General features: G+C 43.4%; 1 protein-coding gene across 1 annotated transcript; it reads right to left on the bottom strand.

The window, feature by feature from the left end:
• Positions 1 to 14,273: 14,273 nt before the first annotated feature.
• Positions 14,274 to 40,339, bottom strand: sh3tc2 (SH3 domain and tetratricopeptide repeats 2). Its single transcript, XM_080745574.1, has 22 exons — positions 40,089 to 40,339; positions 33,378 to 33,476; positions 32,275 to 32,412; positions 31,677 to 31,804; positions 31,299 to 31,404; positions 30,943 to 31,086; positions 29,888 to 30,089; positions 28,481 to 28,554; positions 27,882 to 28,077; positions 26,403 to 26,539; positions 25,802 to 25,852; positions 25,063 to 25,370; positions 24,134 to 24,328; positions 22,693 to 23,553; positions 20,957 to 21,177; positions 20,072 to 20,238; positions 19,158 to 19,335; positions 18,818 to 18,968; positions 18,307 to 18,429; positions 17,818 to 17,968; positions 16,659 to 16,855; positions 14,274 to 15,352 (listed from the first exon to the last, which is right to left on the bottom strand). The coding sequence occupies exons 1-22, from the start codon at positions 40,129 to 40,131 to the stop codon at positions 14,405 to 14,407; spliced, it is 4,818 nt and encodes a 1,605-aa protein (XP_080601700.1). The 5' UTR covers positions 40,132 to 40,339; the 3' UTR covers positions 14,274 to 14,404.
• Positions 40,340 to 72,089: the final 31,750 nt, after the last annotated feature.

Here is a 72,089-nt window from a genome sequence, read left to right as displayed (position 1 = left end):
AAGGTTGTAGCCAGAATAATTCAATCTTCAGAAGTCATGTATGTCCCCATGATGCACATTGACACTGGGTCCCCAAAACCCATGTTTTTAAAATGTGTGTGTGTGTGTGTATTTAAGCAAGTATGTTCCAGGAGAACTGAAATTTCAGAAGACGTGTCCCCATGATGCACATTACCACAGGGTCCCCAAAACTGATGTGTGTGTGTGTGTGTATGTGTGTGTAAGTTTACGGAATGCATCAATTATCTGATCCATTTTAAGGCTATTCATTTTAGAGAAGCGTTGTCCACACTGATCACATCCCTAGACTTTCTCTCCAGTGTTGTCTTATGGCTATGTAGGTATTGTAAAGTGCATTTTGGTTGTTGATTATAATCTACTGTACCAGTGAGAACATTATCTGATCTCACATCTGATTGTTTATCTTCTATTTGCTTAAATGGGGATTTCATAATAAGGTGTACATTTAAAAAGTACTCATAGACCACATACTCATAGACCGCACACCAAATGTGTTTGAAATACCTACTGTCCAACTAGCCTGGGCAGCATTCCGTTTCAGGTTTGTTATCAGTTCAGAAGCGGATGATATCGCTACATCATGTTGTAGTGTCGTTTTGTAGTCAGACAGACAGGAACATTCCTTCCATACTTACTTCCTTCCTCCTTTCCCCCATTGTATCGATTGAATGTTCCGGTCTGTCTGACTACAAAACAATACTACAACATGACGTAGCAATATCTTCCACTCCAGACCGGGTCACACAGTGATTTTGAAACAGAGACCAGGCTTTCCTCCGAGGTGGGTGGGAAGCCTGGTGACGCGAGGTTACTGTCCAACAGAATGGTGTATTGGGCTACATAAGGATGTTGACATACTAGTGATATTAAACTTACCATGTGAACTTAACATCTGTCAAGTGTACAACTTTGACATGCCTACCTTTTGACTTTTAAATATTTAATGAATCTTATTCTTCACAGATGTTCAATGACATGTGTGTAGCAGATGATGGCGACTGCCCCACAGACACAGACACGCATGGCTCCATCACAGCACCACGGCAAGATCCAGTCACTGCCAAGACGTCCACTTCCGTTGAAAAGGTAAATGTGGAGAGCACACCTTAAAATTATTTTTAGTGTATCATTTCCTAATGTCTAGTATATCACTGTAAAAGGTAGGCCTCACGGGGTCCCCAAGACACATGTTTTTAGGTGTGTGTGTGTGTGTTATGCAAGGTTGTAGCCAGAATAATTCAATCTTCAGAAGTCCCGTATGTCCCCATGATGCACATTGACACTGGGTCCCCAAAACCCATGTTTTTAAAATGTGTGTGTGTGTGTATTTAAGCAAGTATGTTCCAGGAGAACTGAAATTTCAGAAGACGTGTCCCCATGATGCACATTACCACAGGGTCCCCAAAACTGATGTGTGTGTGTGTGTGTGTGTGTATGTGTGTGTAAGTTTACGGAATGCATCAATTATCTGATCCATTTTAAGGCTATTCATTTTAGAGAAGCGTTGTCCACACTGATCACATCCCTAGACTTTCTCTCCAGTGTTGTCTTATGGCTATGTAGGTATTGTAAAGTGCATTTTGGTTGTTGATTATAATCTACTGTACCAGTGAGAACATTATCTGATCTCACATCTGATTGTTTATCTTCTATTTGCTTAAATGGGGATTTCATAATAAGGTGTACTTTTAAAAAGTACTCATAGACCACATACTCATAGACCGCACACCAAATGTGTTTGAAATACCTACTGTCCAACTAGCCTGGGCAGCATTCAGTTTCAGGTTTGTTATCAGGTCGGAAGCGGATGATATCGCTACATCATGTTGTAGTGTCGTTGTGTAGTCAGACAGACAGGAACATTCCTTCCATACTTACTTCCTTCCTCCTTTCCCCCATTGTATCGATTGAATGTCCCGGTCTGTCTGACTACAAAACAATACTACAACATGACGTAGCAATATCATCCACTCCAGACCGGGTCACACAGCGATTTTGACATGCCTACCTTTTGACTTTTAAATATTTAATGAATCTTATTCTTCACAGACGTTGAATGACGTGTGTGCAGCAGGTGATGGCGACTGCCCCACAGACACAGACACGCATGGCTCCATCACAGCACCACGGCAAGATCCAGTCACTGCCAAGACGATCACTTCCGTTGAAAAGGTAAATGTGGAGAGCACACCTTACAATGATTTTTAGTTTAGTTTCATTTCGATTGAATGTTCCGGTCTGTCTGACTACAAAACAATACTACAACATGACGTAGCAATATCATCCACTCCAGACTGGGTCACACGGTGATTTTGACATGCCTACCTTTTGACTTTTAAATATTTAATGAATCTTATTCTTCACAGACGTTGAATGACGTGTGTGCAGCAGGTGATGGCGACTGCCCCACAGACACAGACACGCATGGCTCCATCACAGCACCACGGCAAGATCCAGTCACTGCCAAGACGATCACTTCCGTTGAAAAGGTAAATGTGGAGAGCACACCTTACAATGATTTTTAGTTTATTTCATTTCCTAATGTCTAGTGTATCACTTTAAAGGGTAGGCCTCAAGGGGTCCCCAAGACACATGTTTTTAGGTGTGTGTGTTATGCAAGGTTGTAGCCAGAATAATTCAATCTTCAGAAGTCATGTATGTCCCCATGATGCACATTGACACTGGGTCCCCAAAACCCATGTTTTTAAAATGTGTGTGTGTGTGTATTTAAGCAAGTATGTTCCAGGAGAACTGAAATTTCAGAAGACGTGTCCCCATGATGCACATTACCACAGGGTCCCCAAAACTGATGTGTGTGTGTGTGTGTATGTGTGTGTAAGTTTACGGAATGCATCAATTATCTGATCCATTTTAAGGCTATTCATTTTAGAGAAGCGTTGTCCACACTGATCACATCCCTAGACTTTCTCTCCAGTGTTGTCTTATGGCTATGTAGGTATTGTAAAGTGCATTTTGGTTGTTGATTATAATCTACTGTACCTACCAGTGAGAACATTATCTGATCTCACATCTGATTGTTTATCTTCTATTTGCTTAAATGGGGATTTCATAATAAGGTGTACTTTTAAAAAGTACTCATAGACCACATACTCATAGACCGCACACCAAATGTGTTTGAAATACCTACTGTCCAACTAGCCTGGGCAGCATTCAGTTTCAGGTTTGTTATCAGGTCGGAAGCGGATGATATCGCTACATCATGTTGTAGTGTCGTTGTGTAGTCAGACAGACAGGAACATTCCTTCCATACTTACTTCCTTCCTCCTTTCCCCCATTGTATCGATTGAATGTTCCGGTCTGTCTGACTACAAAACAATACTACAACATGACGTAGCAATATCATCCACTCCAGACCGGGTCACACAGCGATTTTGACATGCCTACCTTTTGACTTTTAAATATTTAATGAATCTTATTCTTCACAGACGTTGAATGACGTGTGTGCAGCAGGTGATGGCGACTGCCCCACAGACACAGACACGCATGGCTCCATCACAGCACCACGGCAAGATCCAGTCACTGCCAAGACGATCACTTCCGTTGAAAAGGTAAATGTGGAGAGCACACCTTACAATGATTTTTAGTTTAGTTTCATTTCGATTGAATGTTCCGGTCTGTCTGACTACAAAACAATACTACAACATGACGTAGCAATATCATCCACTCCAGACTGGGTCACACGGTGATTTTGACATGCCTACCTTTTGACTTTTAAATATTTAATGAATCTTATTCTTCACAGACGTTGAATGACGTGTGTGCAGCAGGTGATGGCGACTGCCCCACAGACACAGACACGCATGGCTCAATCACAGCACCACGGCAAGATCCAGTCACTGCCAAGACGATCACTTCCGTTGAAAAGGTAAATGTGGAGAGCACACCTTACAATGATTTTTAGTTTATTTCATTTCCTAATGTCTAGTGTATCACTTTAAAGGGTAGGCCTCAAGGGGTCCCCAAGACACATGTTTTTAGGTGTGTGTGTTATGCAAGGTTGTAGCCAGAATAATTCAATCTTCAGAAGTCATGTATGTCCCCATGATGCACATTGACACTGGGTCCCCAAAACCCATGTTTTTAAAATGTGTGTGTGTGTGTGTGTGTGTGTGTGTGTGTGTGTGTGTGTGTGTGTATTTAAGCAAGTATGTTCCAGAAGAACTGAAATTTCAGAAGACGTGTCCCCATGATACACATTACCACAGGGTCCCCAAAACTGATGTGTGTGTGTGTGTGTGTGTGTGTGTGTATGTCTGTGTAAGTTTACGGAATGCATCAATTATCTGATCCATTTCAAGGCTATTCATTTTAGAGAAGCGTTGTCCACACTGATCACATCCCTAGACTTTCTCTCCAGTGTTGTCTTATGGCTATGTAGGTATTGTAAAGTGCATTTTGGTTGTTGATTATAATCTACTGTACCAGTGAGAACATTATCTGATCTCACATCTGATTGTTTATCTTATATTTGCTTAAATGGGGATTTCATAATAAGGTTTACATTTAAAAAGTACTCATAGACCACATACTCATAGACCGCACACCAAATGTGTTTGAAATACCTACTGTCCAACTAGCCTGGGCAGCATTCAGTTTCAGGTTTGTTATCAGGTCGGAAGCGGATGATATCGCTACATCATGTTGTAGTGTCGTTGTGTAGTCAGACAGACAGGAACATTCCTTCCATACTTACTTCCTTCCTCCTTTCCCCCATTGTATCGATTGAATGTTCCGGTCTGTCTGACTACAAAACAATACTACAACATGACGTAGCAATATCATCCACTCCAGACCGGGTCACACAGCGATTTTGACATGCCTACCTTTTGACTTTTAAATATTTAATGAATCTTATTCTTCACAGACGTTGAATGACGTGTGTGCAGCAGGTGATGGCGACTGCCCCACAGACACAGACACGCATGGCTCCATCACAGCACCACGGCAAGATCCAGTCACTGCCAAGACGATCACTTCCGTTGAAAAGGTAAATGTGGAGAGCACACCTTACAATGATTTTTAGTTTATTTTAATTTCCTAATGTCTAGTATATCACTTTAAAGGGTAGGCCTCACAGGGTCCCCAAGACACATGTTTTTAGGTGTGTGTGTGTTATGCAAGGTTGTAGCTGGATTAATTCAATCTTCAGAAGTCATGTATGTCCCCATGATGCACATTGACACTGGGTCCCCAAAACCCATGTTTTTAAGATGTTTGTGTGTGTGTGTGTGTGTGTGTGTGTGTGTGTGTGTGTATTTAAGCAAGTATGTTCCAGAAGAACTGAAATTTCATAAGACGTGTCCCCATGATGCACATTACCACAGGGTCCCCAAAACTGATGTGTGTGTGTGTGTGTGTTTACCTAATGCATCAATTATCTGATCCATTTTAAGGTTATTCATTCTAGAGAAGCGTTGTCCACACTTATCACATCCCTAGACTTTCTCTCCAGTGTTGTCTTATGGCTATGTAGGTATTGTAAAGTGCATTTTGGTTGTTAAGTATAATCTACTGTACCAGTGAGAACATTATCTGATCTCACATCTGATTGTTTATCTTCTATTTGCTTAAATGGGGATTTCATAATAAGGTGTACATTTAAAAAGTACTCATAGACCACATACTCATAGACCGCACACCAAATGTGTTTGAAATACCTACTGTCCAACTAGCCTGGGCAGCATTCCGTTTCAGGTTTGTTATCAGTTCAGAAGCGGATGATATCGCTACATCATGTTGTAGTGTCGTTTTGTAGTCAGACAGACAGGAACATTCCTTCCATACTTACTTCCTTCCTCCTTTCCCCCATTGTATCGATTGAATGTTCCGGTCTGTCTGACTACAAAACAATACTACAACATGACGTAGCAATATCTTCCACTCCAGACCGGGTCACACAGTGATTTTGAAACAGAGACCAGGCTTTCCTCCGAGGTGGGTGGGAAGCCTGGTGACGCGAGGTTACTGTCCAACAGAATGGTGTATTGGGCTACATAAGGATGTTGACATACTAGTGATATTAAACTTACCATGTGAACTTAACATCTGTCAAGTGTACAACTTTGACATGCCTACCTTTTGACTTTTAAATATTTAATGAATCTTATTCTTCACAGATGTTCAATGACATGTGTGTAGCAGATGATGGCGACTGCCCCACAGACACAGACACGCATGGCTCCATCACAGCACCACGGCAAGATCCAGTCACTGCCAAGACGTCCACTTCCGTTGAAAAGGTAAATGTGGAGAGCACACCTTAAAATTATTTTTAGTGTATCATTTCCTAATGTCTAGTATATCACTTTAAAAGGTAGGCCTCACGGGGTCCCCAAGACACATGTTTTTAGGTGTGTGTGTGTGTGTTATGCAAGGTTGTAGCCAGAATAATTCAATCTTCAGAAGTCCTGTATGTCCCCATGATGCACATTGACACTGGGTCCCCAAAACCCATGTTTTTAAAATGTGTGTGTGTGTGTATTTAAGCAAGTATGTTCCAGAAGAACTGAAATTTCAGAAGACGTGTCCCCATGATGCACATTACCACAGGGTCCCCAAAACTGATGTGTGTGTGTGTGTGTGTGTGTGTGTGTGTGTGTATGTGTGTGTAAGTTTACGGAATGCATCAATTATCTGATCCATTTTAAGGCTATTCATTTTAGAGAAGCGTTGTCCACACTGATCACATCCCTAGACTTTCTCTCCAGTGTTGTCTTATGGCTATGTAGGTATTGTAAAGTGCATTTTGGTTGTTGATTATAATCTACTGTACCAGTGAGAACATTATCTGATCTCACATCTGATTGTTTATCTTATATTTGCTTAAATGGGGATTTCATAATAAGGTGTACATTTAAAAAGTACTCATAGACCACATACTCATAGACCGCACACCAAATGTGTTTGAAATACCTACTGTCCAACTAGCCTGGGCAGCATTCAGTTTCAGGTTTGTTATCAGGTCGGAAGCGGATGATATCGCTACATCATGTTGTAGTGTCGTTGTGTAGTCAGACAGACAGGAACATTCCTTCCATACTTACTTCCTTCCTCCTTTCCCCCATTGTATCGATTGAATGTTCCGGTCTGTCTGACTACAAAACAATACTACAACATGACGTAGCAATATCATCCACTCCAGACCGGGTCACACGGTGATTTTGACATGCCTACCTTTTGACTTTTAAATATTTAATGAATCTTATTCTTCACAGACATTGAATGACGTGTGTGCAGCAGGTGATGGCAACTGCCCCACAGACACAGACACGCATGGCTCCATCACAGCACCACGGCAAGATCCAGTCACTGCCAAGACGATCACTTCTTGTATTTCTTTACATTTTGTAAAGAAATACATATGTAGGCCCCTGTTTGAATGCCCCCGCCCTCTGTCAAAAGCAGCTAAAATCCCTAAAACGAAAGAAAGCAGCAAATGGGAAAAAAACAAAAACAAAAAAAAACTCGCCTTTAACTTTCTCTTATAACCTAAAAAATGTTAAAAAAATAAAAATAAAAAATAAAGTTGTCCTTTAAGTAAAACTATAAATTCTCAACACTTAGTGCAACTTGTGGAACATTTTAGTGCAACTAGTTCAACTTTGCAAACTAGATATTTTTGTGGAACATTTTAGTGCAACTAGTTCAACTTTGCAAACTAGATATTTTTGTGCAAATCTAGATATTTTTCTTTATCTTTAGAATGCGGTTGTAGACAAAGAATTTCACAGACTGCCAATCTCTGTTTTTAAGAGCCAATGGCTCAGCTTTTAAGCATTGGACACACTCCATCTTTCCTGGGACACGTAAGGAGTTGATGAATCTAATCAAGTGCCTCTCCACTGCTTCGATTTCTTTGGTCTCCCACGGCCTCTTCTGTTTGGCAGCTCTGTGGCCTGTATATGAAATGGATTACGAATCATTCACAGAATTATGCTTTTCTGTTACTTGTTTTTAATTTGTTAGTTGTGTTGTTTAACTTGTTTTATAACTTATATTCCTTCTTCCCCCCATTATGTTGTTACCATAGCCATAAGAAAACACCTGAGCATACTGTACCTGCCAGTCCTGATGAGGACACAGTAGGTGTGTGTGTGTGGCTAAAATCCCTAAAACAAAAGAAGGCACCAAATGCAAAATAATGAACACTCACCTTTTACTTTCTCTAATAACCTAAAACATGAACCTTGGTTCATGTGTTCATGTTTTCAGGTTTCAGGAGTTCCAGGGGGTACCTAGCTAAATAATGCCCTCATGGGTCGGTATAGAGAGTGTACAAATAGTACCAAATGGACCCTGGCAGGTTAAATGGGAGGTCCGCAGCCTAAATGCATGTAAAACTGCGGCTCCTTGAAATGATTCGCTGTAATGTTTACAGTTCCTGAATGTTTACAGTTCCTGAAAACAGTTTTGTTTGATATTGCCTAATAAATATTGCTATTTTGAACTGAGAATCATTCTTGAATCAAGCTTTTTTTTTTTTTTTTCATGGAAAAATGATCTACATTTGATCTGTATTTGGTATGCAACTAAATTATTAAAATATTGTAAAGAGAATGTAAAGTATCAAACTCAAGTAAAATGTAGTGAACATACAGTATGTAAGGGATAATATCTCCGGTCATTGTCGGCAGATAATTCACCGACAGGGAGTTCAACCACCGAGGCGGTTAAACCTTCCTGAAGCCAGATATTATCCCGCTTATTACATGGCTACCTAACATAAATTAATAAATTGACCCAAAACACATAAAAAAAAAGTATTCCTTAAGTTTCACGCTGGCCGCGTCAGCCCAGCTGCATGCAGCCCATCTGCACTGTTGGAAAACAAGGAAGTGAGTTGATCAAATAGAATCCATTTTCGGGCACTGCTTCGTCTATTTCTTGCTCAAATGTTTTCAAAAACATTTTTGAGACAATGTTTAGCTGTAAATGACAATGTGTGTCACAGTGTGTGTGTGTGTGTGTGTGTGTGTGTTTACATGGCTGTCATGTTGGAAACAGCAGTAAATCAGCAGGGCGCAGCCGCAGTGCTGAGAGGGTTTGATTAGGCAGAGGTCTGATATAGAGTCATTATCCAGAAATAACTGACCGATTAATTCAGCGACTGACCAATCAGAATCAAGCATTCAACCAAGCCATGTAATAAGCATTTATATTGTATGCCCTTTCCTTAAAGCATCCAGTGTCCTTGTGTGTTCCCCGCTGTCCTCTCTAGTCTCCTGTGAGACAGCCTCAGACAAGTTCAGGGTTAGGTTACAGGGCCCACTCTGAATTCTGACTTGCTTTCTGGAAGTCTGTATCTGTACACAAAGCTTCCTGCATACAATTCATCAATATTAAATGTACCCAGGACATTGAGTCCCCATTTTGGTGTAAAAAAACAGGTGTGTGTGTTATTTAAATGATATGTTAATGAGGTACCCATGAACCATGACTTCATGCACAGATCTGTGTGTATGCAAATTAAGTCCCCATGAACCATGGATTCATATAAGTCCCCAAGATGCACGTTCAGGACAAGTCTGTGATAATACTTCATCCAATCTAGAATCTGAGGTGATAGTCTTGTTAAGGATTTTTTTCTGAACTTGCCTGATTTTTTCCAGGCCTGTGGGACCACAGGAAAGTGGTGTCCCCATACATGATGACCCTGCAGTTGGTCCCCGTAATGGATGCATACAAACGTGTGTGTGTGTGTGTGTGTGTGTGTGTGTGTGTGTGTGTGTGTGTGTGTGTGTGTGTGTGTGTGTGTGTGTGTGCCTGCGTGCATGCGTGCATGCGTGCGTGTGATGAGATTTGCTCGTTCATCTGTTTGGACAGTGAAGGATAATGTAGCCAGGGAATAGATGGATTTTACCCAGGGGAAGAACAGATAGAGAGGTGAAAGAGAGAAGGACAAAAGAGAGAGAGGGAGAGGTGGCTGTGCACATTTGTATGAGTTATAGGGTAGGGTTTATACTTTAAAGTATAAAATACTGTGCACAGCTCAATGTCATTGCCTTTCCTAACCCTTCTTAACTGAACCTGACTATAAAAAGGTAATTTCAGTCTCTCAGTGATTAAGCTACAATCAATACAATTGGGTCAGTATGCCAACAATACACATATATCTAGCACATCTATAGTGGTTGGTCTCCCTACTTTTATATTGAGAAATATGGACCATGGTGTAGGTCCTACACCACGGTAGGATACGTGATGGCTGACAATGTCATTAAAGTTTAGTAATCAAAACTTCATCCCAAATGTGCACAAGCACATTCCCAGCCTCACATTTCTTTGCAAAACACTACACACTGTTGTGCAAAATACCAAGCACGTTTCAAAAATCGAACATGATGTCAGTCACTTCTTTGCCATTTCAAAGCACTGTCTTTCAAAATACCTTATATGAACCAATCAAACAGGGCTGTGAACACGTAGAGACATGTTGGTGCTTAAATGTAAACTCAGTAAAAGCAGTATAAAAAGGAAACAGGCTAGTGTGCCTGAGGCAGAAGATGGTTGGGGAGAGGAGGAGACAGCAAGGATTCTCCATTCAAGAAGATTCTTCCCTTGCGGTCTTGTTAGAGAGAACATAGCTTATGTGATCTGAACATTGTACTATGGTCAGATCCAGCTTAGTTGAAAAGATGATTCTGATTTCTTTATCTTTTTACATAATTCGTGCTTTATTTTCCTGTCTCCACAAATGTTTTTCCCGTGTTATATTTCTATTAAGAATATGTTGTGATTCATGGTGAAAATGCATCCTTGGAAATGACTGCATGCATGAATAATTGCCTGCATTAAATTAATATTTACTGTACAGTACTGGTCTTGTGTATTGCGTTTGGTCAATATATAAATCCACTAATGATATCTCTCTAATAAAAAAAAAGTTACAAGTGTGCCATACGTATACTTGTTTTAAACATATTTTCTAAATAAAGTATTTTATTAAGTTTTGAATCAAGTGTTTCTTTTTGCTAAAGATCTGAGGAGTAGCGGTGATGTGTGTCAACTACTCTTGTTGACACACTGTTTATCTTCCAATGAGACCACAGTCACCACACAGAGCTCATTATCGTAACATCTCCCCGGCTCAGTTCGAGCTAGAGACATAATCAGCCTCATCTCTGCTCAGTTTTCCTGTCTCTTTGCCAAGACAAGATTTCTTAGAAATATAAGCTTTCTATCTGGAGTTCCTATTTTGACAAGTAATTTCAAATATTTTCTAAGACTGAAAAATAGACAATCTACAAGGTCAACTAAGTACATAAGGTTTAAGTCAGTGGTTCTCAAAGTGGGGTCTGGGGACCCAAAGCGGTCCTTGAGGGAGTTCCAGGGGGTCCCCAGCTAAATGATAGTTAAGAACCAAATGGACCCTTATGAGTCTGTAACTCCAAGAGCATACAAATGAAACCAAATGTACCCCGTTAGGGTCCATTTAGTTCCCTTTGTACACTCTCAGATTAAATTAACATTGATTTTACAATAGGCTATAAATTGGGGTCCCATGTCATTAAATGGGGGCCTGTAGCCTAATGAATGTCAAACTGAGTGTTCCTTGAAATTAAAATGGTTGAGAATCACTGCTAGAGCCGTAAAATTCTTCTCTTACGGGGGTCCCTGGCATATCTTAGGATACACTCTCAGAGTTAAATTAACATTGATTTTGACATTTGATTACATAGGCTATAAATTTGCTTTTTTAAGTATGGCTGTTACACGTATGAACATTGTTTTTGACACTTAATGTGATTATTCTTTGTTCCCTTTCTTTGGTGTACCTTGTTAATTTTTTTCTTTTCATACTTCTCTGTAGCTTTGTAAATATCTATCTAAATTGGAGTCCCAGAGATAGAAATGCCATTAAATGTGCATGGTCCGCGGGCTAATAAGTGTCAATTTAGGGTTCCTTGACATGAAAATGTTTGAGCACCACTGGTCTAAGTGGTTAATAATCTTAGGTCAAAGAGCATTTAAATTGAAAAAAAAACATGAGATTTGAGAAAGGATCAGGGTATCTATGGATAATTCCTTTTCAAATTTGTTTTAGAAAAGGAATTATCGATAGATACCTTGACCAGAAAGCCTGACAAGGTATATACAGTATCTGGGATATGAAGGAGCGTCCTTCAGTTCAAATGACTGCTCCTCTAGCTGTCTCATCCTGAACACATCTCCAAGCTGTCACACCGTTAAGGCCCTTGCAGATAGAAAGCATCACTGACGCTTGGATTCTGTCATCTGTCTGGGCCTTTAGAGTCAGTCAATTTATTTTCCTTAGAAAAAAGGTTTCAATAAAGCATACTTTCAGACCTTTACAGACCATTCAAAAAGTTTGGATTGAAAATATATGAAAGGCATTGAAAGTTTCTTACAGAATACGAATAGACAGTACCCATGCTTTGACCTACAACCCTTTCTGTTGGCAGAAGAATGAAAAAAGAAATGTGTTCACTGAATCCATTCTCCTACTTTGAGCTCACGTATTCACCATGATGTTTTGGAGCTGCTGTTGAGGAAATGGTCTCTCTCACAAGTCTTTTGAGGAGAGCAGGAATTGAACTCGTTGAGCCAATGCGCCTGAGGTTCATCTGAGACTAATGTGAATGACAACAATTCTAGACTTGTTTTGGAGTGGAGCCATACTCTTCCGTCTGCTGCAGTGGGAATTCAAGTTCAAGTAGAAGGCCTGCAATGCTGTTATGCATGCAAATCATGTACACAAACATTCCCTCTTTTGGTTGCTTTGCAAGAAGCCAGTCCTCAGCCATTGCTTCCTGAATGGCCTTGCATGCTCTCATCAGGCAGTCTGAAGTTTACTGTGCCAGCACAATGAAAAGTAGGCTAAAGCGTACAAGACCAGTGTTTGTGTTTCTCTCCAGAAAGGCTGTAATCATTTTATATTGCTGTAATAGACCCATTACAATCAACATTGTTGTTACTTGCTTGTACTTGGTACATTTTCCCTTAAAAAATAAGTAGAAATAAATTCACCTGGAGTTTGATTTGTAAAAACAACAGGGCGAAATAGGAAGTGTGTGTGTGTGTGTGTGTGGGGGGGGGGGGGGGGGGGGGGGTTTCTTAATCACTTAAGCCCTGTCAACTTACTTTGTACTGTATGACCAATAGCTCACAATGTGTCACAATGCTTTGTGAGTTGGTAGATCTTTTTTTATATAGAAATCCAAAAAGTATTACCAGGGTTAATCTGATTTACATACAGTGCGTCTTTAAAAAAACATTTAAATTGTTATCAAACATAAAACATATTAGTCTACATTTCCCAGAAGGAAATGTGTGCTTTTAATAAATGGAGATATCAAAAGCAGAGGCATGGATCCATCCCCCTCCAGCAAACATAACCATGTGCCTTATTAATAAGCTGTAGACTGTTAGTGACCGTTAGAAGATGGACGGTTAGTAAAATGGAATTGGTTGCACAGATGGGCATCATTACTAACTGTACTGGAGGTGGCCAACAAGAGGACCCTATAGTGAGTAACCACATACTTTCCATTAGGCTGCAGCTGGGGTTCTGCCATTAGCAGCCAGGTGGCCTTGAACTCTCTCTCTCTCTCTCTGTGTGTGTCTCTAACTGAGTATCTCTCTCCTCTCTTTGCTCTTCACCTGTTGCCAGTTGGCAGCTGATGTTAAGCCAATGCCAGGAGCTGCTCTACACTGCCCCCTTTTGACAAAACTGAAATAATGCAATATGCTGGCCATTATAACACAACTGCCTTATAGTGCCCTCATGTGGTCTACTTCAGAAATGCCTTTGTTTTTCAAAACATAATAGTACTAGTCTATACCCAGGGAGGGATGTGTGCCCTCAAAGTATTTGCAGACTTTGGGTTATTATATGCGCTGTGTACACAGTATAATAATACGGTATGCTTAGTTAAACTTTTGGAGAGGAGGCTGCTCATTTGATCATGGCTGTGTGTTACAACCTGGTCATTTACCTGATATTGAGTCGTAACAACCATTATAGTTAGGTAGATTAGATAGTGAGATTGCTCACAGAGAAAACAGCAAGAAACTATTTGAAGTTAGATCAATAATATAAAATAGAAGAAAAAGTCCACAACCATACTTACAGTTTAGGTCATATCTTTCATTGAGATACAAAAGAAACATCTATTTACAAAACATATATTATAAGTTGACATACTCTGTAATGTACAGAAAATGTAAACTATACAAAAGGTACACACTTCAGTGTTACTTAATCTGTGAAAAGTATCTACATTAGCGACATTATTAACACTGTATATTTCCAACAATACGTGCATGATGGAACGTTGCAAACAGTTTCCTGGTCAAGGGGTGCATTACAAGTGAACAGGGACGATAGCTTGCCCCCAGAAGGCTATATGTAGAAGTCATCTAAGTCTATGTGGCTACTAGCCATGTGGCTACTGTCCGTATCGCCGCTCTCAGTCTTCACACTGTAATAGCAAGTGCTGCTTGATACACTTTCGGTTCTGTCAGCGTCTGTTTTGGCGGTCTCTTTTTTATCACATGGATTGTCCTCATCTTTTTGGATTGCATCTGCTTCACAAATATCTCTACTTGTCTCTTCAGTTGTGATATTTCCATCTTGCTCAGTATCAATGAGCGTGAGGTGGGTGTCAGTGAGAGTGGGATCCACAGCGGTGGAGGGAGTGCCTCCACCCTGGCCTGAGTCCACGTCTGAACAGCCTTTGAGTCTTTCTGATAGATCCGTGTGGGTTTGGAAGTAGTCGTTGGAGCCACTGGAATCTGTGATGTGCTCTTTTGCTGTATCAAAAGACTCCGTGAGAATGCTGTCCGTGAGTGAACGGCCGCTGGCGACCTCCGCACGACAGCCGTCTGCGTTTTTACTGCAAACATCGTTGCCATCTTTGTTATCATTGTTATTGTCATCTTCTGCGTTAGCGTCATCTTCTACGTTAGCGTCACCAACGGTAGGGTCTATATGTCCAGCCTCCGTGTCCGCAGGGACCCCCCATGTGTCTGTGCTTGAGTAGTGTTCACCGTTGTCGTCCTGGTCGTCACAGACGCACCCACAACCAATCAGCGTGGCTTCCGTCTGAGACTCGGAGACCCTCTGCTGTTCTTCCTCTTCTCCCACCTTGAGGACTTCCTCTCCCGACAGAGCCCTCCTCAGCTTGTGAGCTTGGTCCCTGTACTCCTGGCACATCTGGGCATCGGGCATGTGGTTGGCATAGATCTCTGCCAGCTTCATGTACACCACATAAAGAGCCCTGGGATTGGCGTGGTCCTCCAGGGAGGCCGCCAGAGCCAGCTGGAAGTATCCCACCGCATCAAAGGCATCCTGGGGAGAAGAGAAGACGGAGTGTTAATTAGAGCCTGAATAGAATCCAACATATGCAGGATAGTTGGTAAGAGGTGAGTCTTTGCCAGTATGTTAAATACAAACACAAAATCAAGTATGAATGCCAACGGTTTATCCCAGTGTTTCTCAACCTGTGGTGAGTGAGGCCCCCTCTCAAGCAGAGGAATCTCCCCAAAAAAGAGAAAGGAGGAAGAGACTACACACAGTGGTATGTGGTGTTCTTAGTAATGAATGCATAAAACCATAGCATCTCAAACAGACTGGCATCTTACAACCAAGCACAAACTGAATAAAGTCTGATTAAAAACACTGTGGCCAATTAAATCACAAAACGTGCGAGCAGCATGCTTCAGCCTCTGCATTGAAAAAGCCGTTAGCCCTGTCATTAGGTGTGTGTGTGTGTGTGTGTGTGTGTGTGTGTGTGTGTGTGTGTGTGTGTGTGTGTGTGTGTGTGTGTGTGTGTGTGTGTGTGTGTGTTTGTTTGTTTGAAGTAGGCTTGAACAGTACTGTACTGTGTTTGAATGAAGTACAGTTGTTAATGTTATCTCTGTCTGTCTGTGTCTATCTGTGTGTGTGAGAATTGCAAGAGAAAGTGACAGTTTTAAAGTAAGGAATTTGTCTCCTGTGTAAACTGTGTGTGCATATACACTACGCAGGGGTCTTCAACGTTTTCAGGCCGGGGACCCCCAAACTGATGGGGAGATGGAGCAGGGACCCCCTACCACCTCGTAGGGTACGGGGGTCGGGGCTACGACATATTTTTTATTTTAAACATGTACAAGTTACAGCGAGCATAGGGTGGGCCGTACCACCACCTTATTAACTGAGAACTGTCAATAATATCAACAATCTGTCAATTGCATATAAATGGCTAGAATCATGATTTATTTTTTAACAAATGTAAAAAAAAACAAAAAAAAAACATTTTTTGAAATCTTTTTTTTTTTTTTTTTTTTAAGCAATAATTTCGCGGACCCCCTGCAGTACCTCCGCGGACCCCCTAGGGGTCGCGGACCCCCTGTTGAAGACCCCTGCACTACAGTATAGCTGAATAGGATGGGGAAGGATTATGCTACCATATTTAAACATCTAAACGTCTTAATGGTGGTACTTGGAGAAGCAAATTATGTTATGAGGTGGTACTCAAGTCTATAAAGGTTGAGAACCATTGCTGGTTTTTCCTATATTAAAATTGCCTTGTGGGTAGAAATAAATTTGTAATTTATTTCCATCTGCACCTTAAAAGGCATTTTGATGTGACATTGTTGCTGGGTGTCTCTTGTACCTTGAGTTGGTGGAGCGTGATGTTACCCAGCCTGGTGTAGACCATGGAGTAGTAGCGAGCCTCCTTCGGGTGCTGCAGGACCACGGGGCACAGAGACAGTGATTTGAGGTAGTAGTTCTCTGCCATCTCATGCTGCTGCAGTCGGTGGTAAACAGTTGCCATGCGGTGGTAGGCTGTCCTCTCATTCAGACGCACACCTGAGGGATGCAATAACGGTCACTGTAGACCAGTGGTTCTCTCTGGACCCCCAGTTTGGAATGCATTAAATCACGGACCAAATGGAACCAATTACAGTCATACACTCAGACCCGTAATGGTCCATTTGGTTACTTCTAGGCTTTCACATTTATTTCACGATGCAGCAGCAGCAGCAATGCAGACGTTTCGGTGTGATAATCATGGAATTACCACGATGAGCAAGGCTCCAGGCTCCTGCTGGCTGGCTGGGTCATGACATAGATAAGAAAGCCTAAAAGGACTTTAAGCGAGTGCTGGTGATTTTTGTTTACTGGATTATTTTCAGAGCCATGCCTGGTTTAGTGGTTTACCAGGGAACCTGTGGGGGCACAGGTTGGATTTGGAATAGAATGGCACAGATGTATCGTATGGAAGTGAAAGAAATTTGTCCCACATTTGGGAATGTGATAGAACTCAACCATGACTAGATCTTACTAAAGCCCATTTGATTTGAATTCACAAGGTCTATTCAATGTATCCAGGTCAGTAGGGCTGTCACGATTATGACATTTTACATGACGATTAATTTTCTCTCAAATAATTGCGATTAACGATTTAATTGTGTTTTTGTCATTGACAATTACATTTCTGTTTAGCTTGTAGGCTTTGAAGTTGCACATTGCAGATGTGACGCATAGCCTAAATATACAAAGAAATTACTGACATATTTGACAACTTTATACTTAAAAAATAACATTTATAGTGGAAATAGCCGATCTACAAGCTCACAACGCGTCGCATCGCAACACGTTGTGAGCTTGTACATCTGCTATTTACACTACTTTTTGAATGTGTATGAAACTATAGGAACATTTCTCAACATGGAAACTATTATGACGATTATGCAAAATAATTGCGATTACCTCAAAAAATTGCGATTAGACGATTATGTAATAATTGTGACAGCCCTACAGGTCAGTACCTGTTTTGCTGCCAATCTGAACAGCCAGTATGGCGTACTGAAGAGCTTCCTCCTGTTCTCCCTGGGTCATCAGCAGTTCTGTCAGTTTACTCAGCAGGCGGAACTCTGAGTGGATATCTTTGATGCTCCGCGCGAACGGCAGACTGCCGTCCTACAAAATAAAACAAAGCATAAAAAATAAGCATAAAACATAATGGTGCCATCTGTCTATTTCTACCAATTATCTGGGATGAGTGAGGCCCATTTTATAAACCCATTGATATGAATGCTTCTACCCATAATTTTGTTATGCTAACATCAAAACTGTTTAGATATAGACATACCGTATGTTCATCTTAAATAAGATATGACTTCAAGATATGACTTCACATCCTTGAAATAAATGATACTTGAGATGACTTCAAACCTACATCACTGCACTGATGTGATAACTACGATCATTGCTTTGAGATGACAAATGAGACATCCCTTCCTACTGTGTGATCTTACCCTGTAGAATGGCAGCGAGGCCATTCTGTTCCTGTGGCCTTTGAAGAAGACATCACCTGCTTCCTCATAGATGCTCATGGCAAAGTGAGGGTCATTCATCCGCAAAGCTGTCTTCACTGCTGCCTGTCAATCAAAAGCAAGTTGTGAAACAAATGTATGAGAAATCAACACAGAAAAAATGCATTGTGTCGCCCAAAGTTTTACTTGAGGTGTTTGTAATGTTCAAGGCAAGTGGTAAATTCATTTTATTTATTGTGAAATAGGCCATGGGAAATGCCACTGGAACACTGACAGAAAATTGAGCAGGATATTTGATAGGACCACTGTCTCTGTTGGCCATCAATAATGAATGCACACTCAAAACGATCAATGCTGTTGACTTCTGAGAGCAGATCACATACAAAAGACAAAACCAGTGAGTTGAAAAGTCCCCTCTCCATCATGTAACGTTATTTTATTCACCCCAGTATCGCTCCCCATGCCTCCCTCCCTCCATCCTCCTCCCTCTCACCTGTAAGTACATGTCAGCCAGTTCGTCCTCGTGGATGAGGTAATAGATGCGTCCCACCTGCAGCCACGTCTCTGATTCCTCTTCTCTCTTGCCCAGGTCGATGGAGATCCTTAGACTTTGCTTGGTGTAGTCCAGAGACTTACGAGACGATCTGTAGGGTTGGGTACGGAAATATTATAACTTCAACAATATATCTCTAACGTTGAATCAGAGAGTTTGTTCATTTCTTTACATGAAGAGGGTGATGGTAAAACAATAGAAAGAGGAGGGTACAGACAGAGAAAGATAAAAGACAGAAGCAAAGAGGAAAGGCATGCATGAGAACTTTCTTGAGACTCACTTCTCAGTGTTCAGAGACAGATACAGGCTGCTGAGGATCTCCAGGTACTCTCCTTCCAGGCGCTTGTCCTTCATTTCTCTGGACACGGTGACACAGTGCTCATAGTAGAGGATGCTCTGGCCGTACAGCAGCATGTCTGCATACAGCCGACTCAGCACCTTGGCAACCACCATCTGGCCTGGGAGACCACATAGGTCAAATGTCAGTTAACTATGGCAATTACACTATATGATTTTTGCTATAAAAATATAAAAAATCTAAATAAAATAATGTAAAACATTTGAAAACATTTGCCAGGATTAATGCACCTCGGTGTACGTCTACCATTGGTGGAAAAAGTACTCAAATGTAGATCAAAATGGACTTGAGTAAAAGTACAAAAGTATAGGCATCAAAATGTACTTAAAGAACCAAAAGTAAAAGTACTATTAATGGTATTATGCAGAGTAAAACTAGAAGTAAAAGTATTTGAAATTGGAAATACTCAAGTAAAGTACAGATACCTCATAACTGTACTTAAGTACAGTACTTAAAGGGGAAGACCACCCATTTTCAATATTGAACTATGTCATTAATATACCTTAGAGGAGTTGTGTGGAAACAAAAAAAGAGTCCCCCCCCCCTTCTGTGTTGCCTAGAACTGGAGGATTGATTTTGGGGTTTGTATTGTAAAGTACAATGTGTGATGTCATCAAGTTGTAATTTGCAATACAAACCCCAAAATCAATCCTCCAGTTCTAGGCAACACAGAAGAGGGGGAACCTTTTTTTTATTTCCACACAACTCCTCTAAGGTATATTAATGGCATAGTTCAATATTGAAAATGGGTGGTCTTCCCCTTTAAGTAAGTCTACTTACTTACTTTACACCACTGAAATGACATCTACATGCATGCTGGACTGAACTATACTCACTGTGCAAGTTCCTTGCTTGTAATGCAATCAGAAGCCCCATTTCATAGCACACCCTGACCTCCTGGCCCCTCCCCCTGTCCTTGTAGCACCGCCCCAGCCACAGGTAGGTCTGAACGTGCTCCTCATCTATAGGGCTCTCCCCTAGCTCCAAGAACAGCTTCAGGGACCTGTTACAAACAAACAACGTAGGCATATTACTGTAAATAAGTAACGTAACATAACATTTGTAACGTAACAAACTTTGTTTCAGTATTACCTTTAGAGGAGCAAAATTATAATCTATATATATTTAATGGACATTTGGTCTCTTAATCTTAATGTTTTCTTTGTTTTTTGTTCTAAAAACATTTTTTTTTCCTATATTTTTTCGATATGTCAATCAATTATGTATAACAGTACGAGTTAGTTAATCTTAATCTAACATTAAAATGAACAAATGCAAATCAAACCACATACACTGGAACAGAAGCATTATTTAGAATATTGTTTATGCTGGGAGAGATTATGTTATTTAAGCCCTAAAAGCCTGGGTTTCCGAGGCTATTTAAGCCCTGATATTTGTTAAGGTGGCAGAATGGCTTCTTCTCTTTAGTGGTTTAGACAGAGCTCTGGTCCCTAGAGTTCTTTGAGATAAGTATCCACAGTTATGTTATCTGGTTACATTTTAAAACGCCAGCCAGAGTCCTTGAACAACACGACACTGAACCACTACTGTACTTGTGCCAACAGGGTGTCCTGCTGTAACTGGATGCTCACAAGTCGCCACATTATTCACTATAGCCTATTGCTCGTTGTAAGCCACTCTACATTGAGAGCCACAGAACAATGATAATAATATTGAAGTAAAACCTATTTCTCAGTGTCTCAGAGTGAGTGATGTCTGACCTGACGAGGAAACGTTCTGCCACCCCAGACGCTCCCACGTCCAGCGTCAGGCAGCCCAGGTTGGCCAGACTGAGGGCCTGGTTCCTCTGGTTGCCACTCTCTCTGGAGATCCTCAAAGCGTTGTTTAGGTGCCAGCCGGCCTCTGGGATGCGACCCTGCCGCCTCAGAGACAGAGCCAGCAGGTTGTGGATCACCCCCCGCTGCGTGGGGCTGTCTGTGCCCTGGAGACAAGAAGACAAACGTACACACAGTACATGTACATTATAGTGGGTAGAGAGGCAGTCTGGTAATCGGGAGGTCACTGGTTCGCCTTCAGGACCACCCATGTCTACGTGTCGAAGTGTCCTTGAGCAGGATGCTTAAACCCTAACAGCTCCCCCTGTGTGCTCTTCATGAGCTTCTGAGCAACCATCAGCTGTGTGAAGCTGAAACTGAATTTCCCATGCAAGTTTAACAACCCCTACATACATAGTAGTTATTGTACATTTACCTAATTATTATCATTATTCATATTTGATCCTTTATTTAGACCGGTAGTCTAATTGAGATCAAGATATTGTTCCAAGAGACCTGGAACTGTAAAATATATATATATATATATATATCATGAATTGAAATCTAGGTTCATTTATGGTCAACATTATATAAGTATATGGAGCAGCTGCTGTCGACAATGCTGACTCTGCCTTTGCCCCAGTACATCACGACTTCCTCGACTGTTGCCAGGTTTGTTGGCAGAAAACAATTGAACTCCCCTCTAGTCTAATCACTAGAGGGCAGTTCAGAGTCTAGTGTATTACTTTCATGACAATGTAAATGACGCATGGAAGTATGTGAGCAGTTCACGGTTACATTGTTTGAAGGGGACGTATTTATTTCCGTATGTAGAGAGAGTTTAACCACTTAGTTGACTGGAGTCCCCCAGGGGCCAATACTAGACCCCCTCATTTTTTCCTCTACACTAAACATCTTTACAGAGAATAACTGATGTAAACGCACGTTGCAAGCTTGGTCGATCTGCTGTGTTTGCCATGTTATCCCCTAATAGGGACACTAGTGTGCAAGTGATTAAATGAGCTTTAAGATACTCAAAGTGGAACAGCATGTTCAGGGTGTTACTGTATGTGATGGGTATACCCAGTGGTGTAAGGTAACTAAGTACACTAAGTACAAGTACTGTATTTCAATGTATTTGTACTTTACTTGAGTATTTCCAATTTCCATTTTTTTTTACTTCTACTCCACATCTCAGATCCAAATATTGTACTTTTACTCCACTACATTTATTTGAAAACTTTAGTTACTAGTTAGCCTACTTTGTAGATTTTGATTATTATTCCAAAACATACATTAACCACTTCAGCCCTATATACATTTTGGCCATTTGAAACGCATTGTGAACTTGTAGATCTGTTATTTTAAATGTATTTTTATACATTTGAAAGCATTCTGCATACTGAGTACGTTTGGTACTTTGAGTACATTTTGATACCAATACCTTTGTACTTTTACTCATTTATTCTAAATTCCAGACTTTTACTTGTAAGGCTGCAGCCAGCGGATAAACCCTTTTTGTGCGCGACTTACTAAAAACGCGGAGAGCGCATTCTGTACCAAAGCCACTCTCATAGGTACTTTGGTGTGGCTACAGCCTAACAGAGTATTTCTACATTGCGGTATTGATACTTTCACTTAAGTAAAGAATGTGAGTACTTTCCCCACCACTGGGTTCGTACCTGCAGTGACGTGAGGAGAGGCAGCAGTGTGGCCTCTGCCTTGACGGCCTGCCCGGTCAACACCAGCAGCCACCCCAGCAGAACAGACGCCTCGAAGGCCTCCTCCTCGTTGATGTGGCCCCCCGTCTCCACGGCCTGCCGGGCACAGGGAACCGCCTTCCCCAGAGCCCCGTACTGCTGGTAGACGGAGGCCAGGCCCAGACACAGGTCCCTCTGAGTCTTCAGGTCCTCCCCCTTCTCCGCGATGGCCAAAGCCTGCTGGAGGTAAACCACGATCTGAGCGGGGAGCAGGGATATCCCGTCCTTCCACCGGGGGTTCAGGCGCACTGAGTTCCTGACGAACAGCTCCACCCGCTGGAAGGCATCGTGGAGGCAGTGGTCCTGAGTGGTGTCCAGGCTCAGAGAGGCCAGCGCCAGGTAAGGCATGTACTTCCGGTGATAGAGGCGGCTCAGGAGCCAGTTGAGGTCGAGCGGAGCGATGGGCTTCCCGTCCTCGGCCGCGAGTGCGGCCGAGAGGAACTGGAGCCTCTCGACGAAGGGCAGGGCGTCGTCCGTCTTCCGGAGGAGCAGGAAGAGGCTGGAGGCGAGGTAGCAGACGCGCGCCTCCAGAAGCCTGTCCCCCTGAACCAGCGACCTCCTCAGGAGCAGCGTGAGGAGCTCAAACTCCTCCGGGGAGGTGAAGCTGTGACTGGGGAGACAGAGGAGCAGGGCACTGGCCTTCTCCAGGGTCTGGGTCAGCTTGTCGTTCATGTGCTGCTTCAGGTACACCGACGTGAGGTTGGTGTAGAGGGCGATGAGGAGGGGCAGGTCAGAGAAACCGTCCACACAAACACTCACGGCCTCCTCATAATAAACACGGGCCTGAAAAGAGAGCGCAACAAAATCACAAGTCATACAAAATGTATTGGGTATAGCTGATACTTCAGAAGATATAATATTAGATGTACAGGAAGATACATTGGACAGTATTTTTCATACAAAAGCTTTTTCACAATCATTTGAAAACTATAATCCATAGGTTTTATGCCCGTTCTCTCCCAAAGGAGAGAGGTAATTGCTGTGATGTCTGAACTATAATAAATATGGCAGCACATCAGTGTCCAATGATCTGTTTAACATAACTTTATTGACATTGTCAACCAGTAGGTGTCCTACCTGACACTATGGTCCAAACCTTTCAATAAAAGAGTAGTGAGACCACCACTTACCACAGCAGATGTATAGTTATATTGTATTAACATACTCTTATCATACAGATGATTTAAATAACGGTCCCGCATTGCGCATTGTAGCTTTAATGTGTGTCTGCTTCATTTAAATATGTTAGGTTAAGTGACTATAAGAGAGGGTAGAGAGGAGGGATGACGTGTGTTAAACTTGGTTGGGGTTATCTGATGTTAACCCCAAAATGTATTCAGTTAATGTCAGTTAAGACACAAACCTGGGAGTATTTCAGCTTCCTGCCACAGAGTCTTCCTAGGAGGAAGCATGCCCGTCGATGTGCCCAGTGCATGCCCGTCCTCTTGGCTGTCTCCCTCACGTTCTCCAGATGTCCCAGCAGCTCCTCCTCAGTCTTACCACTGAACGTCACCCACAGGAAGGAATGTTGAAGGTCATACAGAGGCAGAAAGTCCTCCTGGAACATGAACCAATGAAAGAACAAATTAATACATGGACGATTAAATTATACATTGGTATAAACAACCATCCATGTGTTAACTAACCACTTAAGCCATATACGGTATACTTCATTTTACGATAAATAGCGAAAATAGCTTATCTACATTTACAAGCTCACAATGTGTCATGGCGCATTGTCAGCTTGTTGATTTACTATTTTTGAAAATAAGAATTTGATTATTTTTTAACCTTCGCTTATAATAAAAATCAAACCCAGTTTGAAGTGAGCGGCATGGGGTGGACTGGGCCTCTGGCATACCAGGCATATGCCTGATGGGCCGACTGTAAAGTGGGCCTGTATGTGGCAAAATCTTTTTGCCACCACTTTAGGATAGTTACAGTAATCTTTGGGCTGAGCGGCCACTAAGTGGAGAGGGCAATTCCTTGAGTAGCACCGGCCCGCAGAGCAGAGAGACATCACATGATTGGCCCACTGGCTTGTCTATGATCTGAATACTGGCCTAGTAGCCCAATCACAGGCTACTGTGGCCCAGGAGTCCCATCCAAAGATTTAATAGCATACAAGCCCACAACACCCCATAGTTACATACCATAGCTACACAATCAGTCAAGTATTGGGAGCGTTTGCACCGCTCCAAAAATAGGGACACCAGTGTTAATGTGGTTAATTATAAAGACTATTACTATATGTTGTTCTACTGCTGGACTCTAGGGGTCTCTGCTGCTCACCTGGAAGTGATTGTGGTTGAGCAGGGTCAAGGTGGGGTCATTGAGTTCGTTCTCGTTGCCCTCCCAGCTGCTCTCCTCCAGAAACAGAGCGGGGTCTTCCTGGAACTCGTCCAGCTCTCGGAAGGTGTCGTCCAGGTGGAAGGACAGGGCCTCTCCCTCACGCCACAATGTGTTGTGGGATTGGTAGAGAGACAGGCGGGGGGAGGAGTGAGACACAGACGGACGGGGGGAGGAGTGGTAGGGCGGCGTTCTTCCACCGCTTCTCACCGAGATGAGGCTCTGGCGAGCACTTACAGGAATCTTAAGTTCTGGGAGAGGAGGTTAGTGTTTATTACGATTAGATTGCTAAGAGCACACACTACGGTATTATAGGGATATTTTCAAGTCCCATTGTTCTGATGTAAGGAGATCAATAATATAGTGTGACAAAATATAGCCAGTGTATTTCTCAGCAAAATGATTACCTCAGGCGCATTGATTGTATCATGTCATCAGTGTTAGTCGAAAATCAGCACTTTCATTTCAAGAGACTGTACAAATGGAACGGGTCCATTTGGACACTAAGGATTGTACTGTGTAACACAGTAATAACTGTGCAAAGATATGATTCTAGAACAGCACATTTACAGCCTTTGAAGGAGAAGTCTTCACTTCCCAGTAGACAAGAATGATTAAGCTGCTTGCATGCACAGAGAAGCTCATAAACGAGTAATCATGTCATTATTTGGTGATGTATTACCTTGTTTTGGCCGGGTCCTGATGTACATGAAGTCAGACTCATCCAATCTATCTGAAAGAACAATAAATCTATTTAGCTGTTTATACCTGTTTACAGAAAGAAGATGACCTAGATTGACCCCAGTTACATTTATTGGGAGCTATACCTAACAATAACAATGTTCAGAGAATGAACTTCGACCAAACGTGAATCATCTATGAGCCTGCCTCACATACACATATCTTGTGTCAGGCTATGAGTACTATCTTCAAGTTCAGAGCTTATTGTCTCATTGTATGTTTCCTATGTGTGACCTTGTTTAATGTGTTCTTATCACTTAGAGTGCCAAAGTAAAGAGCTCGTATGAATGTTTTAATTGCCAGTAAAATGTTTTGGATTTGGGCCAGCCTTCCTGACTCAACCTAACTTGCACTTAACTGAAATGTTCAGGGTTCAGATTCAGGAGGGACCTCTGTTTAATGCATTTCCTTCTGTCTTATCTCACCTGCAGTCTATCTCCGCAGTATAATGACCTTAGCACATCTGAGCGAAGCTAATGCCTTAAAGGACCAAACAACATCAACACCAAGCACCACACAACATCTACTATGGGTTTGTTTACCTAGCCTGTACACAGAGCTGATGTCTGACAAGAAGAGTCTCTCCAGCAGGCTGGTATCGCTGGGCTCAGCGCTACAGGGGTTAACCTGGGCCAGTGCCGCCTTCTCCTCTGCAGTCAGAAAGACCAATTGTCCAGCCCTGTGAGCAGGAGACAAAGGCAGCATTATCGGCCATGTGACTCTCATTTCAGCTCTATCCTTGGCCCCCTCGGCCAGTCCACCCCATCCAGACTACATAGACACAGTAAATAGAATTACATCAACATTAGTGGAATAGATCACATCAAACATCCTCGAGCGCTGATGCGATCAGTTCCCCAGAAGTGGACTATAAATAAATGGGTTTGCAAATAGTCACTCACTTTGAGTGACAAATAACTAAGGTAAACAGGCTATGCAGAGGAAAGTCTTCCTAGAAGGAGGTTTTAACTCATTCGTTTGGGATAACTGATTAATGGGTTAGACTGTTTTAACCTTTGAATGACACATTGCTAAGAAGGAAATTCTCCTTGGAGTATTTGTTTGTTTGTTTTTTAACTTAAACCCTAGATACTTAGACATATGATGAATGAAATAGTAAATTGGCTGATCTACAAGCTCACAAAGTATTGCAATGCAATACGCTCACAAGTACAACAATCAAGCTTAACACCTTGACGTCCGAAATAGAATGGTGGTTGGTAGATTAGCCGTGACATTTCTATTATTGTATTGTGATCTGAGACATAATATTATGTTTATAAACATGACCCCGCAGCCCCTCCATCTTGAACAGCGCCGCTGTTTTTTCTTTTTTTTTTTCCCCAGGCCAGTAACTCACCATGATTTTCTCGATTTCCGTTGGGATAGAATGGGGGTTTTGGCCGATCGTCGATGTCCCCGTGCGTTTCGCGTGCGCGATCCTTTCACGTAAATGTCCCCGCAAATAGTCCATGTGTGACTGAAGAACAGAACTGAAAAGTTTCGCTAGCATAGCCCCAAGCATGGCTGCTGTAGGAGCTCGAGTGTGCAGACAGCAAACGGATGGCTGGGAGTAGCCTTGGAGAAGGAGAGGCGCTGACGTCACCTCTGCTTCATGCACGGTCTGCATGAGCTATCAGTGCACGAGTGGTGACTAGGGAAGGTTAGACGATCGCCGATTTTCGGATCAAAAGCTTTTATTCCGGTTTTAAAGACAAAGTCCGGGAATGTACGACGTGGCTGAGAGTCCCTGGGGGGATGTGCGATATAGTACGGTTTTAACATTAAGGGGCTTCCCGTGGCTTAGAAGGTGTTAATAAGCTCACAACAATTTTCACCTATAATGACATGCCTAAAATAGGGACACCAGAGTTAATGTGGTTTATAAAGTTGCCTGAATTGAAGTTAAAAGTGTCTAGATAGAGTTCTGCTTCATTGGCCTAAATTGGAAAATTTGTCTGGCATCAGTAAAATGAAGTAAACACAACAGCATCATAACACCAAGCAAGAAAACATCTTACAGTGGTGTGGTGTTCAGAGGCTTGACATGGGCTTTGTGCACAAAGCCTGTGTGTCCTGTCGAGACATGGGTTCCTATAAACATGTCCAGGCCACGGATCAGCAGCCCCTGGATTTCAACGATGTCTCCTTGACTCAGTAGGAGTTCTTCTCTCCCTGTAGGAATATAGTCCACCACTGCCACACATGAACCTGTCACTGGAAGAGTTGATGGGGAGAGATTAGTTTGCTCTACGTGGCTGGCCCAAACCTCTTGTTCTATAAAGTTCCAGTTTTCTGTCTTGTCTGTGAGTGTGTCTGGACAATTATGGCCATATATGGAGAGCCTATTTCACCCCCAAAATAATCTGTTCAATGCTGGACACCGAAACCTGAACATGCTGGTCGACCGTCAGCGAGACACAGGCAGCATATCCCCTTTAGGGGAATATCAGCACAATCCTACACACAGCCGAGATATATTTGTGATATATTGGTAATTACAAATCATCATCATCATGGGTGGCACCAATGTCAGTTACTGTATGAGCATGTGACTCAGGCATTATGTCCAATCCATGTAATGGTTCTGTGTATATGTTGTATAATGGAAGTGTCATACCCATAGGGTGGTCAAACAGTTCCTTGTCTGTTGGCGAGCAACCAGCAAAGCCAGGATACTTCCTCAGGAACCATCTGACAAAACAGGAAACAGTTCACAGGAAGACAAATTGTCATAAATGGTAAATGGCGCATTTATTTAGAGCTTCATTCTACAGCGCTTTATTTACATATATTGTGCATTACATTCACCCATTCACACACATTCATATACTCGAACTGGGAACCTCTGGGCCACTCTACCGCTGAGCCACTGCTGCCCCTCATGGGTACAAATGGGCTCATTCAGGACAAATATGTGCAAGGAAATGGTCAAATTATTATAACTAGAAGCGACCTGGCCAACTCGGAACAATGTAAATAGGGAATGAATGCCCCGCCCTTTAATGCAAACCCCATTATACCTGTTTTCATAGGACCCGTTTTGACCATCTGTCTGCCTGTGTCCATTTATGCCCATATATGGAGATAGCTGTATCTGTCTGTCTGTCTGTCGGCGTCCATTTTATGTCCATATATGGAGATCATTGCAGTTATAGTTCTGGGTCCATTTTATGCCCATATATGGAGATATCTGTCTATCTGTGTCCATTTTATGCCATATGGAGTATCTGTCTGTGCCTCCAACTGTGTTGCAGACACAGTGCCGGTTCCCCCTTTAATGCAAACCTCATTATACCTGTTGTCATAGGACCCGTTTTGAACATCTGTTTGCCTGTGTCCATTTATGCCCATATATGGAGATATCTGTATCTGTCTGTCTGCGTCCATTTTATGCCCATATATGGAGATCTTTGACCATCTGTTTGCCTCTGTCCATTTATGTCCATATATGGAGATATCTGTATCTGTCTGTCTGCAATCCATTTTATGCCCATATTATGGGGCATTCATTTTATGCCCATATATGGAGAACGCGCGTGCCCGTGGGACGAACGGTTCTCGAGATACGCGGATTACATACATACATACACACTCACAGAGATTTTTTGTTGACTCATGTGGCGTACGTGATGTCAGAGCCTTTTATGAAGTGATGTCACAATGAGTCAGAGCTTTCGCCGATTTCCTCCGGAACAGCCTGATGTCAACAATCAAGGAGATTCCGAACGTTTCGCGCCGGTTCGGGAAAACCGCGCGTCGGGTCGGGTCGAGACCCGGCACTGCACTCTGTGCCGCGGCGGGGAACGCGTGTGCCGAATCTGAAGCCGGTGGGACGAACGGTTCTCGAGATACGCGGATTACAGACAGACAGACAGACAGACACACACGCAGAGACTTCTCGCATTTATAGATAGATTAATGTATTCCTATTACTGTATGTTTTGCTCATTCAACCAAAACAGTTCAGCAGTATAATCGGTATAGTATTTATAATGCTGTCATTTCCTTCTGCTCTGTGACTTACTGGTAGAAGGGGTATGGAAGAGGCTGCATGGCATTGATGGGCACCAGGCCATGGAGACCTGTGGATATCAGGGTTCCCTCCCACATGTTTTCCTGGCCTGTGTCCCTGACCATCAGCAGATCATTCTTCTTGAAGGACAACTCCTCATCCTCGTCTTGGCTCCGCTCTCCACTGGTGTACAGCGCCTTGGCAAAGAAGGAGCCTGCAAACAAAAGGTCCCCAAAGAAATGTGCATGGGTAGACAGACACAAAGACACACACAAACACACACGCACGCACACAGAGACACAGACACAGACTGTCTGCATGCATGGACGTAACACACATGGATGCAAAGAGGGTATTTTTTCAGCATTGGTACGATGCTGTAAGTCACTACACTTAAATCAAGGCTCAGCAAAACAGCCACATATATAGTGTGTCCTCGTTCAGTCAACTGCGAATGATGGATGTTTAGAGTCCCCCCTGCACCACCTTCTATTAAGTTAATGTAATTCTGACGGCTATTTGCCAGCAATGCATTCCTGTTATGAGTTTCCCTGAAGCCTTTTGCCTCAGGGTAATGCTCAAAAGAAAGTAATGATGTCTGAAATGCCCAGGCGGCCAGAAATCAATATACATGTTTTCCCCATAGGCTATAATAATTCTGCTAAACCAATGACTGACTTTTACTTTGTGAGGGTTAAAAACAAGAATGGCAGGAATATGGTTGTACTCTGTGAGTGGTAGGTTCACGCTTACAAATACTCATCATAATTGAAGGCGTGTTATAATTTGCTGTTTATCAGTAACCAACTGCATTATTATTAATTACAATGTCAGGCAGGTAAAGCAATTGGCATCAGATCACATTTTGAAGGTCACTTTTTGGGTCTGTAACTCTGAGAAAGTACAAATGGAACCAAGTGGAGCGTAGATTGGGGACCCAGAGATAAATACATTTATCCTGATGCATATCAAATTGGGGGTAAATGAAAACAGTTTGAGAATGACTGTAGAAGGTGACCTTGCCACCATAATGGCTGTATATGGTTGTACTGTTTGACGTGACTCACCTTCCTGGAGCAGTAGTCCCAGGTACAGTGTGGCCAGATGTTCTTCGTCCACTGTGACATTGATCTCCAGCTCACTAAGCAGCTCTGGGTCCAGCCACACGGACTGGTCACACAGGAAGTTCTCCAAGCACCGAGCAACGTAGCCTAGAACAGAATACAACAGCTCAGCTTTTTTTGTGTGTGTGTATTTTACCAGTTGTTTCCCTGGTGCTACGACACTGCTGGATGCTCCAATCGATCGGTGTTAAAAGATTTTGCGAGAGAGATAAGTGAACTGGTCGAAAACAAGCCAAAGAAGCGACTATAGGCCACGTGAGCACTACGGTCATGGCAACACTGGCTCCCATCCTTCCTACCTAAAGCGAGGTACGTTGAGAACTTCCAGATTTCCTCCACTGTCTTGAAGGTGAGAACAAAGCTGTCCTTCTCAGCGTGTACAGACACCAGGCGTGCAGAGAGGTCCTGCAGAGAACATGTTGATTATGGTCACGGTATCGTTGAATCTTCTTGTATTGAATGTGCCGACAAGTACGACATCTTCATGCTATGCTGTGGCTAATTTATAGTTAGTTGCAGGTGTCGTACACCAAAAATAGCAGATCTACAAGCTCTGACAGAGCATATCAACTAGCCTAAATATCAGCAACTAACTATTATTTATTACATAATAATTAGAAATATTAATACACTACAATACAATTACATAACATGACAACATGGAGAGTGTATCTTACTTTAAAGAGCTGGATGACATCTTGGCTGTTGCTCTCCACTACTCTGAGTCGTGTGCGCAGCGCCTCCTGCAGGGCACGGTCAGGTAGCACACTGGAACGCTTCCGCCCCGTGAACACCAACACGATGTCTAGACAAACAGATGGAGAGTTAAATGTCCTCTTTCTTCTCATGGGGGTTGATGTGTGGACAAGTGTGGACATACTGTATACTCTCAATATCCCGAGAAGATCAGGTTCGAAAAAGAGATGGCTGCCAACAGTCTTGACGCACTGATCCAGGACGTTCTGGCCAGGTTGGGTATCGAGGCAAAAGTTCATTAGAAGGCATCCCTAAGTGAGCTTGTGTTTCAGTGAGATGCTTGGTGAGCATAATGCTCGTCTCTGGAGGGACAACCATGCTATTAGGCGTCTGAGTGGACGCCCCGGGAAGCCCATTTAAATCCATTTGAGAGGAAGTCGGTCAGGAATTTACAGGAAAACGTTATGGACGCAGTTAGACTGCAGTGTAGGTAAAACTCCAGTAGTGAGACAGATGGGCATGTCAAAAGATACTATTATGAAAGCAGGGTAAAGCGAAAGAAAATATCACAACAGATACCTGAGGAGAACTTCTCTCCGACTCCCAGTGACACCGTACTTCCTCTGTTAAAGGCCTCCTTCCTCTTCCAGTAGCTGTCTGACTCCACCCCTCCTTCCTCAGACTCCACCCCTGGCCCTTCCTCTTCCTCTCCTAGCCCTGGGGAGAGGAAAGGGAATACAGGCTAAGATCAGAGTGCATAAGTTGCTCCAACTCTAGACAGGCAACAGGGATTATCTTTATGGACGAGGTGTACAGTAGGTGAAGGTCATGTCCTGAACGGTGTAAGCTGGTGTTTCTAAAACAGTGCAGGCCTGCAGTGTGTGTACACAGACAGGCTTTGCACAGAAAGAATGTAAACATCGTTTTATCGGACAGGTCATCACAGGACGTCTGTTCACACTGCGCTGCAACTCTGACGCAGAATGTTTTACCACTGAATAGAAAGAACTCGTCTTTAGTCTTGTGAGACAATGTGGGTATGACCTGGTACATTGCAAGGGTGTGTTCAGTCAGTACGTAAACAGGATCTTCATCTGTTTCACACCTATAAATATCACCCAGATGGTGGTTGTACATAATAGCCTGTTATAGCCTGTGACGATGGGTTTCCCCAGACCGGGTTCTATTGTGCACAGAGGATGTCCCAAACACTTCCTCAATTTGTGACCAGTTTGAGTGACATCGATGCCCAATCCGTCTTAGGGGTTGTGATAATTTATTTAGTTGTGTGTCACTGATGGAGACTTTATGCTTAGCCTACTCCCAGTGCCTCCTGCTGTGTCTGTGAGTGTCTGTTCATTTCTGTTTTACTGAGTGTCTTATCTGTTTGTCCCTCACCACAAGGGTGTCCTTGTACTCTTCTGATTGTCTTGAAACTATTTCAAGTGTTCATCGTGTGGTAAGGCTGTCATAGCGACGCCTCGTGTGAACCTCAAACCGATAAGGATTCTCGCTCTGATTATGGGTGTACGGTCTAATGGCCTAGCATTGGTTCTGAAAGTGGGGTCCAGGTACTCTTTAGGGTTCCATGATGGGGGGTTCTAAATGGATGTCATTGGAGTTTCATGTAAGGGGGTCCTTGACATTTTCAAGTTTGAGAACCATTGCTCTATATACTTTACCTTGAGTCATGATGTCATTTCCTGAGAAGTGCTCATTGGTTCCCCCCAGAGTGTACGGGGGCTCTGTCCAAAGAGCGTCCAGCTCAGCAGGAAAGATGTCTGTGCGTGGGGAGGGGGAAAGAGATCAGCGTCGCACAAACAACAAGTCTGTCATGGAATGGTCATTTTCCCAGCGGTTTTCATGCAGACATAACCCCTATGCAGCTCAATGAGGAACGGTAACAAGGAAGGGAGGTCATGTAGGGTCACAGAGGGCACACACAGGGCACACAGAGCCATGGGTTAGTCACACAGTGCTTCTCAAAGTAGGGTGTGGGGACCCCCAGTGGTCTTTGAGGAGGTTCCAGGGGGTCTCCAGTCAAATGAAGTGTACATTAATTCCACTCCATAAATCCAATAATTTGAGATTATTCTTATTATAGAAAATCTATGCTAGAACAAGTGACTATTCTAACCGTATGTTTCAATATAATCACTTTGAAACTATTTCTCAATGTATGATTATAAAATTACGGCACAACAGACTTTCATATCAGGGTCCAGTTGTGACGGGATCATTTTAAATCAGGGGCAGGGTCCCTGTGACACAAAAAAGTAAAGGTTTGAAACCACCTGGTTTAGTGTAATAGCTAACAGGGGGTTTGGGGGTCTCACAAAGACCCATCACAGACACACAGCTGCACTGACATACAGGAGCAGCCAAACAGCCACCTCCAGTACGACAGCACACAAGCTGCCCTGCCCCTGACCGCTACGCAAGTCAGTGACATGTCAGCAAGGTCACCCACTGCCAGGCGTACAATAGTGTCACACACACACAGTCAGGAAGGGAGCTCAGGACATGGCGTGTACGAATAGGAAAAGGTTTTGTTTGCTTTGTTTCCGTCCATGAACCACCGTGAGGCGTAATTACACATTTTATCTACTAATAATATTGAATATTGCTTTTCTTCATTTTAGCAAACCACACATGAATTGTCAGTACACGTTCAAAACACAGAGGCATCTCCTTACAAAGCACTTGGCAACATGGGAAGGGGGGAGAGGGACAAAAACAAAAGACAATGAGGCACACAACTCTGCATGCCAACACAGCACAACAAGGGAGAGCACAGTCTTTTCCATCCTTCACTATCCCACAACAACACAGAACAAAGTTGGCTCTGACTGGGGGCCACCTAGACACAACACACACATACACACACACAGACACACACACACACACACACACACACACACAAACTCAGTCAGGCTGCCGTGTTTGTTATAGCAACACACCATGCCTCGTTCGCTTTTACCTTCATGGGCAAGTCTATTACCCATGTTGTTTGCACAGAGAGCTCTACTACAGTCCTGCCTTATCTGAGCGCACCGGTCCGTGTCATGGCAGTACGGTAGGTAGCGGCACAGAGCAGAGCAGGCTGCTGCTGGGACCACCGACCTGTGAAGGAGGAGAGGCAGGCTTTCGTCAGACGCTGGCAGCAGGGGGAGTCGAGCAGCGGCTTGCAGCAGCAGCAGCAGCACGCCGCCATGCGGCCCAGGAGCCGGCAGCCGGCATCCATCCCATATACACTCCACCGGTACGCCACCGACGACTCCCTCTGTCCCTCTGGCTGGCTGCTTCCTTCCCCTGCCCTTGTATTCCCTTCCCCTCTCTCTCTCTTTCTCTCTCTCTCTCTCTCTCTCTCTCTCTCTCTCCCTCTCTCTCTCCCTAGCTCTCTCTCTCTAGCTCTCTCGCTGTTATGTTCTATCTACCTCCACTTCACTGTAGCTCTCCCCTGTAAGCTCCCTTCTGTATGAGCTCCCTGTGTAATCCTTCTGTCTTGCACACTCCATCACTCCCTCCCACCAGCCTCTCTCTCTCTCCTCAGTAGCTGCCCAGTCTGAGAGCACAAAGCACTCTCTGCTATGGGTCGGTGTGTGTCTGTGTGTGTCTGTGTGCGTGTGTGTGTGTGCGTGCAGGCAATCGGCATGCAGACTAAGTTTCTCTTTGTGCTATTGAGTGTATGGGTCAGAGAAAATATGTACAGTATGCACGTGTGGATGCGCTTGTGGGTGGAATCCCAGTTTGTGTGTAAGTTTGTGTCCTCGTTTTTTATTTGTACGGCTCTCCAATGTGTGTGCGTGTGCGTGTGCGTGTGTGTGTGTGTGCGCGCCGTGCGCGCGTGCATGTGGGGGGTTGTACTCTGCTGAGACAATGTATTGCTGATCCACTGTAAGGCAATGCCACATACACACCGACTACAAGGTCACAGCAGGGTGGCTATAGGGCTTGCTGGTCACAGATCAGGGATCAGCTTCTGACACAATCATCACCTTTTGCCCTCAGAAGAGAGCAGTGACCTGGGACGACCCCATCCAAGTTATATCATACTGTAGTGTATACTGACACTTGGTCAACTACCTTTACGGTTCCCTGTTTGTGTCCCATATTGACGAGGAGGGATCATTATTCGCTGACTATCGGTATGCAACTGGAACATCACACTGCTTCTGAGAGCATGCCTGTCTTGTTTCAAGCATTATAATCGCATACATAATGCATTATAAACTAGAAAATGTGCTCCTCGGAGCACAGGCCTCCGCCAGGTCAGGTAGGTTATTGTGGGCCAGCGATGTTCGAAATTCACCTAATCAGGATGGAATATGAAAAATCAGACTTATCCATCTTGATCACTTGACTATAGACTATAAGATCACTTGACTTATATTATATATAATATAATAGGGCAATGTTAAAAGGGCAGCATTTATAACGTAGTGCGAATGTGCGTGCAAGGTTTCACCGCAATCAGAAGCTGCATTCATGATTATCAGAATTTTGTTCAAAATAGGCTCTTGCGAATGGAATATGAAAAATCAAACAGATCCGTCTTGATCACATGACTAATAGACATCATGTGTACTGATTTGGATTAAATCTGAAGGAGTAATATGAAAATATTTTTTACACACGTCAGCCTCCTGGTGGTGCCGCTATAAAAGTCAGATATGAAAAATGCAAAGAGCACTCCTGCGCACACACTTTGGAAGCCAATCTTAGCCAATCAGAATGGAATATGAAATAGCTGAAATTCCTGTTTTGTTTAATGACTATAGATAATGTGTTCCAATTTGTGTCTAACCGAAAGTACAGGAAGCACAAGAAGTACAGGTACCGGTTAGGCACCAGCTGGGATTGGATATCAGATAGGAGTTTTGATTGGCCAAGGCATTGGATGGTGGTGTAGGTTTTGTGCTGACATGCACAGTAATAACCCGATTACTGGGAATAATCAAGTCATGGCAATCATTTGATTGATGTGTTTACAATCCAGGTTTACGCTTTTGCTTGCAAATGCTTCCTATATCAGGTGAAGTTATATCATGTCTTATATATTCAAACAAAATTAAAAAAACTTGGTTATTTATTGTATAAATAGTCTATAATCTATATTACTAAAGTGCTTTACAATGTGCATTACATTCACCCATTCATACACTGGTGGACCGTGCACCTGTGACCACCCTCATCAACAGCAGTTAAGAGGTTCAGTCTCTTGCTCAAGGACACTCCAACACGAAGCCAGGAGGAGCCGGGGATTGAACCGGGAACCATCCGTTTCCCAAGTTGCCACTCTAGCTCCCCAGCAGGGACGTGCTGGGCCCCTGATTCAGCCTGGGAAAAAGAGTTGGAGAGGCCTTCATTGCGCGCTATAGAGAGAGATCTCTCTCTATAGCACTGCTGCTACTCAAAGATTTGTGACAAAGTGACAAGCCAGTGGGCCAATTACATGAGTTATATATCGTCGTTGTCGGGTGGAAACCTTGTCCAAAACCGTTTGTTTTGTATTTATCATTTTAAAAATGATTTAAACTAGTGAAAACAGCCGATCTACAAGCACACAACGCCTCGCACCGCCGGCCTGACACAACGCCTCGCACGCCTAATGGCCGGCCTGGACCGGCCGGGAATGAACCGGCCGTTCGGGAGTTGTCTCGCTTTTCCCAATGGCCAGCACGTCCCTGCTCCCCAGCCACTGGTGTGTATTTGTGTGCATGTAAACACATTAATTGTTTGTACTTTGTGGAAGATGATGAAGCATCATAGTGTTCATCATTGCCTGTGTATGAACCACTGCAATTTGGGCAGGAATATTATCTTGAAATCGTGAAAAGTATCCTCCAGAAGGGATTGCTTGGGAAAAGCATTTTTTTTTTAATTATTGTGTTATGTTTTCTTACCACAAACTGATTGATTTGGAGACACAAGTTTTGTGTTACAACATGCTTATTAACCACATTAACCTTAGTGTCCCTATTCTGGGCATGTTATAATAGGCAAACATTTGGCAAATAGCCACTCTACAAGTTCAGTCATGTCGCAACGCAATGCTTTGTGAGCTTGTACATTGGCTATTTTGGCTATTTGACATACAACAAAGTATGCAGTACTATATACACGGTCTAAGTGGTTATGTAATAGAAGAATTCTAGCATGTTTAAAAAAGAAACAAATCATGTGGATTGTGGATCCTGTGATCCACATGGGAATGACATGGCTCCAATGTGGATCTTGAACTTCACATGGCCAGCCTGTGACATATTTCAAAACATCTCTGTCAGGTGGAAACCTCCTATGTTCAGACCTGTTACAAAAATAGCAAAAGTAACAGATCAGGGACATGCTGGGCCCCTGATTCAGCCCGGGAAAAAGAGTTGGAGAGGCCCTCATTGCGCACTATAGAGAGAGATCTCTCTCTATAGCGCTGCTGCTACTCAAAGATTTGCCATTTCAGATCATGACAAGTGACAAGCCAGTGGGCCAATTACATGAGAAATCTTGTATGTCCAAAACCATTTTAAAAATGATTTAAACTCACTACTTTTGTGCGACGGCCTTGTATGATGAAGCAGGGCTTTGCTTTGCGAAAAAATTTACACATTTGAAACTAGCTATAGCTATACTATCATGACAGCCACTATGATGACACCTTCATGTCCATCACACCAAACATGGACAAACATGAGTGAAATGTCTGTGATGGACACACACACCCCTCTCCACTCTGATAAGAAGACGATGACAACACTGATGACAACACTGTCTGAAACCAGGCTGTCATTTGATCTTGTGATTTATCAATAATCATGATTTAACGTGTGTGTGTGTGTGTGTGTGTGTGTGTGTGTGTGTGTGTGTGTGTGTGTGTGTGTGTGTGTGTGTGTGTGTGTGTGTGTGTGTGTGTGTGTGTGTGTGTGTGTGTGTGTGTGTGTGTGTGTGTGTGTGTGTGTGTGTGTGTGTGTGTGCGCATATACACGTCTTGTGAGACTAATGGCTGATGGCGCGTCAAGGCGTATGCTGACAGTGTTTAGGAACCTAACCTTTCACTGTTTCCCACAGTTGGACAGATTGTGCCTAATGTAATAAACAGAATGGCACAATCTGGCCCTTTGTTTGCCTGAAAAAGCCTGTGTAAGAGGCAACAGCGGCATCCAAATGCATCCAAAACAGCAGTGCAGCAGTGGAAATAAGTCCATGTTATGTCTTCTGATGGCAAACACAAATACAGTCACGGGATCTTAATGTCACCAAATTACCCTGGCTTTTACTGAAACACCTTCACAACAGTGTGACAACAGACAGTTCACAGCTCTGTTAGGCCAAACTAAATAACTGTGCTATCCTGCACGGCTTTGCTGAACACAAACATGAAGAAAGACACATTAGACCACAAACACTCCTATTGTCTTGTTGTCTATAAGGCAGGAACTGTAGAGTCCACGGGTCTGCACACACTGCAAACAGCCTTGTTTTTTCAAAGAGACCGAGACCACAGGGAAGCTCGGGCTGCAACTCTGACACTCGGCAGTCCGTGACGGAAACATTCAAGCAAATCATACTGATTGGAAACACATGATGGTGCCAACGCAATCTGGTGGCACTTCGGAGGGATTCCGGGCAGAGTCGTTTGAGGTGCATGTGTGTACAATGTGGGTCTGTGGGTTAGGGCAGTGTGGCATGGTATAGCCATCAGAGCGGCTCTTACAGGGGTGTAATATGAGAACAGGGGGGTACAGGCTCTAAGTTTAGACTAACCCCCTGTTGGCTCACTCGCATGCCTGTGTGTCTGGGACAGTGGTAGCTGCAGGGGAGATTCCCACAATATTGAATAAGGACGGTCTCCCAAATCTCGTGCCCCAAACAAGCACATAAATATTCTTTTGAAAACATGAATCTGAACTTTGGTTATATCTGCAGCGTTTTACTGCCCTCCTCTTTATCGGTGGTATTGGCGTGGAGCTGAAGAGATTGATAAAGGACAGTGGATCATAAAGAGGCGTTCAGCTGTGTTACATGTCACGTTTCCCTCTCTGTTATTCATGTCTTCAAGACACACCAATACCTACTGTATTGTACAAAATAGTAAATACAGAACAACTGTACCACAGAATTACTCCATGACAGCGATCAGCCACTGTCCCTTGTACATTGTGCCACAACACACACACACACACACACACACACACACACACACACACACACACACACACACACACACACACACACACACACACACACACACACAGCAGTTTTGTGATGGCTCAATTACAGGTTAAAGTTACATGATTGCCTATTGTTGTTAACCATGTTCCATGCAACAGGTTTGTGAAACAATGAGAAGAAGAGAATCAGTCTCAGAAACTAGGATCATACTAAATGCTACTTACCCCTGTCCTGCTGCCCACTGTGCTCTCTCACTTCATTCCTCATTGGCAGTGTGTGTGTGTGTGTGTGTGTGTGTGTGTGTGTGTGTGTGTGTGTGTGTGTGTGTGTGTGTGTGTGTGTGTGTGTGTGTGTGTGTGTGTGTGTGTGAGTGTGTTTGTAGGTTCACGGTTTAACGGGTGAAGGTCGCCTCACCGCTGCTGTGAAACCGACAGTCATTCTTCACCGGCAGTCCAAAAGTATGGACTGGAGAAAAAAGAAAGTGAGTTCTGCAAGTCATCAGAGTGCCGCCGTGTGTGTATGTGTGAGAGTGTGTGTGTGTGTGTGTTTGTGTATGTGTATGTGTGAGGGACTGATCAGGCTGTCCTGGTTGGCATGTCACAGGCTGAGGCAGTGTGTTTCAACTCCTCCCCTTATTCCAGGGGACAGGGGAATAGTGTCTGTCTGTCTCTCTCTCTCTCTCTCTCTCTCTCTCTCTCTCTCTCTCTCTCTCTCTCTCTCTCTCTCTCTCTCTCTCTCTCTTTCTTTAGCAGATACCATAAGAATGTGCAAACTGTGCAGGTCCAAAACTTTTGTTTGTTGCCCAAAGTGAATGCAGTTTCAAAAGAATACCGGTATATTGTCACAGTCGGGTTAGGGTTAGGTTAGGTTACGTAAAGTAAAGCCCTGCTTCATCATACAAGACTGTAGCACAAAACTAGATAAAAATCTAAAAGCACACCGCCTCGCTGTGTGAGGCGGTGTGTGCTTGTAGTCTATTTTCACCATTTTAAATCATTATACAATACGTCATAATACAAAACGAACAGTTTCCACCCGACAACGACGATATATATTATACTGTACCGGTATATATAGAATTAATAAAGAAGCAAAAAGAAGAAGCAAACCTCTCTGATGCTTCTCATATGCCACCAATTACTCTCCAGCCTGTCATACTGTAAATAGGACAGTGAAAGGTGCAATAAACATGTTATTTCCTCATTCCCTACACCAGTTCCACCAGTTTGGTGTGACGTTCTGACAGAACAATCTGCTGCCTTGTGTGATTGGTAATGCCCGAGCCAAACGAATCACTCTGCTACATTCCAAAGGTGCCTCTCCTCTGCAACTATGCTATGTTATTTAGATTTTTCTGTTGTTGCTTGACCACAAATGCTAATAATAGATACTGTAGCATGTTGTTTAGTCAGGTGCTAGGTTTGATGTTTACCTGAGTGGCCTCCTAGTTACTTATTAACTATTACTAATTATTATTGTTATTATATTGGACTTTACACATGGCCATTTACCTTGTCATTTGTTGACTATAGGGTTCATGCCATGTACTAGTGATAGCTGGGTTGTTGTTGTTTTTTTTTTAAACCTGACACACTCGATCCATTATGAGAGACCCACTTGATCCACCTGACCCAAAGAAATATGTGTCAATCCAATGGTTCCCAAAGTGGATTACAGGGACTCTGTGGGTTCCTTTAGGCGGGGTCTAAATTGACCTATACAAGTCTGTAACTCTGTAACATTACACTGTCAGAGTTAAGGGGAGACCTTGGAATTATTAAAAGTACGAGGAAACACTGTGTTAATCAATGACCCGAACCATACCCGACCTGATCCGACGCGAAAACAAAGGTTTGGGTTCTAACCGGCGATAATTACATCTCACTCTCACTGCCTCTCTGTATAAGAGCATCTGCTAAATGCCTAAACGGTAAATACTTTTCTCAGTCGATGTGTCAGCATTCCACCGGATGACAACGTCAGAACATCACGTCATCATATGCACACACTCAAGGCAGCCTCGGGCACACAGTGTGATGAGCATGCACAAAACATGTGATAATATTATGCATGCACCACCCCTCCACCGTTTCATCTCATCCGTGTGCCATTGGCGACCTCGCTTTATCGTCGTTGTCTCCCTTGGTTTTCTGGGTCATGTCCATGCCTATCTGTGTGTGGACAGATAGTAATCCCCAGGGTAACGGTGCTGCCGTGGTTTCTTGGTGTGTGTGTGTGTGTGTGTGTGTGTGTGTGTGTGTGTGTGTGTGTGTGTGTGTATTTCCTTTTTACCCTGCTTGGTTAAATATAAACTGTGGAACTGATTGTGTTTCTCCCTGGACCCCCGGGGGCACATGGGACAAAGTCACCCTGAGCAGATCGGCCCAGCACATGTGATCATACATACTGGGTACACTGGGAAATCACGGCTGTTCATTTAACTCTGAGAGTGTACAAATTGACCCTGAAAGGGTCCATTGAAGGCAATGCGTGTGAAGGTCCATTGAAGGTCCATGTGTACGTTTTCATGTGTGTATGTTTTCGTGTGTGTGTGGGGGGGGGGGGGGGGGGGGGGGGGGTTCTCATTTGGATGAGCATTAGATGTTTGGTTTCCCACGCTGGGGGCGCACAGGTTTAAAATGCAGGTGCTTACATGTACAATACATTCATTGGTAGTCTAGTAGTATATGCAAAACACAAATTATTGTCCTGTTTGTGTGTGTGTGACTGTGTGTGTGTGTGTGTGTGTGTGTGTGTGTGTGTGTGTGTGTGTGTGTGTGTGTGTGTGTGTGTGTGTTACACGCACTCACACGTGTGCTCTCCTGTGTGCTTGTGTGCATGCGTGTGCACTGTAGGTGTGACTTCAAGTCTTACTGTAGGTCACATCACATGACTTTGAAAGCCAAATCTTGATCTTGATACCATTGATAACTAGACAAGAATATGGAGCACATGAAATTAAGAAAAGGACAACAGAATTTTACTCAAGCGCAATGGCAGTACTCCATGCTGATTCGACTTCATTATTTTGTTTGGCGTTATTATACCTTTTTTATTATAACGGGAAAGGGGAGAATGTAATCCAGCATGTAACCCCCATCATTCAGATCCGTTACTGTAATCCAGATTACACATTTTAAAATGTAACCTGAGATTTTACAAGTTACCAGTTTTTTTTTGTAATCTGATTACGTAATCCCGTTACATGTAATCCGTTACTTCCCAACCCTGTCTGCGTGTGCGCGGTGCATGTTGTCATTAGGTCGGCCGTGCGTCTGGACAAAGGGCAGGGATTGTGAGCTTTGGTGAAGAATGCAGCATAGTGCTGATGGGTGCTACTGATAGTGAGCCAACGCCTGAGTGTCATTGCCACACAATAGACACACTCCCTCCATTAGAAAAACATTCTGAGCATGGATGAGGAGACACAATGACTGGACAGATCAGCGCCATACCAAGGATTGAGCGGTAATCAACTCCCCCATGACCTGTCAGCAGGTCAGAAAAGACCTTGTTATGGTTATGTTATGTTGATTAGGGCTGGGGAATATATCAATGTCGTGATATGAGACTAGATATAATTTGGGATTTTGGGACGCCATTTTGGGGACGAGTGTTGTCTTTTCCTGGGTTTAATCACTTAAAGTGGCACTATGCAACTTTCCTGTTCTATCCCGGATTTGAACCTGGGTCTCTTGCACAAGTGCTGATATTTTTGCCACTGACTTAATAGAGCCTGCCTGCTTGCTCAGGGGAGAAATTGTACTTTTACTTACTGTAAAAATGTGTGTCAAGCCAAACACAAAATCATTGTCAAAGGTTGTGATAAACCCAGAGGGTTGTGATTAACCTAGACACAGGATCTAAATGTATCAATAGAAGAGCAGGGAGACCAAAACCACCCCAATTGTACAAGTTATATACAGTATATAGATTTAACAAATATTTGATACCTTAAATTCCTTACTAAAAGAGCAAAAATAGACGATCTACATACATGTACAAGCTCACAACACGCTGTGGGCCTGTACTGTAGATCACCTGTTTAATTTATTTCTGAAAATCTTTGACAAATGTAATAGAAATATGTTACCGTCACAATATGATATTGCCACAATATCTGGTCCAATTATTATTTTTTTTGTCCATTTCGCCCATCCCTAATGTCGATTTTATATTTCGCTCATATCATGTCAAAGGAGAGAATAAACAGAAAAGGCCCGCACCGATGCAAAAAAAAATTGTGGACGCTTCAGTCCTCAGACCACCATTAGCGCTCAGGGCAAAGGTGAATTTGTGCTAATGGACAAATAATTGTCCTCTCCACTGTTGAAGGAAAAAGGTCTCCTTCACACCACGGCCAGTATAGCGTGAACCTTAGAGGGACAAAGAGGGAAGCTTTGGTTGGCCGGTCTGGTCCAGAACAAACACAAAGCATGGGATGTTTACCGTTAAGTGTGGATCTGGGGGCACCGGGTGAGCGCAGAGCAGAGCCAGAACATCCCTGTGACCCCGACGTTCTCCTGCCCCCTCGGCCTCCAGCGCTCAGGAAGGACCGCTTCCTGTTTTTCTGCCCTGTCAGTTGGAGAGACAAAAGGCACAACGCGGAACTGACACAAGACTGTTCTTCTAGTCTAATACTGTATTAGGCACTTTAACACACACACATAATCGATATCGCAATATATCGCAATATTTTATTTCCCAATACTGTCTCAATACTCCAGGCTGTAGTATCAGAAAAAAGTCTGTTCCCATCCATAGAAACCAATAAGATGTAGAAGTCCTGACACTCCGCTTCTCTAGATGTCGCTGTACTATATAGCTAGTTCGCATCTCAATATACATATTGCAATATATCACAATTTATACCTCAATATAGCACAATGTATCGCAATGTATCGCATCGCAATATATTGTGATACAATGGTATCGTGACCCAAGTATCATATCGTGAGGTTCTTGCCAATACCCATCCGCCCCCCCCCCCCCCCCCCACACACACACACACACACACACACACACACACACACAATTGGGTAAACCATCAAGCCAGCAAGTTACTGCTATAGGACGTAAATAAGTGGGACTGTGAAACACAAACAGTTTGTGTTTCAGAGGGCTTCAGCGAGCTCAGTAAACACGTCCAATGAATCACTGTGAATCCAGGACACGGTCTGACATGACCTGTTCCATTTCATTCACCGTGTCGCTACAATCAGTGCTTTACAGTGACCAGACGAGAAGAGCTTCCATGCAGCAGGCAGGTCGATGTCGACGGGACTTGATCAGTGGTTCCAGACCTTTCCTGGACCAGGGCCCACCCATCTGACCACTTAGGTTAAGTGGTCGCATGGATGATGGGCTGCATGCATTTACAGAGCATGTTCATTAATGATCCATCAATCGATTGCGCTCCAGCTTGGATCAATGGAACTATTATCGTCGTTGTCTTGTGGAAATCTTGTATATCCAAAACTTCATTTCTTTTATCATTTAAAAGAAAATCTTAAAATAGTGAAAATAGCTGATCTACAAGCACACAACGCCTCGCGTCACGAGGCGCTGTGTACTTGTAGATCGGTGACACTTTTGTATGACAAAGTAGGGCTTTAATTCACAAAAAAAAACACATTTGAAACTTGGGGATATGGTTGGTACTTAAAGGGATATTCCACTTTCAAAAAAACTTTTGGTCATTGTATGGTCTAATCAGGCTTGTATGAACACCCTGAACAGTTTTTAATTTGCTTCATTCAGTATTTAGATATTTGATGTAAATGTTACCAGGCCCTACACGCCCAGGCCCTCTCCACATACACACCCATTGTAACTTCAAACTCCATTTTAACTCTTACCACGCTTTGAACGTTCACGTTCGCCCCAATTCGCAAGACCTCTCCGCCAATACGGCGCTCGTTCGGTTCGTTCGTCTGATGACTGTAAGCTGATGAGGGGTCGCGCGGCCGTCTACTGTAAACACATTTTCCGCGGTGATGGTGTAAAAAATCCATTATGCGTTAACATCAACGGAGAACAATTCACTTCCTTGTTGATTTCCTCTGGCTGTAAGGCTCTGTGGCCAGTGACTGGTCTTCTTCTTCTTCAACACATAACAGGCAAATTCACATTCATTCTCGCATGACGCCGCCCTCTGCTGCCTGGCAGACCAAAGTGCACTATTGCACAACCCAAAAAAATAAAAATAAATAAATAAATGTCTGTCTGTCTATCTACTATAACGTCGCAAAGGTAAGCCGCTTTTTGATGGCACCAGACCCAATAAATAAATAAATAATCTGGCAGTAGGAGAGTTAATAATGAATTGCATTTTGAATTGCAAATGGAAAACATTAAATACAATACAAATACAATAATATTTTATTGAAAATAAATGAAAAAAGTTATTGAAAAAACACGGTCTGCTCACGTATTAGGAGGGTATTGTGAGTCACCAGAAAAAAATAACGGGTGTTTTTAATGAATCTATCATGGTTAAAATGGAGTTTGAAGTTACAATGGGTGTGTATGTGGAGAGGGCCTGGGCGTGTTGGGCCTGGTAACATTTACATCAAATATCTAAATACTGAATGAAGCAAATTAAAATCTGTTCAGGGTATTCATACAAGCCTGATTAGACCATACAATGACCAAAAGTTTTTTTGAAAGTGGAATATCCCTTTAAATGTTAGCCTGCACTCATTCACACACTGTGTATGCCACCAGAGGGTGTGGATTAGTCGAATTAACTCTTTGAGTGCCAGCGCCCTCTAGGGGCCAAAGAATGCCAGCGCATCTCTCATAGGCGAGCGCTTTAGCTTCCAGGACTTCAGCTTCCAGAACCTGACGTGCTCACGTTCATGCACGGCATGGAAATGTCCCGGATGAAGATGCTAACAGAATGGCTATTCCCATTTTGTCATCTAAAAGATCATTTTTGGGCGATTTCGCCGTAAATAAACCTCGCGCCGCTTTCCTAAAACACAAAAAAGAGATATAAGCCTTTAAAGATGCGGTCTTTCATTGGATTAGGCGGAGATTGGCGATTGCGTTCGCAAATTACGGCCGGCCGGGACGTTGTTAGCTTTCGGCTAGTAGCTACAAAAATCAAGCCAGGCTTCAGAAGGCCTCTTATCATTTTATTCATTTAATTAAATAAAGCCGAACTACTTCGGGATCGGCACACTCGTGTACTCATCGGAAGCGGCGCCGAACATCGGGTGAACATTGGGGAGCTCAAAAATGTATTTTAAACCATTTTTAATGGAATATATCGTCGGACAGAGTAGAACGGCTAGCTGGCTAGCGGCTAGCGAGCCAGGACCACCCACGACTCTACAAGCAGCTCGGGGTAAGTGAATTAATAAAAAAAAGATTGTATTGGATTGAAATAAAGCCGAACTAGTTCGGGATCGGCACCAGATGAGTTAAACTCATTTTTCATAACTTTTTTTAAATACTTTTTTTTATATGAATGTTATATCATCATTAAAATGTTAGTGTGTGGCCAAATATTTGGGGGACCACTTGTAGTATCCTCACGGCCCAACAGTGGGCCCCGGTCCACAGGTTGGGAATCACTGATCCATGTGTGATGTATGTTACAATACAAAGTCCACACCTTTGTTTTTTCCATGGCGGGTTCCTCTGAAAGCAACAAGACAATGAAACGGACTGAGGGAGTTACTGTACTGTAAAAGATACAGACAATCAGACGACGTCTTGTAGCCCCAGTGAGCTCCAGAACAGAGGGGTATGGTGAAGGAGAGAGAGAGCAAGAGAGAGAGAGAGAGAGAGAGAGAGAGAGAGAGAGAGAGAGAGAGAGGGAGAGAGGGGGAGAGAGAGGGAGAGAGAGAGGAGAGAGAGAGAGAGAGAGAGAGAGAGAGAGAGAGAGAGAGAGGGAGAGGGGGGGCTTCCCTCACATCCCTCCATTGTCTTGCTTCCCCCAGGCCTCAGAACCACAACTTCCTCTCTCTCTGTTCAGGACAGACTTAGTTGGCACAGGACACATATACAGTATGGCAGGGGTCTTCAATGTTTTCAGGCCAAGGACCCCTTCGTTGAGAGAGAGATGAAGCAGGGACCCCCACAACCTTTTCATAGATTCCATATTGTTTCATTGTTTGACAGCACAATAATCAGTGTATTTTGGATTCATGTCAATTTGTGTTTTCACTCTGTACTTAGTCTGCACTATTTCCCCTCTACACCAAACACCAACCTTTGCCGAAAATAGCTGATCTACAAGCTCACAACGCCTCGCTTGTAGATTTTGGGCTAAAGTTCTCAGAATATGGACGCTAAGATTCAAGTGGTTAATATAAAAAAGGAGAAAAAAGAGAAAAAGGTTTCTATCACACAAAGATTTGGAGGACCCCCTGTGGTAACTCTGAGGACGTCTAGGGGTCCCGTACCCCCTGTTGAAAACCCTTGCAGTATGGTACACACACACACACACACCTACGGTCGCAATCATCTACTATTCTGCTTTGTGACAGCTGACAGTCAGTAGTTACTTACACGATATGGCTTCATCTGTAGACTGTAGGCTCTCCTCCATTCCCTCTTCACACCACAAGGGCTCTGCCAGGGAGAGGATGTTGTGCTACTTTGTCCACTAGATGGCAATCCTCTCACGGTATTGTTGTTGAGCTGGTCTGTAAACAAAGTAAACGTGTTAGGCGCATAGGGTTAGGCGACCAGGCTGACCACGTATCCCATGGTTTTAATTGTGGTGGGAATCATTGAGCGGTGGTAGACCGCTCCATAGCATGGCCGTGTGTGTATCCGTGTATGTATCCGTTTATGTATGTATGTATGTATGTATGTGTGTATGTAGCCTGAACTACCACTCAGTGACCAGAGAGGGTGCTCTTGAGTCTAGTCTGAGCATCAAGTGCAATATTCTCTCTCTCTCTCTCTCTCTCTCTCACACACACACACGCACACACACACACACGCACGCACACACACACACACACACACACACACACACACACAACCACCGCTCAGTTCACAGGGTGTGATTTTTTTAATTTGAAGGACACATTCTTGATTTGAAATTGTGATCTTGGATCCTAGTCATCCTACATAGTATAGCCTATGGCTATGAGTATAGCCTACTGTGTTTTATTTGTCTGTCATTTAATGTTGTAACGGACTGGTATTCGAATTGAGTACAAGGGGACCCCAATTTAAACAAGTTATTGTGCAAAATGCTTCCTTTCAGTTGACCTTGTATCAGCTACCCTTTCCTATGCAAACTTCCAATAAACTGAATAAAGTATTCAATCAATCAATCAATCAATCAATCAATCAATCAATCAATCAAACAAACAAACAAACAAACAAACAATGAAGTATCAAGTCAAGCAACTATGAAAAGCCGAGGCTATAATTGCCTGTGTGTTGTTTGTCAACATTGGATTTACACCGCTGTTGGCACGTGTCCAGAACTGGCCATAGTGTGTCCCGTCAATAATCCAATTAGATAATTTGCTTACGTCTGGCTTCCAGGAGGGGGCGGTGTCCTAACAGTTTTAGCCGTGGACAGGAGGATCAGCCCCAGCCCTTGATGGAAAGGAACCAGCGCGTCCCTCCCAACATAGTCGCCCGTTCGCTCGCTTCTTCTCCTCCTCCGTGCACTCGAAACACACGCGCGTCTGACACGCGCGCGCGCCCTGCGATGGGTGACGTCGCTTAACCCGGGTTGGAAGCAGAGAGAGAGAGAGAGAGAGAGAGAGAGAGAGAGTGCACGCCTACAGCGCACCGCTAGTAGGGGATATAACAACACAAACACACGCACACTAGGAATCAGCCCGGAGCTTTGCTGACACGGAGGTTGGAATGCGACCGAGCAACATTGTATTGTCATCAGCGCTGGCGTCAGTTTCTTCTTCTTCCAGCCAAAACAGACGCCCTATACAGAGATCCATAAACCTGACTGACTGGAAGCAAGCAGCCCTATAGTGTCGAGATGTACTGACTGAGCGCCAATAAGCATCATCCACGGTTATTGGATAATTAGCATGTCATTTATGTGTATTATTTTTTATGGTCGTGCAGACAGCGAGAAAGAAACAAAGTGAACCGCGTCTCCTCGAGCTTTTATGGGATTATTTCCAAGGAAGCGGCTTTGTTTTGGATAATAGAGGACCGCCCGGCATCATCATGAGTTCCAGTGGTAAGTCCGTTCTTTTGCGCGCTCCGCTTGGAGCGCGTGGGGACAATGCCCACGGGGAAGGGACAACGATGCCATTTGGATTTTTGTATGTGTTATGTGAGGCTTTTGTAGCGTGCGACAGCACCCTACAAAAGCCTCACATAATGCATGCAATTGATACAAATCCAAATTGGCAAATGTAGCAATTACACAGTAAAATCCCAAGTGTTAACTCCGAGATCAAGTGAACAAAATGGAACCAAATCGAACAATTGTGCACTCTCACAACTAAATTGAGGATTTTGACAGTGAGTGTGTGTACCGGTCCTTTGGCAAAACCGAGAACAACTGTTGTATTTCTTGAATTTAGTAATTTCTTTTTTAATTGCACACCTGTCAGGTTCAAGTTTGAGCCTATAAAGAACACCTGCTGACAAAAGTGGCGAGTAACGCGAGTTCCCTCCAGCCAGGTGTTCGGTGAATGATGGCATGGGTTTTACAGGGACACACTCTCTCTCTCTCTCTCTCTCTCTGTGTGTGTGTGTGTGTGTGTGTGTGTGTGTGTGTGTGTGTGTGTGTGTGTGTGCGTGTGCGTGTGCGTGTGTGTGTGTGTGTGTGTGCGCTTGCGTGCGTGCGTGCGTGCACGCGCGTGCGTGTGTTTGTGCGCGTGTGTGCGTGTGTTTGTGCGTTCCTGCGCGCGCGTGTATGTGTGTGTGTGTGTGTGTGTGTGTGTGTGTGTGTGTGTGTGTGTGTGTGTGTGCGTGCGTGTACGTGCGCGTGTGCGTGCGGCGTGTGTATCTGGAGGTCACAGTACCTATGTGCTAAATGTTTTTGGAGGAGCATTTTTTGGGGGGATTACTCCCAGCACCTAACAGCTGTTGTGTGGGTCTGTGTGTTCTTGACTGTTTACTACCCTTGCACCTTCACATTCCATCTCTCATTCTGGTCTCCTCTTCATCACATTCACCACCACCACCACCATATAGCCATGACCTCCAAAAGGAAGACCACCCAAGCCTCCTCCTCCTCCTTCGGTTGTTGCCTCTTAATAAAAGCCCACCTGGTGCATATCATCCCCCCCAGGCTTACTGGTGTCTGCGGGAGAGGGAGAGCCTTGTCCCAGATCAGCTCGGTGTCTAGCGAGCGCCCGTAAAGCCCCAGAGGCGTCTGGGATACTAAAACCGACCCCAGATCAGCTTGACTGTGAGTCTGTGACCCTGATCCCCTGTCAGCTGAATCAGGGCTTTCCCAGCCTATAGGGCAGGTCAGCTGTGTGTGTGTGTGTGTGTGTGTGTGTGTGTGTGTGTGTGTGTGTGTGTGTGTGTGTGTGTGTGTGTGTGTGTGCGTGTGCGTGTGCGTGTGTGAGTTTGTGTGAGAGAGAGAGGGTGAGAGAGAGTGAGAGAGCGTGAGAGAGTGCGTGCGCGCGTGTGTACTGTATGTGTCTGTGATGTACATTATGTGTACTGTCTGAGTTAACGTTTGTGTGCTGTTTATTGACTTAACTTAAGCAATGAATGAAATTATTTGTCCAATCATAGTAGGAGCTGTGGTTGAGTCACAAGGCAGACTGGTTGACTCTCTCAGACTGGAGGGAAGGTAGAACTATTTAAGGGTTGGGACTTGGGACGCGCGCTTGCCTACCGCCCGGTCCAGGTGCATACCACTTAGGCTCTGTGTAGCCTGACAGCGTGTCCCTGGTTCGAGTCCCGATCCCGACTACCTCTGCTGCGTGTCACTCCCCATCTCTCTCCCCATTTCCAGTCAGTCTACTGTCCTATCAATGAAGGCATAAAAGCCCCAAAAAACATATCTTAAAAAAAAAGAACTATTTAAGGGCTATTCCCACCGGGCAAGATAAAGATAAAAAATATCTTTCTCAATTGAAGTGATGGGAGTGGATGTTAGTGTCCAGTGTGGACACTACCATCCACTTCAATTGAGAAAGATATTTTTTTATCTTTATCTTGCCCGGTGGGAATGACCCTTTAGAGCCCATTTTGGAGTTGACTAGATCAGTGTTTCTCAAACTTTAAAATGTCAAGGTCTCCCCTTAACTCTGACAGTATCCAAATTTGGTTCCATCTGTACACTTTCAGAGTTACAGACTTGTATGGGTCCATTTAGACCCCCCTAAAGGAACCCACAGAGTCCCTGGAATCCACTTTGAGAAACACTGACCTAGATCATGAATGCCATTTTGTAAAACTAAGAGATTAGAGGTTTCTGCCCGATGGCAATGATGATGATATATCGGCCAGACCAATATAATTGGTCAGGCTATCCTAGACCTGTTTGGACTTTGCATAAGTCTGTTCCGCACACTGTGTCTGTGGCCATACACATTTTAATGTTGCAATAAATGATCGCACAAGTGTTCAATTGGATTGAGGTCTGGACTCATGGCAGGCCATTCCATCCTCTCCACTCCCAAATTCTGGAGGTACTCTCTGATGATCCTTGCTCTGTGGGGGTGAGCGTTGTCATCCTGGAGGATAGCATTACTGTAGGTCCCAAATTCTGGCAGAACCCATGCTCAGGTGTTAGGCACACACCTGTGACTGGCACACACCTGCCAGAACTTGAAGCACAAAACGAGAGTGAATGCCTGTACTGTAATGTACATTACAGGCCATTTTGGCAAATCCTGGTCTGCGTTACTCACACGTTTGGCTGTGTTGCTCATTTCACGAATGCACAATACTTACAAGCAGCTGTACCTCATTGTAAAGGTGACTAATCAACGATAAAAATGATATAAACACAATACCAATTGGTATTATTAAAGGGGAGATATAATGGACCGAAGTCAGGTTTCCTTACTTTTTGTGCACGGTTATTTGGTGATGACTTCTTGTTTTGAAATATGCTGCCTCTCTGTCTGTCTGTCTGTCTGTCTGTCTGTCTGTCTGTCTGTCTGTCTGTCTGCCTGTCTGTCTGTCTGTCTGTCTGAACTGGCACCGTCAGCCACTTCCTGCCCAACACACACACACACACACACACACACACACACACACACACACACACACACACACACACGTAATGTACCAGCCCCAACAACGCATTCACCCCCCCCCCCCACCCAGCCAACCTCCAACCCCATCCTTCATGTCTACAGGAGCATTTTATTGCATCATTCATAATGGAGCTTGTCATTGCACAGTGTTGGCTTATTAATTCATTGCTGTGCTTACTGTGTGTGAGCGTTGCCACTGTGGCGTGTGGCGTGTGCTCGCAGCTTCCACCGACACACACAATGTCTACAATGATCTTGTTAAACCCTTTTCTCAGCTGATGAGCTGATCTATCCACACTAGACTACATATCACGATTAGTGTGACAAAAGAAATCGCGATTTACGATATTACTGCGATAATCCATTATCCTGGGGCGGAACATTTGCCAAAAAATTACAGATCTACAAGCTCACAACGCGTCGCTTGTAGATCGGCATTTGATAGAGAGTGAAAAGAGGTATCAAGTACATATATTATAAGTACCTTTTACCAGTTATAGAGGATTTAAGTGGTACCGGATATGCAGCTCGGCAAATAATAGGTGAATTGATCCCAGTGCATGACGGAGGACGATATCATGATAAATTAAATCTCCACGATAAGATTATCGCAAGTGTTTTTTATCAAGATAAATGATAATATCGCTTATCGCGTCCCATCCCTAACACACACAGGCATACACAGCAACACACATCACACTCATTAAGGCGGTTTCAGACCGGGTCCATGGACTCTAAACATATAGAACGCAATTCTGTCTGCCACCAGTCCACCATGGCTCCGGCAAGTATAGGTGTGTCTTGGGCAGTGCTGTTGTTGTTTGACAGTCACTCTGTTTGGATCACTTCCCTGACATTTCCCACAGCCACACCTATACTCAGAGCAGCGCTGCTTTCATTGGCTTCACAGAGACCTCACGGGCAGATTTGAAATAAAGTTGGTTGAGATGGACTTTATTCAAATTAGATCTGTCCTTGTTGTCAGTCCGTCAGATGCGGAACATCAGCCAGAACTTTTCCGTATCGCACTAGACGAACTGTCACGCAGGCCCAATTGGAAATGAATGGGATGTGTGCGTTCACACGGATTTCGCGGAGTCGGTCTGAAAGAGTGCTTGTGTGTGTGTGTGTGCGTGTGTGTGCGCGTAAGTGTGTCAGTCGTGTCACAGAGACAGATGGTAGTGTGACATGTGTCAGTGATGTTGCTTCGGGCAACATCACAGCAGGCAAGAACTGAAGAATGACCAACTAAAATACTCTCCTTTCCTCTCCTCTCCTCTCATGTGCAGTACTCTGTATTTATGGTACATGTGGTGTGATAGCCTGAGGAGGACACACACGCACACACACACACACACACACACACACACACACACACACACACACACACACACACACACACACACACACACACACACACACACACACACACACAGTAATTACACACTGTTCCAACTGTCTCTGTTCATCTTCTGGACCTTATATCTCATGTTCACTGAGTTGGGGCAGTGTGTGTGTGTGTGTGTGTGTGTGTGTGTGTGTGTGTGTGTGTGTGTGTGTGTGTGTGTGTGTGTGTGTGTGTGTGTGTGTGTGTGTGTGTGTGTGTGTGTGTGTGTGTGTGTGTGTGTGTGTGTGTGTGTGTGTGTGTGTGTGTGTGTGTGTGTGTGTGTGTGTGCGTGCGTGTGTGTGTGTTATTATCTTATTTTCTGCATGGCTGGTGTGAGAGTCAAGTTGGTGAGAGTAACAGGTTTGTTCCTCGTGGAAATGGCCTCGGTTTACATTAACTACTAGTATACGCAGACACAAGCAGGCATGCTTTAACCCACACACGCGCGCACACACACACACACACACACACACACACACACACACACACACACACACACACACACACACACACACACACACACACACACACACAAACACAAACACACACACAACCCCTGCTGCTTACTCCCATTTTGCAATTTGTAATATCACTTATTTCTTTTTTTTTTAAATCACTTTGCGATTCAAGAGTTGGTGTTGGCCAGACCGCACTTTGGCAGCTCATGGCACTTTGTAATGCAAAATCCCCTCAGGGTACTAATGAAAATATAGCTGCTGTCAGGCACACACAGTGGCGTCAGTTCAGCAAAAGCTAAGGTATGGCAACCTGACTGGTGTCTTCATACCTTAGCAACAGGCATGATGAATTTATTTTAAGAAGTAGGCTACATTTCATTCCCCCCCCCTGTAGCCAAGGTATGGCAGCTGCTATACCTTGCCATACCCAATTTGTATTTTATTTGTATTTGTATTTATTTATTAGCACATAGTTGAAATACAATTAACAATACATTTGTGTGACAATATTGTGCAGGAGAAGTTAAGAAGCCTAGTGGCTTATGAAGAACTTCCCCTAATTTATAAAATCAGACATAAGTATACATATTATAAAAAATAAAAATAAAACATCATACAATAATACGTACAATAAACATGCTAAGTATAGTTTACATACAACGGAGTACTTGCATATATACAACAAACTCTACCTACAGACCTGTACACATATAATCAACATATCTACTACTTTTTAGCAATGAGCATTTTTTTGTAGTTGGCTTTAAAGACTGGTAAAGAAGATTCTTTTATCCTTGGATCGGCGGCATTCCATAGATTAGCACCTCTATATCTTATTGCAAACTGCCTGAGGGAAGTACGACAATAAGGTACATGAAGGTCCTTTGATTGTCGTGTGACATATGAATGAATATCAGAATTTTGATTGACGCCTATGGGCAGAAACCTCTTACTTCATACGTTTACTTCTTTTTTACCTTGTCATACTGCCGTGTCAGACAAAAGTGTCTGTAGAAGGAGTAGAGATCTTCAAGCATTTTGTGCTTGTAGATCTGCTATCATTGCTGTTTTTGTAACAATTTTGGACCTAGCCAACAACAACGATATTCAGCAACAAATTGATACATAAGGCAATTTGTGTTTTTTTTTTTTTTCGACCTTTACCATGAGAAATGTCACAGCTTGTCTCGGTGTGTGTGTGTGTGTGTGTGTGTGTGTACGCATTTTTACGGTCTATGGGTTTGCTGCTCTGACATCATGCTCTGATGTCACTGTGATGACACATCCGGCACATCTTGTCCAAGTATCTGTGTATCTCTGAAGGTCACGCCTGACACTGTGGTTCCCTTGACACATCACTTTGACATCACAGGTGATATCACAGGTGACATCACATTATGTTAAAGTCCATATATGGGTATTCCCCAGAATCCCTTTTATGCCCATATATGAAGATCCCTGATACATCACTGGCCAGATGGCCAAGACATGGCCCATATCTGTGTGGCTGGTTCAGATAGGGATCTCCATGTATGGGCATAAAAGGGATTGTATGTTATGATGTCATGGGAACCACTCTAACAGAATCCCTTTTATGCCCATACATGGAGATCCCTTTAGGGCGAGGTAGCATATCACCTGAGGCGTCTAGTAGCCTGTGTGTGTGTGTGTGTGTGTGTGTGTGTGTGTGTGTGTGTGTGTGTGTGTGTGTGTGTGTGTGTGTGTGTGTGTGTGTGTGTGTGTGTGTGTGTGTGTGTGTGTGTGTGTGTGTGTGTGTGTGTGTGTTTCAGAGGAGTGATAAAACATGTGGATCAATACACTGATCATTGAGCTCAGGGACTCTAGAGGAACTGCAGATCAATACATCACCCACTCCTCTGACACTGCATTACTCACTGTCCCACCTGTCTGTCTGTCTGTCTGTCTGTCTGTCTGTCTGTCTGTCTGTCTGTCTGTCTGTCTGTCTGTCTGTCTGTCTGTCTGTCTGTCTGTCTGTCTCAACTGTCTATCTCTCCCTCAACCGTGTCTCTCTGTCAGTCTCTTCTGTTTCAACAGCCTGTCGCTCATGGCCCTATCATAGTGTACAGTAGTCCGCAGTGATGGTTTATCACCATGGCGTAGTCTTTTTAAGTCAGAAAACTACAACATTACGTCATTACCCGCGGTGACTTAGACATCTCTCCTCTGTGTCTCCCCATCACCCCGTTCACTGATTGGTCGATCTTGACCAATCAGTGTGCCCCTGGTTCCAGAGGCACAGAGTCACGCTGATAGGACTTCACCGTGAGTCTGTGACTATGATGGCCTGAGGCATAGGCGATTCTAGCCTCTTCCAGCAGGGGGTGCACGACCTCTATTACCTCATGCACGCGCGCGCAGCGCGCGCGCACGCGAAAAAAATTGCGGATATTAGCGGTTTTGTAATGTTGTTTTAGCGGATTTCTGCAGTTAATTTTGTACCCAAATGTAACACAATATAAACAAAAAAAAGTGTAAAACAGGTGCTTCTTTTTCTAGACACCATATGTCTATCTATAGGATTTATTTACTTATTTTGCAGACAGAGGCAGCACAGCCAGGACATATAAAGCCAAACATCAAGTTAATCATCATTCATCAAGCAATCAGGCAGTCATTTACATTGGTGGTGTGGCACAACCACACCACCAAAGATCCATAACCAGCAGCTACCAATATTTACAAGCAAGTGAAGCAAGCATGCGCGCTCGCTCGCGCGCGCGCACACACACACACACACACACACACACACACACACACACACACACGGAGGTGAAGAAAACAGGCTGGCTAACTCCACAGTGAACAGATAGTTAAATAAAGCCATGTCTTACCTTAAGAAAATGACAAGAAAATATCCAATGTTATATTGAGGTGCCCAGAAGAAAGTGTTATTCCTTGGAGGCACAGAACACATCGTGTAATCCAGCCTCGTTGAGCAGCGCCGAAAACTTTAGTTCACGTATGGTAAATGTAAAAGCTATCCACATGTCCTATGGATGTCTGTAGTTAACCCCAGGTAGCATATTCCACTGTGAAACAACTGTTTCATTCTGTTATTTAGATAAAGCCATGCATGCCATGTTTGTTGTTGTGCAGCGCTCTGTCAGCCGAGGTTCAGACAGTCACTGATTGGTTGAGAAACCAGTTGTTACCTTTTCCACTGTTTGTAGCAATAACTTGGCTCGTGTCATGTGGTAACTTATTCAAATAGTCCATACAACTTCTGTGTAGATAACGATGATTTATTACTTCCAGGGCCAGGCAGGAACATACAGCATAAACGTCATGTTTTCACTATTAATCCACTTGTATTAACTTAACTTCTCACTAATATATTCTCCCCAGCATTACACCCGCACATTCACTTCCGCGCTGGTCCCAAAACACAGCGTCAACGTCATCCCGTACTGCTCCTAAGCCCGCCCCCTTAAAGGCACAGGCTTGGCATATAACACAGTAGACCTATACCTCCCGCCCCCCATTCGCTGTGATTGGTTTAGAACTTAGAAGCCATGCTATGGGTGCTTCAAAGGATCAAAAAAGGCGAATTTGAGATGTTCTTCTTCTTAATGTTTATTATGATCAAAAAAATCAAAATGGCCGCCTGTCGGCCAGGGGGTGCACGTGCACCCTAGGACACCCCTCAAAATCGCCTATGGCCTGAGGTGATAGCCCTTCACCGCAGACTCTGATAAGGCCTTATGTCTCAACCGTCTATCTGTCTGTGTCAACTGTCTCTCTCTCTGTGTCTCAACTGTCTGTCTCATAAACTCACACACTACAGTGGTGCACACATTCTGACACACACACACACACACACACACACACACACACACACACACACACACACACACACACACACACACACACACACACACACACACACGCACGTAAGCACACACACACGCACGTAAGCACACACGCACGCACACACTCTCCCCCTCTGTGGTTGTATTGTAGTTAGTTAGTTTGTGAGTGTCCATCATTTTGAACTATAGACGTGTATTGAGTCAGCAGCACCGTGTTTCGTGTCAGCTCTGACCATGAAGACGAAGGATTGGACTTGGAGCATGAGAGATGAGACTGAGAGCACCCGGTTAACAGCAGTAGTGTTGTGCTGTGTGTTCCATCAGATCAGATACGATTCCCTCTCTCCTGCCTCATCTGGTGCACACTCCAAACCCCACCCAAACACCATTCATCTCCTCTTTAGTTCAGCAGCATCGACAGGATTTTTATTTCCGTGTCATGCACACAAAGTTCGATAACGTTGAATACCTTGATATCAATATCACTCACGATATTAGTAAAAAAACAATTGCATTACATCGTTTTTAATCTTTTTTTCTGCTTTAGGTCCACTGCCTGCCTTACCCAGATAATGAATAGCATATCCATGCATGCACATTGCACAGTACACATAGAATAAAGAAATTAAATGCCTTATTTCCATTTTCCAACAATGGTTTTATTGAAATAACCACACCTGGTTACAGCCCGGACTGCTTTTTTGCATGTGCTACGTGCATGCTGTGTCTTAATTTGACACATACACCAATACCTCATTTCAAGCCATCTTCGTCGGTATGTATACCTTGCATGTTGATACGTCGATGAAGGTATCAACAAGTACATACACATAGTAGTAATCTTTCTCTTTTGTTAACCTCTTAAACCCTTTGTTGACCAGATTCACCCAGAGGTCTACACTAGGCCCTCTCGTCTACACCAATTCTCTATGGCAAAAATTGCTGATCAACAAGCTCACAACTTGTCACGTTGCGATGCTTTGTGAGCTTTCAGGTTTCCTATTTTAAGGGAAAGTTCATCCCAGAATACCATATCATACTGCAGGATAGTACATGACTTTATTAATCACCCAAGGAGAAGATCCAGGGTGTTATAACTAAGTCAACAGACCATTTTTCTCTGTCCTAACCTGCTGAATATCACAAATGTACCTATTCAGTGAAATGAATGAGAAATAATTCAAATGAACTAAGGATTTCAACTCAATATCTCATGGATGACCATGCAAAATGTCTCATTTAAATATATTTTAAGTGAGTTTCTGATCAGACACAAGTGTATTCCAAAGCCGAGTCATTTGATATTTATGCACATTGTAACAACTAGTAGGCTATGTTCACGGAAACGCCAAACACCAGAAGCATGATCAGACACACCACACACATGAATTATCTAGTCTAGAGTATAGAGTTGTGTAAGTAAGGGAATCCAAAATGACCAGATATTGGTTCATTTTGTTCAGTAGTGATCTCAATGCTCTTCCGGCTGACTGAGCTATACAGTCTGACATTGATTTATCACTTGTCTCCATTTCCAGCTGCACCATTCATTCCACAACGGTGTTCAGCATAAAATGCAGATGTTATTCATGTTCAACAAGTAAAACCATGTCATCGGCATAGCTTAATGATATGTCCACACCTCCTATACTTTGTTGTATGGCAAAGTCTTTCAGACTTAACGAACAATTCAAATCTTTTTTATTGTGTATATTTAACCCATTACAACCGGGAAAGCATCTGTGTCCTTTTAGATTTGAGTAATCCACAAGTTTCCCAAGGAACCTACTGGGGAAAAGGGGATTTGTTAATGTAGGCCTTACTTCCTCTACACAGCTGATTCAAATCACTAACAAGCACCACGCAGATGCACCAATAGATTCACCATGCAGACATTCAGATTCATAGCAGCAACAGCCATCAGTCAGAATGAAATACAGGACAGGAGTTAAGCCCTTTGCACACAGGACAGTTGCGTTTTTTCCGTTTGCGGCATGAATAAAACGCATTGGATTTGGTGTGCAAGGCTGTGCGGAATCGGCGCTGCGGATCCAAAAAGGAGTCATAAAAGGAGTGATGAGTTTTTTACCGCATGCGACAAGACGCACGAATCGAACTGGGTTCGATCGAGAAAAAAACGCACGGCGGCAGCCACTCGTCGCACGGCTAATTCGGAGCCGGTGTGCATGAGGTCATAGAGAATCATTGTTTTCTTTTCAAAAAATTATATTGTCCGTTTTATCCGTGCGGTTAAACGCGCCTGTGTGCAAAGGGCTTTAGACTACTGCCCAAGACAGAAATAGGCAAGACTCGCCATCTCAGGTTTACTTCCTGTATCTGTGTGAAGTAGGTTGACACCTTTTTAGGAGACGGTAAGCAGGTAGGAGTCTAATCATTTCCAATGGGAGAATGAACATGAACATAGCTTCTGAACCATTCTTTAGCCCCACGGTCACTGAACTAAATACTGGACCTGATCGTCACAAGCCACAGAATATTTCCAACATTTTCATACTAAAATGGCTTTTTTTCAGAGACACAAATAAGGAGAAAATCTACTTTAGCAACCTTTTTGAAATGAAGTGCCATATTTTTATTTTCTATATAGTCAGGTGCCATGTCAACATAACCTTTAATGACACCTCATCAAAATTCGGACATATTTTGATTGTCAGGACATTGTTATAACGATCATTAGACTCAGAACAATAACCACCTATCTCCCCGACTCCCTCCCCAGTCAAAGTTCAGAATTTTAACGAATGCAGAATTATGTGCAGGATGTTATTTGCTGCAAATTAGGTACTGTAACTCTGTGGTTCCCACTGAGTGGGAAATGTGTCTGCGACCCACAAATGGGTCCCGACCCACTGTTTGGGAAACAGTGCTGTAACTTACGGTAATTTAATTGACCACGCTTAAAACAATATTTGATTTTAAAATATATATCCTCTCTCACACACTACTGCCAGTGTGCCAATGATCACTCTCCCCTGTGCCAATGTTGGCACCCGTGCCTAAGGTTGCCTAACCCTGGGCTGCCTATAGGATGAAATTAATATTGTATTTCAGTCATGGTAATATGCTCCCATGTTATCCTGTACAAATGGCACACTCGCAGAGTGAAATGAGCACTCAGGGTTTTTACTGTGTGCAAGGGCAAAGCAGACTAGCTTTCCACCATGATGTGCCATGCAGTTCTTGAAGAGGCGGATAAAAGCGACGGACATTGAACACCACGTCACCTATAAGCACCACATCCTCCTTCAATTACAATTCAATTACAGTGACTCCAACTTCCAGGCTTTCAGCTCAAACGCAGCTGACACACTTAATTTGTGCGTGTGCGTGCGTGCGTGCGTGCGTGCGTGCGTGCGTGCGTGCGTGCGTGTGTGTGCGCGTGTGCGCTCATCACATCCTGGCGTGCTCTCTCCATGACCTTGGTGTCTGCTGGGATTGAGTGATCCTTCAGGCTGTCAGGAATTCTCTGACCTCTCTCTCTTCCAGTAGCATGACAGTATGTCAGTGATGTCACCGGACACTCCATCACCCCTCTGATAAATGATCCTCTCCAAGGCCTTGACACAAAAAACAGGAAAGAGAGGGGTGTCTGATCAATGCATGCATTATATAGTCGCAGTCGGGCAGAAATCTTATATCTTCAAATTTCATCGCTATGTTTTTTTTTTTTCATGAATTCATGACATACTTTTTACATACATTTAACATAACACACAAAAAGCAGCAACAATAGCTGATAAGAATGTGATGTGGCTCATCATGTTCATCATGTTCATATATCTATTTATGCTATTTGGAAAAAAGAAAAAAGAAAACGTTCACCTATAATGACATCCCCAAGTTGAAAGTGGTTAAATCTGTCTGTTTGGTAAATATATTTAACCAATTAAACGTACAAGAACTTGTGTCTAAACTACTTTGGATCCATTGGAACACAGCGTTTTGTTTTCCATTTCTTGAAAAGTATCAGTTTTGGACATAAAAGTTTTCCGCCTGACACGTGACAATATCAAAAGACTTGGGATAGGGTTACTGTTACCGTCTCTTATTGTTTACATACACGATTTTGGCAAACATTGACAGGGAACCCAGTCTTATAGTTGATTACAAAGGGCCCATGCATGTGCTGCTGCACGTTGCACTTCTTCCACCTGTGCCTCACCTTTTATATGCGTGCTCTCCAAGCAGAAAGGTTTGAAATACTTTCATGCAAAGCACTTGTGGCACCTTCTAGAGATCCTCTCCAATCAACACATTTCATCACCAAAGAGGGTTAGTTAGCACCTCACAGTTTTGGCACGCAAACAGAAACGGCATGAACAACATGCTAAATGTTTCCCGCAGCAAGATCCGTTTGATGTTTGCCAATTTAGGCGTTGGCAATTCGTTGGCAAATGTTTACTGTTAACGTTTTGTGTGTGGAGCCTGATTGATGACAGATGTTTGTGTCCGATGGGGAGCCAATGCCTATATTTTATTTGGAGCTGTGGTGGAAACAGTACTCACATTTTGTACTTAAGTAAAAGTATAAATACTGCAATGTAGATGTACTCCGTTACAAGTAAAAGTACAGAATTCAAAATGTACTTAAGTAAAAGTATGAAAGTGTTGGCATAAAAATGTACTTAAAGTACTGTGGTGGAATTCAGATCAATCAATACTCAATGAGAAAATGAGGAGACAAGACAATGTATTAGGTGGTGGTGGTGGTCAGGTTTTATGTAACATGATATCATGGACAGAAGTACAGTTTAACACTCTGGACAGTGGTAAAGTAGTTCTGCCCCGAGGCGTTGTGAGAAACAAGAGTTATACTGTGTAGCCAAGGCCTCTGGGACGAGCTGTACCATAACAAGATAGGCTTTATCAAAACAATAGCTCCTCAGTCCTAGTGAGACATAGATTCTTACAAGCTATACTGTATCAATGATGTATCATAAGGCTAGATATTAATATAATCAATGAACACATGATCTACTCTATAATGTCACACATAATCAATCGTGATAATCTCTAATCTAATACAGTACCAAAAGTAAAAGTACAAAATGTTTGAAAATAGCGATCTCCAGGCATCTCTGTCTTGAGCTGTTCTCTCCAGTTGTTTCCAGGTCATCTTCATGGCCTTGGTGTCTGCCTCCAGGTCTCTGCGCCAGGTGTTTCTTGGGCGACCCCTTTTCTGCCTGCCCTGAGGGTTCCATGTTAGGGCTTGTCTAATGACGGTACTTGTGGGCTTTTTTGGAGCTGTGTGGAACACAAGCTCCCTATACGTGGCCGTGTGTGTGGCCGTCCGTCCGTGTCTGTATGTCGCCTCAAAGTTTGGCACGCTACTCCTCCCACAGTTTTTGCACCACACACTCGCGCCATATGTCAAATCGACCGGCTTACTCGGGAATCGTGTGCTAGTAACTTGCTAAGAGAAAGGTTCTATAGTTTAATTGATATTAATTTATTAGTGAATTAATTTTCCCCATTGACTTATAATGGGAATTGCAAAAACTCACATTCAAGTATTTTTCTCTCGTAAACCATAGGAGCTACAGTTTCAAACCTCGGAGAGGAGATTCATAATGATTTTAAGAATGAATCCAAAAATAATTACATCACTCGGCCTCATGGTGGCGCTATAACGGCCCACTTTGCGTTTTGCCCCGTAACTCTTGAACCGTAGATCGGAAAATTAAAATTATTTTTTCCCTGGATTCCTTGGGTCAAGACGCATCTCCCCATATAGGCCACGCCCATTTGCGCCAGGATAGATTTTCCGCCATCTTGAATTTTCTCCAAAACACACTTTTTGCACCTTTTCCTACATATTTTCTTCAAATGTCACAAAAATCGGTACACATGATCCTGGGTGACCAGAGAGGTGCTACACACACACACACACACACACACACACACACACACACACACACACACACACACACACACACACACAGCTCCACTTCGAACAGAGGTTCGATTTTTTTTCTTCTTTTAACGCAGTAAATATTCTAGGAACCCCTTCTTCTCCTCTCAGAGCATGTTGAATGACGTTACCGCACACCAAATGCATATTTATGATCTGATGGCTTTTCATGGTGTTGCACAAAAGAGGCGAAGCGTATGGAAATGGAACAACATTAGTTTTCATGTCCCCGATATGTATATGTTTACATTTGTCACAAGCTCAAAATTTGTTGCATTGTGGTATTGTAGTTTGGATATTTTTGCAATTTATCGAGCTACAGCCGTATGTAAAAAATCTCGACGCTCTGCGACAGTGCCGCTCCACGTCGCTGCCATATCAGTCTGTCGGGATTTCTATCAGTCGATAATGACCTCAGAGCAAGTCGTTATCCTGCTTATTACACGGCTACTTCATAAATAAATTAATAATTTGACTAAAAATTAAAAACAAAACAAAGTTTCCTTGCTTACAGTAGTGACGGTATTCCACAAGTGCTGCACTGGGCGTCCCCCCGCAACACGGTTGCCTTGGAAAATATAATCCATTTTCTGATACTGCATCATCTATTTCTCGCTTCAAGTATTTTTAAAAACATTCTTGAGAGCAAAGTTTAGTTGTAGATGACACGGTGTGTTTGTTCACATGGCTGACATGTTGGATACGGGCGGTGGCGGCACAAAATCCACACAGTGCAGCAGGTGTTCTGAGCCTTTGATTAGGCAGCGGTCTGTTATAGAGCGGAGCGGTCTGTTATCCAGAAATAACTGACCGCTGATTTCAGTGATTGACCAATCAGAATCAAGCATTCAACCAAGCAGTGTAATACATACAAGTACTGTATATACAGCTTAAGTGGTTAATGGTCTGTAGAGACACCAGCTTAACTGCTGTAATACTTCTAACAAGCGGTCGTTGTTTTCACAGTAATCCAGACAGTTGACTCTGGTGTTTTAGTGTTGCATTTATGGATCCATTCCTCTCTCATTGTCCTGGCCTGTTTCTCTCTCGCATCTATCTTTCTTGTTTATCTCTTAGAGAGAGGGGGGGGGGGGGGGGGGGGGGGTCTGTCACCTCCAATCTCCCAGCCTCCTATGTGACTGGGCTCCAGTATTCACTTCCATCCCTGAGGCTTTGAGGTTGAGGCCAGGAAACAGAAGCAGTCCCTTAGAGCTGTGGTTCTCAACCGATTTTGGGGGGTCCCCAGACGATTAACTTAATGTGCAACATTAGTTAAAATACTTTGGGGGTCGCGGCCTTATAGCAGGGGTCCCAAACGTATCAGCTCGAAACCAAAAGACACATTTGGTGTGTCCCCAGGACCCAAGCTTACAAAAATACATTAAACCCTATCTCAGGAATACAGAGATTCTTTTTTTTTTAATGTATTTAGTTGTTTTAAAAGAAAAATCACACCCAGTGTGAAGTGAGCAGTGCTATTTATGAGTTAATGTCATCAAGCATCCTGCGAAGCTTGGCCAATGTGGCCCTGGCTGGGCGTACAGTACAAACAGACACCAGTTGGCCAATAATAGTCCAGGAAGACAGACACCGGACAAACAGACAAAAGCCAGATGTAGGAGCGGTTAGCACCACTCACAAGGCTGTAATTCTTTCTTTTAATTTCTGGTATTTACTTGCGACCAACTGTCAGGGAAACACTGCCTTTAGAGACACAGACACCGTGAGCCAGTCCAGTCTGACCCCAGGCCTGTTCTTCACATCAGACAGCATGTAACACCTGTAGACTCATAGCTATCATTGGAATGGCGTGACTCACCACCTTGGTGTTGGACTGTGTGTGTGTGTGTGTGTGTGTGTGTGTGTGTGTGTGTGTGTGTGTGTGTGTGTGTGTGTGTGTGTGTGTGTGTGTGTGTGTGTGTGTGTGTGTGTGTGTGTGCAAGGTAATCGATAGAATCGTTGCCAAGAAAATAATTGAAAGACGCAGGGCTACGTGTGTGCCTGCATGTGTGTGTTAGGGCTGTTAGGAGGATTTATTATGGGTTCAGACAGGGAGAGCTTGGCTTGGACATAGACGTACTATCAACCAGTGGAGTGTATGTGTATCTGTGCATTTCAGCACTCTGAGAGTCCCGCTGAATGAAAAGTGCAATACAAATAAAATGTATTATTTATTGCGACCGTGGGTCACAGTTAACTATGAAAACCGCCACATCTTGTCCGTACGTCCGTGAGTAACGCCTCAATGTCTATAGCTGCTGACCTGTTGTGACATCACATTGTTGTGACATCACATTGTGACATCACATTCCGTCCTTGTCTGTCCCTTGTATGCCCATTGTATGCCCATATGGTATCCCTGATCTCCATATACCGGTATGTCTATAGCTGACCTAGAGGAGAGCTTGAGGTGGCCATAGGGTAAAGGTCTTAGTTTGTGCCATTTTTATTGATCAAACTGTCTCTAAAGCACCGAAAAAGAAAAAAAAGAAGAAAAGAAAAACGCAGCAGTCACACTCTGGGTGTGAAAAGATGGATAGAAAAGATGGAGTAGTTTGTACAAGAGGTCATATAAAGGCATGTGTTCATTTTAAATGTGTCTTCCGTTTTTGAGCGGCACATTCTGAGGTCACACCGTCTCCATAATGTGGCCGTGTGTGTATCCGTGTATGTATGTACCGGTATGTGTGTGTGTCTGTCTGTATGTAGCCTGCAATACCTTTTCCGACCACACATGTTAAAGGAGTAGTTCACCCCCAAAATGACTTTTTTTTCTATTGATTAGTCACGCCATGGAGAGTAGAGTTCAATAATATTTTTAGTTTTTTGTCGCATTCCTAAGACAAAAATTTGATAACAATAAATGTACCCCCATTCGTTCCGGATGGTGACACGTTTTGAAACGGGTAAAAAAATAGGGATGCTAGGTTGAATGGGGTTAAGACTAGAACGGTGGTTCTTAAACTTTGAAGGTCTCCCCTTAACTTTGATAGTCACTTTTGACTGTCAAAGTCTTTTAAGGATCAAATTAGACCCCCATGAAGGAACCTAGAGAGTCCCTGAAATCCACTTTGAGAACCATTGGACTAGAACAATACACAACACACACACGACACACCCATCTGCGTAGAGCTCTATCCGAGAGACTGGCTTTGAATTTGGTGTCTGGCTGCAAGCTAACCTGCTGGACTAGTGCCGTGGCAGGATTCACTCCGTAAAGATCACAGGTTCAATCCCCGTTGTGGCCCTACTTATGTCCTGTCAAAGTGTCCGTCTCTGTAAACAGTGAAATGAGAGGTGCGCAAACCGGAACACTTCACACCAACTACTAAGTACTTGTGGTTTTGAGTATAGCACTCCTCTCTGCCTGCTTAAATTCCGTCTGCAACCCTGGATGCCCTGTTTGGCAACAGTTTTTTCCCATTCAAACCTCAAGCTCTCCTCTAATTACCTGGATGAGGGTCCCCTGGCTGCCACCTGACTTCATGCCCACAGTCAAGCCATGCCCAGGTTACCCACTGACCAGGGCATGATGGGGCTCAGAGTTTTAGGCCTAGAATTATTGAATGTTTTTTAACCAGTGAAAAATAGCAGATATACAAGCTCACAGCGCGGCACCGAGTGCCGCGCTGCGAGCTTGTAGATCTGCTATTTTTGAAAAAGTCGTGAAAATGTGTGCAAATCTTTGAATATTTTCAAAGCAAACGTTTGTAACTAACATTTTGCTTCTGGGTGGTCCCTGGAACTAAATATTTTAACATGGGGGTCCGTGGCCAAATAAATATCATTTTGGGGGTCCTTCACATGAAAAAGTTTGAGAACCACTGACATAGTAGTCTCTCAAGAACAGACTAACTGAGCTCCAGTTAAGTGAAAAGGACCTTTTCTTTGACGATGGCCGGCCAGATTGCCGACATAGAAACATAGGTTTTTCAAAAAAACCTTAGAAGGATTCAAAAGACACTTATAGAATCGGGTCAAAATTCAAATTTTCACTATTTTTTCAAAAATAGCAGATCTACAAGCTCGCAGCGCGGCACTCGGTGCCGTGCTGTGAGCTTGTATATCTGCTATTTTAAAGCATAAAATAATGATACACAATAATGTGTATCCGTTCTAAATGGGTTAATTGGGTTACATGCTGGTAGGAGTGTCCAGCTCAACAGGGTCACAGGAACACAATAACTATCTGTTTGGGCTGCAGGTGTAAAACACAACACAAGGAAAGCACCCGTGATGTTTGTAAGGGAGTGATTATGTTTCAGTCTCTAATGCCAGGGCCAGCGGCTCTAGCTGCAAGAGCTTTGTTGTGGTTGGCTGTCTGTTTTGTAGGGGAAAGTTGTGCATGTTTCCGGTTGGTGTTGTTGGCACAGTAAAGCCGGTCAGCTCCTCCCTGTCGATGCCATTGTTTGGCAATTAGTGATTTCTTTCCCATGCGCTCTCGTTCCTTCTATGCTATCGCTCACCAGCCCATTTTGTACATGTACAGTTAGTTACCCACACATACACAAACAACACACAGTGGTGGAAAGTGGTGGAAAACTAATTACATGTACTTAAAGCTATACTATGTAACTTTTTTAATAAAACAAATCTTAAAATTGTCCTAACTATTAAATCGCTAAAGTTTTAGAACACCCACTCTGTTAATTTCAGCCCCAAAAGCCTTTTCTTTATATGTGTTCTACTGAGCCCCTGTGGCCGTGACCGGGACTCATCTGCATCATTCTGTATACGTGTCTCCCTACCGGCCAATCACAGCGCAGATCATACACTGACGGCCAATCACAGTGCATCTTGCGTCTCTTCTGTTGTGCTTCAACAGCTTTGTTTACGCTGGTCTAGAAGTCTAGCCTGTAACTCCCCAACGCCGGTACGCAGAGGGACACGAGAGACCTCTACGGATGCGTGACGAGGCGGGCGAGGCGGACGCGGTGGTCTGAAAGCTCGGTCCGCGGCGAAAAACTGACGAAAAAAGCAGACGCGACGCGGTTTGCTATACCGCTACTGACCACTAGTTGAGCAACTTACACAGTATAGCTTTAAGTACTAAAGTACAAGTTTGAGGTATTTCTACTTTACTTGAATATTTAAAATTTCCAATACTCAATTACTTCTACTCCACTACATCTCGGATCGAAATGTTGTACTTTTACTCCATTACATTTATTTGAAAATGTTAGTTTCTAGTTACTTTGTAGATTTAGATTATTTATTACAAAACATACATTACCCACTTCAGCCCTATATTAATTTCTGCCATTTGAAAATAGACCAAATACAAGCTCACAATGCACTACGCATTATGATCTTATAGATCTGCTGTTTTCAAAATATTTCTATTCACGAGTTTCCAACGCCCCATAGTGCATTGCGCAGACGCTGTACCGAGCTTCCGGCGCCGCAGCCGAGTGTGATTTACAAGCTCACAACGGGCTGCATCTGCGCCGCGACGTGAGCTTGTATGTCTGCTGTTAAACCGGAAGTGTGGTGCAAACAGGTCCAATCTCCAGTAAACTCCCACGGAAACAGGTGGATACATTTGAAAACTTGAAATGGGACATTATGCATAATGACTACTTTCTGCTTTTGGCACTTTGAGTACATTTTGATGCCAATACTTTTGTACTTTTACTCAAGTACATTTTGATCTCTGTACGTTTACTATTTTTATATTGCAGTATTGGTACTTTTACTTAAGTAAAACAATTGAGTACTTTTCCCACCACTGCATGTACTATACACACATGGGGCAGGTCCATTTTTGCACTTGTGGCACAATGTGGCAGGGCGCTACGCAGGCAGGCTCATGGGTCCCTGCGGTACGGAGACAGACTGAACTAATCGAGTAATGGCTGTGGGAGATTGGGAAGTGGGAATTAATCATGCGCACATATTTCCACTACCCACTGCCCTGCCCCGCAGGAACATAAACAACAATGCTCCTGCATATCTTTCACCCACGGGTGAACGCATGCTTCTTGCACTCCATTACACTGACGACACCCTCACACAGTTGTCATGCACAGAACAGGCAAGGCCACAGGGGTTCTGAATACACTCAGGGAGTCGCAGTGTAATGGGACTCAGTATAGCGCTGTCAAGCTTCTGTGTGCTTCTGGATGGAGCTCTACTGATAGATAGCTAGCTTATCTAGCTGGTTACGCTGCCATTATGTGATTCTCAAGGGCATTTTGAGGCTGATTTTTTATTCAAGCAACATTCTCCGTATGTGCAAGGTGTTACGATAATGCATGCTTTTTTTAAATCCCTTGAGATTCAAGAACAAGGCAGGTGCACTGACAAGGAGTGTTCACGCCGTGCAGACATTGGCCTTGCCACCGTCCTAGTTGGCAGGCCATGATGGACAGAATAGGTTTTGACATGAACCACAATGAGCACTCCCTCCATGTGGCACCTGTTCCCTCAGGTATAGCAGAGCCGTTGTGTGCTTTTAGATCTGCTATTTTCACAATTTTAAATCATTTTTAAAATGATAAATACAAAGGGAACGGTTTTGGACATACACAGGTTTTCCACCCGACAACGACGATATACTGTGCATAGTGTAAGTGTTCGTAGCCATCAATCAAGAGGTTGTTAATTTGAAAGCCATGCCTCTGATAGCGAGCATTAGGGAAATGCATTTGGCCTTATTCGTCAATAGTTTCATACTATGATTAAAGTGAATAAAAAAAATGTCAGTGCCACCACATTTTTCAAACATTTGGCGGCAGTAGCTTAAGTTATACAATACATTTGTGTAAATTGTGAGTAGAAGGGTTGCTACTTACTATAGTGTGCCTCCTCAGAATGTGCCTCCTTAATTCTGAGAGTGTAGAAATGGACGCTTAAGGGTCCATTTGTGTGACACTGAGGATTTGACACATCATGAACTAGAATAAAGCAAAATACCAAAAACAATCTCTACAAATAATAATTTCTAAGGATTCATTCTAAAAGAAATAGTGTCTCATGTTTCAAATTTCAGGGGGGGAAAAATGGGAAAACTCTCTTAGACACTTTCAACCTGGTGACTCTGTTTTGGAAAATTTCACAAATATTCCCAAATCTTCAACAGAAAATGTTAATTGTATTTAAAATATTCACAAATAGCTGCTCTACAAGCTCACAACTACACAGCACTATGCGAGGCGCCGTAAGCTTGTAGCTCTGCTATTTTCACTAATCGTCTAGTATAGTTTAAACTTTAAAGTGCAGTGGCTCGGGACACCCCTGTAAATAACCTTTTTATTCACAGCACCCCAGAATTACATTCCTTACAGCACCTATATTTATGTCATATTACGGTACGTAAATATGTAAATCTTTCCCTCTAAAATACAATCTGTCACGAGGAAATGTTGAGAGAATCATAGGACAGATTGAAAATGACATTATACTTGACTTTTAACCACTTGAATACCAGCATCCCTATTCTGG

Source organism: Nannobrachium achirus (genome assembly GCF_963921795.1).
Source record: "Nannobrachium achirus genome assembly, chromosome: 17".
In the NCBI taxonomy this organism is placed as follows: Eukaryota; Metazoa; Chordata; class Actinopteri; order Myctophiformes; family Myctophidae; genus Nannobrachium; species Nannobrachium achirus.
Note: the sequence above shows the minus strand (reverse complement) of the source record. Positions and strands in the feature narration are given on the sequence as shown.

Coding starts and splice junctions, on each gene's coding strand:
- sh3tc2 (XM_080745574.1), bottom strand. CDS start 40,131: ATGAGGAATGAAGTGAGAGAGCACAGTGGGCAGCAGGACAGGG. Junction 33,477..40,088: donor CAGTGGGCAGCAGGACAGGG/GTAAGTAGCATT, acceptor CCCCACGCACAG/ACATCTTTCCTGCTGAGCTG. Junction 17,969..18,306: donor CCTCGCTGCCATTCTACAGG/GTAAGATCACAC, acceptor TTTATTTTGTAG/GACGGCAGTCTGCCGTTCGC.